At 39.8% G+C, this 72,089-nt stretch overlaps 1 protein-coding gene across 5 annotated transcripts; it reads left to right on the forward strand.

Annotated features, from left to right (window-relative positions):
• Positions 1 to 24,237: 24,237 nt before the first annotated feature.
• Positions 24,238 to 32,384, forward strand: LOC107797829 (B3 domain-containing protein REM7). Of its 5 annotated transcripts, none has more exons than XM_075253373.1 (9): positions 24,240 to 24,532; positions 25,218 to 25,347; positions 25,541 to 25,844; positions 25,956 to 26,053; positions 26,225 to 26,456; positions 27,399 to 27,602; positions 29,674 to 29,798; positions 29,958 to 30,189; positions 31,628 to 32,384. In XM_075253373.1, the coding sequence occupies exons 2-9, from the start codon at positions 25,282 to 25,284 to the stop codon at positions 31,666 to 31,668; spliced, it is 1,302 nt and encodes a 433-aa protein (XP_075109474.1). In that variant the 5' UTR covers positions 24,240 to 24,532; positions 25,218 to 25,281; the 3' UTR covers positions 31,669 to 32,384. The 5 variants fall into 5 exon arrangements, with proteins under 5 accessions (XP_075109475.1, XP_075109474.1, XP_075109473.1 ...); XM_016620753.2 differs by having other exon boundaries at positions 24,245 to 24,532; positions 25,974 to 26,053; XM_075253374.1 differs by lacking the exon at positions 25,218 to 25,347 and having other exon boundaries at positions 24,238 to 24,532; positions 27,489 to 27,602.
• The last annotated feature ends 39,705 nt before the right edge of the window (positions 32,385 to 72,089 follow it).

A 72,089-nucleotide genomic window follows, 5' to 3' on the forward strand; every position in this document is an offset into this window, starting at 1 on the left:
AAAAAGGGGGAAAAACTAATAAGAGAAAAAATGCCGGAATGACGCATGCTCTCGCAGCAAACATATAGTAATCCACTTAACTGTATAGGTGCATCATGCCCAACGTGAGATTAACTATCTATTATTTGCTGCAGAATTAACCGTGCGTTTGTCATTGAGCATTTTTTTTCCAGGGTTTTTGAAAAGACGGTTGGTTTGGTGAAAGTCTGGCCTCGCACTCATATTTCACGAGGTCAAGGAGAAGTATTCAACTACCTGTTGTTAGGGCAAGAAGCAGTACTCACACTTACTTCACCAGGTCAAAAGGAAGTGTGGAAATGTCTTCGGAAATTCCATTGCAAACAGTCCCCGTCTCTGAGGAGAGCTCAATCTCAGCCGTCCTCACACCTGAATCCGCAACTGCGGAGGAAAATAGGATCCTACGGCTCCGCATGTTGGAAATGCTGGATGACTGGAACAATGGGAAAGAGCCGCCAAGTGTCGTCCCCGGATTCCCTGAACTATTCTCCAGGTCAAGTGGGACTTCTAATGTTCCCATAAATTACCCTGCTACCCCATTTGGGTACCCAGCCACCTCCGCCTTCTCTGCAGGATCACCTTCTGAGCCTCATCCCCGAATGTCGGCCAATGATGCAAGCATGAACATCTTTACTGCATCGCCTTGCCCAGCTACGGCACAGCCTGCCACGTACAAGCCAAGCCTTGACTCATCCTCTTTTACATTCCAAGCACCGTCGTTCTCAATGGAACCAAATAGGTTCGCTACCAGTACTAATCCTCTACCGCCTCAGTGCGAGCTTGTACCAGGGCAGGATCAGAACCCCAGAGTTGTAGAACAAAACGAGATGGCCAAAAGGATGAGAAGCCTTGAGCAAAGTCTGAAGAATATGCAAGGATTGAGCGGGCAGAAGAGCGTCTCTTACGCCGACCTATGCATGTTTCCTCATGTACACCTGCCAACAGGTTTCAAGACCCCCAAGTTTGAGAAATACGATGGGCACGGTGACCCCATTGCACATCTTAAGAAATACTGCAACCAATTGCGGGAGCCGGCGGAAAAGAAGAACTGCTAATGGCATACTTTGGGGAAAGTTTAGTAGGGATAGCTTCGGAATGGTATATGGATCAGGAAATGTCCCGATGGCATATATGGGATGATCTCGCCAGAGATTTTGTAAAACAATTCCAGTATAACATCGACATTGCGCCAGACCGAAACTCTCTGTCAAATTTAAAGAAGAAGCCTTCGGAAAGCTTTAGAGAGTATGCTATTAAGTGGCGTGAACAGGCATCGAGAGTGAAGCCTCCCATGGATGAAGTGGAAATGGTCACTACCTTTCTCCAGGATCAAGAGTCTGACTATTTCCAGAACATGATGTCAGCCATGGGTAAACCATTCGCGGAAGCGATCAAGATTGGAGAGATGGTGGAGAACGGCTTGAAAACGGGAAGGATTTTGAGTCAAGCAGCCATAAGGGCAACCTCCCAGGCCGTCCAAACTGGGTCTGGAGGAACAACAAGGGGAAAGAAGAAAGAAGAAACGACTATGGCAGCCTCTGAAGCAAGGGAGTATCATCATCCCAGGCCCCATTTTCCGGGAAGAGCCCCACAACACTATTACCCCCATTCAAATTCGGCATATGCTCATCAACCTTATATGGTCATGAATGCCCAACCTTATAACCATCCACCACAACAAGCCAACCGAGGCCCAGCTCCACCTCCCAGAAATCAGCCTCCTTACCGCAACCACTATAACCCACAACCCCCGCAGAATAACTACCGCCCCCAGGAGCCACCTCGACGGCGGACTTTCACGCCCATCGGTGAACAATACTCTACATTGTTCCCTAAGCTAGTCCAGTTGGGTTTCTTGCAACCAATTCCCCAAACGAGGCAAAACCCGACATCTCCTTCTTATAAAGCCGGAGTCAGATGCGCCTATCATTCAGGGGCCGAAGGACATGATACAAACGACTGCTGGTCATTGAAAAGAGTGGTCGAAAATTTGATAGAGCAGGGAAAAATAGTGCTAAGGGACGAAGAGATCCCAAATGTGACTAACAATCCATTGCCCGCTCACAATAATGGGCCGCTGGTCGGCATGATTTGTGAAGACAAAGAGTTCGACCCTGCCTTGAAAGCCATAATTTCCATTGTCGACACGGGGAGGAGGCCTGAAATAGACCAGAAATCAGAAAGGGGGGAGGAGGTTAAGGCTGCAGAAAGCAAGCCTGAAAAGAAGGTGGAGGAGAAAGTGGTACCAGCAAAGGGTGGAGTTCTTTACATACCGCGAGGTCAAGCCAAGACGACGCAGAACTTCGGGATCAAAAAGACAAAACCTATGTACGTGCCAAAAGGGGCCTATGTGGTCCGGGGGACGATTCAACCACCTCGGCTGAATGAGCCAGTGGTTATCGGACGCGTGCCACAAAAGCCAATGACCAACCCGACCACAGTGCCGTGGAATTATAAAAAGACTTTGGTGATGTACAAAGGGAAAGAGGTCGTGGGAGAACTTCCAGAAAGTACTTTCATTAGAGGGTACTCAAATACCCAAGAACTGAACAACGCCACACAAAGGCGCTTTCCTCCAAAGAAGCCTGTGAGTGTTGAAGAGGCGGAAGTGTTCTTCCAACAAATGAAGATGCCGGATTACGAAGTGATAGATCAGTTGCGCAAGCACCCTGAGCAGGTGTCCATGCTATCATTATTGACAAGGTCGGCCGAGCATCAAAAGATCTTACTGAAGACCCTGAATGAGGCATATGTGCCGGTTGAAACCTCGGTGGAGCAATTAGAGCGGATGACAGAAAGATTCTTCGCCGTCAACCAAATCTCCTTCAGCAAGAACGATCTACCCCCGGAAGGAGCAGCACACAACAAGGCATTGCATTTAACAGTCAAATGTGAGGACTACTATGTCAAGCGGGTAATGCTGGATGGGGGATCAGGTGTTGACATTTGCCCGCTCTCCATGCTGCAAAGAATGGAAATTGAGACCGGAAGAATCCGACCCAACAACGTCTGCGTAAGAGCTTTCGATGGTATCAAGAGAGACACCATCGGAGAAATAGACCTGCTGCTGGTCATAGGACCAGTCGAATTTCGAGTCACTTTCCAAGTGATCGACATGGACACATCTTACAATTTCCTCCTTGGCAGGCCTTGGATCCATGCGGCAGGAGCCGTGCCTTCTACTCTTCACCAGATGGTGAAGTTCGAGTATGAAGACCAAGAGATCGTGGTCCATGGAGAAGACGAACATGCCATTTATCGGGACCCATCTATCCCGTATCTTGAACCAAGAGAAGGGAGCGAGCATACGGTCTATCAAGCTTTCGAGGTGGTATTGGCAGAGCAACACGAAGAGGGTGTACCTTGCCCCCAGCCTTTCTTGTCTAACGCTTCGGTTATGGTGGCCAAAGAGATGATCCGACACGGATTTAGGCCAGGGAAGGGGCTTGGACGAACCCTTCAGGGAATGACGGAACCCATTACTTTACCAGTCATCAAGAAACCTTTTGGACTAGGTTTCAAACCTACTCCAGCAGACGAAAAATGGGCAAAGAAAAGGAGAAATGAGGGCTGGAAGTTGCCTCAACCGCTGCCGGATTTACATGCGAATTTCGTCAGGCCAAGGTACGCTGAAGAAGAAGATGATGAGGTCTTCACAGCTGAGGAAATCGAGGAAATATGTAGGGCAATGAGGGAAATGCTCTACGAGGTCCACATGGTTCAACCAGGCGAAGGCACGAGCACTGCTGAGATGATGTACATGGGGCCAAACGCCAAACTCCAAAACTGGGAGATCACGCCATTCCCAACTAGACGGAAGTCCGGGTAGACCTGTCCTGCCACCTTTCCTGTATCACAAGTTATCTCCGGGACATGACTTGAACGTTTTCTTCTTTTCAATTGTTGTTCCTAGTTGTAAACGTTGTTGTCTTCCAATTTTCCAAGAAAATATACAAAAAAAAATCATCATTGCTTTCCTATTCTTTCTTTGTTCTGATTTTTATTAGTTTTCCTTTCATCTTCCTTTTCAGTCCTAATAATGCGGCTTTAAATATGACATGCTTGCGGACTTCACGCCCAGATCACAATGAGCTATTTAACTGCGAATTAATGAACCCAGAACCAGAATATGATGCGGAAGAGGCTTTTAGGGAGATAAACCGAGAGTTGGAATATTTTGAGAATAAACCTAAGCCGAATCTAAATGACACTGAACCGGTAAATTTAGGAACCCCGGAAGAAATCCGGGAGACCAAGATAAGCATTCACACGGACAAGAAAACGAGAGAGGCGATAATTCAACTTCTTTTCGAATTCAAAGACGTGTTTGCTTGGTCATATGATGACATGCCGGGACTAGGTGTCGATCTAGTGGTTCACAAATTGCCGATTCATCCTGATTGTCCTCCGGTTCAACAAAAGCAACGAAAGTTCAAAACCGAGGTCAGTGACAAAATTAAAGAGGAGATCACCAAGCAACTGAAAACAGGAGTGATCCGGGTAGTCCAATATACAACATGGTTGGCAAATGTGGTTCCAGTACCGAAAAAGGACGGGAAAACTCGGGTATGTGTAGATTACCGAGATCTGAACAGAGCAAGTCCCAAAGATAATTTCCCGCTGCCCAACATCCACATCCTCGTTGATAATTGTGCCAAACACGAGATACAGTCTTTTGTAGATTGTTATGCTGGGTATCATCAGGTACTGATGGATGAAGAGGACGCCGAGAAAACCGCTTTCACCACGCCTTGGGGCACCTACTGTTATCGGGTCATGCCATTTGGTCTAAAGAATGCTGGGGCTACTTACATGAGGGCCATGACCGCCATTTTCCATGACATGATGCATCAGGAAATAGAGGTGTACGTAGACGATGTAATAGTCAAGTCCAGGACACAGGATAATCACATCCAAGACTTGAGGAAATTCTTCGAGAGGCTAAGGAAGTATGACTTGAAGCTAAATCCAGCCAAATGCGCTTTCGGAGTTCCGTCAGGTAAACTTTTGGGTTTCATCGTAAGCAGGAGAGGTATCGAGCTAGATCCGACTAAGATAAAATCTATCAAAGATCTACCTCCCCCAAGAACGAAGAAAGACGTGATGAGTCTTTTGGGCAGGCTGAACTACATCAGTCGGTTTATTGCCCAGCTGACAAGCACGTGTGAGCCCATACTCAAGTTGTTAAGAAAAGATGCGGCGATTAAGTGGACAACGGAGTGTCAAGAAGCCTTTGATAAAGTCAAAGAGTACCTTTCGAATCCCCCAGTCTTGGTCCCTCCCGAACTAGGGAGGCCACTTTTCTTGTATCTGACAGTCTTGGAGAACTCTTTTGGCTGCGTCCTCGGGCAACACGACGTAACCGGGAAAAGGGAGCAGGCGATCTACTACCTGAGCAAGAAATTCACCAGCTACGAGGCCAAATACACTCTGTTGGAAAAGACATGCTGCGCTCTCACATGGGTTGCTCAAAAGCTGAGGCATTATCTCCAAGCCCACACTACATTCCTCATAAGCAGGTTGGATCCCTTGAAATATATATTTCAGAAACCAATGCCTACTGGGAGACTGGCTAAATGGCAAATCTTGCTTACGGAATTCGACATAGTTTATGTCACTCGCACGGCAATGAAAGCCCAGGCGTTAGCAGATCCTTTGGCCGAAAACCCGGTCAATGAGGAATACCAGCCATTAGATACCTACTTTCCAGATGAAGAGGTAAACACCGTAGAAGTGATCTCGAAGGAAGCTCATGTTTGGAAGATGTTCTTTGACGGAGCCGTAAACGCCAAGGGTATAGGGATCGGGGCAATTTTGATCTCACCTGCCGGTCAGCATTATCCCGCCACAGCTAGACTTCGTTTCTTCTGCACAAATAATACAGCTGAATATGAAGCCTGCATTATGGGCATACATATGGCAATCGATCAGGATGTCAAAGACTTACTGATTATGGGAGATTCTGACCTGATCATCCGGCAAGTTCAAGGCGAGTGGGAAACTCGGGATGTCAAACTTATCCCATACCGACAACATGTGGAGGACCTCAGCAAGCGCTTTACCTCAATAGAGTTCAGGTATATTCCGAGGTGTCACAATGAACTGGCAGATGCACTTGCTACTCTGGCTTCTATGCTACCCTACCCGGGCAACGCCCACGTCGATCCTTTGGAAATCCAAATCAAGGAAAGACACAGTTACTGCAGTGTGATTGAGGCGGTATCAAATACGCAGCCTTGGTACCATGATATCAAGAGGTTCCTGAAGACGCAAGAATACCCAGAGCATGCTACTGGAGATCAGAAGAGGACCATTAGGCGACATGCAAGTGGTTTCTTTTTGAGCGGTGAATTGTTATATAAGAGGACTCCGGACCTCAATCTCTTAAGATGTGTCGATATCGAGGAAGCGAGAAAGATCATGCACGAAGTACACGCAGGTGTGTGCGGACCTCACATGAACGGGTATGTCTTAGCGAAGAAAATCCTCCGAGCAGGTTATTACTGGATGACCATGGAAAAGGATTGCTTTAGTTTCGTTCGGAAGTGTCATCAGTGTCAGGTGCACGGTGATTTGATTCATGCACCTCCCACGGAACTGCATCCCATGTCCGCACCATGGCCATTTGTCGCCTGGGGCATGGACGTCATTGGACCGATTGAACCAAAGGCCTCAAACGGACACAGGTTTATACTAGTTGCCATAGACTACTTTACGAAATGGGTAGAGGCTGTCACTCTCAAGTCGGTCACCAAAAAAGCTGTGGTGGATTTTGTACACTCAAATCTTATCTGTCGCTTCGGTATTCCTGCGACTATCATTACAGATAATGCGGCAAACTTGAACAGTCACTTGATGGGAGATGTGTGCGAGCAATTCAAGATAACACACAGGAATTCCACTCCTTATCGGCCAAAAGCCAATGGTGCTGTGAAAGCTGCAAATAAAAACATCAAGAAGATTTTGAGGAAGACAATACAAAGTTCCTGACAGTGGCATGAGCAGTTACCTTTTGCATTATTGGGGTACCGCACTACGGTACGCACATCGGTGGGAGCGACTCCTTATCTTTTGGTTTATGGGACCGAGGCTGTAATACCGGCAGAAGTAGAAATTCCTTCGCTTCGAATCATTGTCGAAGCAGAAATCGAGGACAGCGAGTGGGTTAAGACTCGGTTAGAGCAATTGACGTTGATTGATGAAAAGCGGATGGCTGCAGTTTGTCACGGACAGTTATACCAACAAAGGATGGCCCGTGCTTACAACAAGAAAGTCCGACCCCGGAATTTCGAAGTAGGTCAGCTGGTACTGAGGCGTATTCTGCCGCATCATGAAGAAGCAAAAGGAAAGTTTGCCCCAAATTGGAAAGGCCCATACATCGTAAGGAAAATATTGCCAAGAGGAGCATTGTATTTAGGTGATCTCGAAGGAAATGACCCCGACACAGCAGTAAATGCAGATGCGGTCAAGAGGTACTACGTCTAAATCATACTCCAATAGTCCTGACACGTTGAAAATGGCGAAGGTGTTTATTCCCCACTACTCCCCAAAAAGAAAAACTACCCAATTCTCTCAAAAAAAAAGAAAAAAAAAGAAAAAAAAAAGAAAACAAAACAAAACAAAACATTGATTGAGGCCTGAACTACGTTTGACTTGATTCCGAAAGGATACGTAGGCAGCCTCTCCCCGAGGTTCAGTCACACCAACAATAAAATCCCATTCACCCTGAAATTGAAAACCGGGGCACATCGAGCAGTTGAGAGTTTAGTATCACTACCTCTCTTTACCAAGCACAAGCCTTCAAATCAATTACCAAATATGGTGTGGAATCAATAAGCGTCACAAACGAAGACCATCACACTCTGAATTGAGAGAGATAAGATGAGAGAGTCTCGGCGGTGAAAACCTTCGGGCACCACGAGGCGACGGGAGAAGAGAAACCAAAATGAGAGAGCTTGTTTAGTAAAAACTTGTAAAGAGTGCTATCAAGCGATGACAGGAAGAGAAATGAGAGAGGTCAGCCAGCGAAAACCCGCAAAGGGCGCTGTTGGCCGAAAAGAATGACGCCATCCCAAGAAAGTTTCGGCAGAATGCCACCAGTTTGGAATCACAGATCCGTTCTGATTCAGGAAAACGCAAGCTCTTAGAAGGTCAGACGTCCAGTCCAAAAAACATGTCATGTCATTGAAAGCCAGCATTATCTTCCTCAGATAAGTCTTTCTCATCCCGAAAAGGTTACTCCTTTTCTGATTTGTTTTCTCTTTTCTTTGTTTCTTTTCGAATCCCTTTCGCATTTTAACCCCGAGTTCAGGACACACCGGAAAGGACAGGTGGTAGGTTTGTTTGCACGGAATCCCGTCTCATGAAGGAAAGCACCTCATCTCGTTGATATGATTACCCAAGCATGATGAATCATGACGTTTGATGGTGTTCCGGAGTAAAGGAAAAAGAGAGAAATCTTGAAATCTTCCCCAGCAAGTCCACCTTCGGACAAATCCCCACAGAGTCTCCCCCTGTACAAATCCCAACAGAGTCTTGTACAATCTCCCACAGAATCTCCCCAATATATATAAAAAAAAAAATGGAATCTCCCCAGCACATCCCAGCGAGTCCTTTTGTAAATATTCCCCAACAAGCTTACCCCAACAAATCCTAGAAATCCCGCTTTGAAATAAATCCCCAGCATGCCCATTGTACAAAAATCCACACAAAGAATCCACTTTGTAAATATTCCCCACAGAGCTTCCCTTTTGTACAAATCCCCACAAAATACCTCCAATAAAATCCCCGTTGAGAACCTCCAAGCAAAACGGGACAAAAAAAAAGAAAAAAAAAGGGGGGGCCTTACGAAGCAAGTCATCACAGAATCCGGAAATACAAGCCTGTGTAGTCTAAAGGTTTCGCCATTCGAATCGAATCAATGGCGGGACTTTGCAACAGAAGTAAAGACGCAACGAAGCAATTGGGAACGATCAAGGTCACCGAACCAACCGTCATTTCCGAACTAACAGCTGTTCTTTGTCTGAGAAGTTGAAACAGGTTTTAATCCAAGACAACCGTGCAAGAAGCAGGTATCGCCCAAAGAAGAAGGTACGCGGATACAAGAAACATTTTGGCAATAAGGAATTCACTCAAAAGGTAAGTTCCCGCAAAACCCCCTTTTATCTTCTATTAAAACAAGAAAACTCAAAAATAGATCGTGTAGTATTCTCGAGCTTTATCCCCAGCCAATCAGCATTAGGGTTTTAAACCCTAAACTGAATTTTCCTTTTTAGTCAGCATTAGGGTTTTAAACCCTAAACTGAATTTTCCTTTTTAGTCAGCATTAAGGTTTTAAACCCTAAACTGAATTTCCCTTTCAGCTAGCATTAGAGTTTTAAACTCTAAACTGAGCTTTTTTATGCAATCAGCATTAGGGTTTTAAACCCTAAACTGAATTTTCCTTTTTAGTCAGCATTAGGGTTTTAAACCCTAAACTGAATTTCCCTTTCAGCCAGCATTAGAGTTTTAAACTCTAAACTGAGCTTTTTCATGCAATCAGCATTAGGGTTTTAAACCCTAAACTGAATTTTCCTTTTTAGTCAGCATTAGGGTTTTAAACCCTAAACTGAATTTCCCTTTCAGCCAGCATTAGAGTTTTAAACTCTAAACTGAGCTTTTTCATGCAATCAGCATTAGGGTTTTAAACCCTAAACTGAATTTTCCTTTTTAGTCAGCATTAGGGTTTTAAACCCTAAACTGAATTTCCCTTTCAGCCAGCATTAGAGTTTTAAACTCTAAACTGAGCTTTTTCATGCAATCAGCATTAGGGTTTCAAACCCTAAACTGAATTTTCCCTTTTAGTCAGCATTAGGGTTTTAAACCCTAAACTGAATTTTCCTTTCAGCCAGCATTAGAGTTTTAAACTCTAAACTGAGCTTTTTCATGCAATCAGCATTAGGGTTTTAAACCCTAAACTGAACTTTTTCCTTTCAGCCAGCATTAGAGTTTTAAACTCTAAACTGAGCTTTCCCATGCAATCAGCATTAGGGTTTTAAACCTTAAACTGAATTCTTCCTTTGTTCGGTGTTAGGGTTTTAAACCCCAAACCGAACCTCTCCCCAGCTAGCTGGTGTCAGGGCTCCAGCCTTGAACTGAGCATGCATATCCTCTCTCATCAATTTTATGAACTTCCTGGTGAATAATTAACGAAATTTTCCTAGTGAAACTGGGGCAGAAATTTCGTTCGTTTGTTTGTTTTTTCCCGCAGGTCTAACCTCAAGCCACACGGATCGAAATGACCCACGAGATGAGTCTCAAATCAAAATCAAAGAAGAAAAAGAGGTGTCCCAAGATTCGGATTAAATGGAAGGCGGATTGACTCCAGCATTTAATTAAGGTCCTTAACCCTGCCAGTCGCGCCTCACTCAGTATCCCAGAGATTAAACGGGTCACCACAACTCGCAAGCATCAAGATTCAGATCGGAGTCTGCAAGCAGAATCAGCTAAGACCCAAGATCAAGTCGTAAAAGAATCATAGATAGGAATCTTGTAACTAGCAGTTGACATACACATAAGTAGTTAGCTCAGTTTCCAATTTCCATTTGGTTGTAATAAGGCGGTCAGTAACGTAGCAGTGGCAACAGCAGCAGCAGTAGCAGCAAGCATTGCAATCCCATGGTAGTCCCAGCTACCAAAACCTCCCGAACTACATTGACCTGATTCCTGTTTAGCCCAGGATATGTAGGAAATCTTTGAAGCAAGATTCGGTCAGATCTTTCAAAAAATGCTTCATACGGAGTGTTCTATAGGCAAAAATCGCTCATACACGCTCACTTTATCTTTGCACGAAAACCCTTCGGGTTTCCGAACAAAGAGGGGCAGTTGTGAGCACGTGATTTTTGTTTTCGCACGACAATCACTCCAAAAAGAAATAAAAAAAATATAATTGGCCCTGCTGTACAATTTCGGATTTCTGTGCGGCACCTTGTTGATTTATTTGTGACTTTGGCCCATTTTTATTTATTTACTTTATTAAAATGAAATTCAAAAAATATATGTGTCCTGCACAATTCAAACCGTAATCCGGTCGTTAAATAGAAAATCATGAATAGGCATTTTCGTCCGTTGATTTTATTTGGTTTGACTTTACCTGTTTTGAAATATTTTAGTGTGTGTGCAAATAATTGTATTGAGTGTGTATTTAATTTTAATTTGATTTTTTGGCTTAGTTTTGTTTTTAAAATAAATAAGAAAAAGGAAATAAATAAAATAAAATATAATATAAAAAAATAAAGAAAAGACCCCTTCCCTTCCGGACTTGGGCCAATTTTAACAAAATTGGCCCAAACAAACTCAGCCCAAACCCAGGCCTGCCCGGTCCAACACCAGTGGATGCCCAGGGTGTCTAAACGACACCGTTTTAATCCAGTGTGGTCTGGGCCGTTGATCTCAGATTGATCAACGGCCAAGATCATTTCCCCACAACCCACTGAGGAACCCGACCCGTTTCCACCCGGACCAACCCAAACCCCTTACCCTCGAAACGACATCGTTCCACTTAAGCCATCAGATCCAGACCGTAGATCTAAATTGATCTAACGGTCGAGATCCGCCTACTCATTCCATATATAATCCCTTAACATACCCTACCCCCTATCCAATACCCCGACCTCCATCTTCAACCTCATCCCCCATCAAACCCTAGAGCCGCCCCTGTATCCTTCACCATGGAAGCCGGCGGCATGAACGCCGGTGACCCTCCCCTTAACACCCTAGAACGCCCTTGCCATCCTGAACCCAAATCTATCAACCATGTAGTTCGAATCCCTCCCCACCTTCTCGAATCTTCATTTGAAGATTCGAGTCAAAACTCGATCTATTCAGTTTAACCCCAGTTTCATACCAGACACTCCCCAGACCCCCCTCGTGACCAAACCATACTTGGTTTGGTCCGAATCTGATCAGGGAAGCATGAATCCCAGATCTGAGTTTTGGAATTTGTTGGTTCTTCGTCACTGGTCCATATCCGTTCGAACCGAAGAGGTTAAGGTCTAATGGACTTTAATCAAAGTGTTTCTCATTTGAGAAACACTTCGATTAAAGTTCGTTCAGCCTTAAGAAAGGTCTGTCCGAGTCCGGTTTGAGGATTTGATTTTTCAAGGTTTAAGGTGAGTTCTTTCTTTTCTTATTTGTGTTGGTTCATCTGATTGTGGTAAAGGTCTGTTCATGTTTTGTTTGTGTCCTTGACTTTTAGCAACTGTGCCTTGACCACTTTGCTTGAACCTCTGCTGTTTGATTGAGTCTTTCCATTTGTTTTGATAATGTGTATGTAAGTGTTGGGCAACTAGCTGATTTTCAAATTTGGACTGACTAATTGATTCCTCGGGTACCACTTTGCTTAGTCAGTGTAATTCAAATCATGTGTCGATACTGTTAAATGTCTGATTTTTGGTTACGATTGTATGTGTTATAACTAGTATAGTCGAGTCGACATATGTCGTCAATTAGTTTCAGTTGTCCGAACGATAACAAATCAATGTACTTTTGATAAGCATGGCTTGAATCACTTAGGAACTGAGTTTAGTGCTTATAATTAGTAATTTGAAATCAGAAGTGTAAAAGAGCAATGTTCTGTTTAGTCACAGTTCTGAAATTGGAGAGCATGTGCACTTATGCACAACATGTGCATTTTGTGCACATCCTGTGCCCTGCCTAAATGTTTTTGAATTAAATAGTTTGACAGCATGTGCTGTCAGACTACATTCTGCTGCCCATTACCTTACTTTAGTTCAAAAATATTAAACCTTGCCTAAAAGTAAGTCTGCCAGGGAATATCATGGGCTGGTGTTCTTATTTAAATAGTAAGTGGAATCTGAAAATAAGGGAGCACATGGGAGGATGTTCTGATTGATGATGGGAGGCTGATATAAAAGAGGGGATTGGGATAAGAGAATGGACAGAGACAGACAGACAAAAAAGGGAGGAGAGGAAAAGGATACCATCTAGAGGTCAGAGAGAGCATAGATAGAGGAGAGTTGAAGTTCTGGAGATACAGACAGAATTAGAGACAGGATTGAGAGATAGAAATACATACACACACACACAAAAGGATAGACATTGAACCTTAAGAGCTGAATAGGAAAAACACAAACAGAGATATAGAGAGGTTAAGGGATAGAAGCTATACAACCAACAATCAGAAACCTTCTTCCTCCTATTGTTATTGGGTTTTCAGTTGTTTCAATTTGTTCAAGCCAATTCTGATCCTTTGAAATCTCAGTTGTGTCTATTAGTTGAGTGCTTTCATTGGTTTACTACTATCTGGAGTTCTGATTCTACTCCACTGGGTGTTGCTGTTATTTGGCTATTGCTTTCTATTGGCTATAGTTGCATCTCTGCACTCGAGCTGGGTTCTTGCTGTATTGCTTTGTCTGCTGCTATTTCTGCCCTGCTGCTACTGTTGGTGCTGTTACTGCTGCTGCATTTGTTCATTGTCACTCTACTGATTGCCCCTTTTCTTCAATTGCAAATATTCCCAGGTACACAACCTTTGAACCTTGTATTGTTGAAAGTTTGAAGTTGAAGCAGAAATAAAGGAATGAACGCCAGTTTATGTTATAGCATTGGTGTAAAAAGATAGTTCGAATGTTGTTTGGGCCTGTATTCTTACTGTGAACTGCAAATATTCTGTAGGAACTAGCATACATTTTGTTTAAGATGAACTTTTAGATAGCATGGCTCAATAGTAATGACAGTATGACATGGACAGCATGTTTTGATTTAGTATACATTCAGTTCAAGTATAACACTTGTTTGATTTAGTATGACTGTATAACATAGAGTCATGGTGAGCATTGTATGTATTTTGCCTAGACCACTGAATTGACAAAACTGCGATACTGGGGTCCGGGATAAATGTATCCCCAAACAAACTCCCATACAGTCACACTAAGAGTATGGCTATGAATGCCAGTTCTCTTGTCAGTTCATTCGTTCCAATACAGGTTCGATACTGGGTTTCGTTACAGATTTTTATTTCGAAATGATGTAATGATTGTTGAGAAAAACTGATAATCATTTTTGAGTTCAATTAGTAGTAATTTTTCCTAATAAAACAGCCGATTTCTTTATCAATTTCGAATAGGTTAGAGTGTTAAGAATAGAACTTGGAGGTCGTTAAAACATAACTCAACATATGTTGTTAGTTTGTTTGCAATCTCACTTAGCGAATTAATAAGCATATTCACTTGTTGAAGACAAAGCATGCCGTAGCTCTCACCTCATGAACAATCAATCAAGTAATCAAACAAGTTTAGGTTCGGCAAACATAATAAGGATTCAGTCCGTATTTGTCTAAACCAGCTAAATTCGGCATCATCCTTCCCTTAAAAGATAAATGTAGTAAAATGTAGTTCTTGTAGGGTACCCTTCTAAAATAATGAGACGAGCCTCGCCAAATCAAAAGGCAAATTGCGGGGCCCTCAATAATTGGTCATAATAAATACTTAGAATTTGGGACGGGCTGTTTAGTGAATTCCACTGCCCTCCCCGAAGACAATAACGCGTTAGATTCTTTAGGCGCGACTTAATCAAATCACATTCTTAAATTCGGGTGCGCATTTATGTGACCCAATTTCAAATCTCAACAGAGTCGAAATGTGTTAACAACTACGGGTGCATTGATTGTGACGTGGTTCGAGATACATTTTCACGACGTTGCAATTCTATAAAAGTAAATGATAATAATAAAAGTGGTTAAAACTTAATAAAAGCACATAAGTCACAACATGTATTTAAATCAGATATTTAGCCATTATAACAATTTAAGTGACCGTGCTAGAACCATGGGATTCGAAGGTGCCTAACACCTTCCTTCGGGTCAACAGAATTCCTTACTTAGAATTTCTGGTTCGCAGACTTCATTTGGAAAAGTCGAAAATTTTCCTCGACTAGGGATTCAAGATAAATCGGTGACTTGGGACACCAAAAGCCAAACCTTTCCCAAGTGGCGACTCTGAATTAAATAAATAATCCCATTTCGAATATTGTCACTTAAATTAGAAAAACTCCACCCGCGCATCTTACCCCTCAGGGCGGGGCGCGCAAAAAGGAGGTGTGACAATATCCCCTCAAATTTCTCCCATCCCCTACCCCATATCTATTTTCCCTCTTTCTCTCTCTCTCTCTCTCTCTCTCTCTACTTCCCGATGTCTTCTCCTCCGCCGGATCAAGTCTGAAGATGAACTCTGCTATTTCGCCCAACTCCATCTAACAACTCAATTGCTCTTTTGCGTTTCTTGATTTCACGTCAACCATGGCCGGACCCTATCTGAACGGAGCATATTACAACCCATTAATTATGCCGCCGTCCAAGACCTACCATCGCCCAGGCCATGGCAGCGGGTGCTGTTGCAACCCATTCAGCTGTTGTTGCGGCTGTCTCTTCAACTGCATCTGCACTTGCATCTTCCAGATACTCTGCACTCTTTTGGTCATCGTTGGTGTTGTAGCCTTTGTCCTCTGGTTTATCCTCAGGCCCAACAAAGTCAATTTTCTGTTAATATATTTCAATGTATCTCGTTGTATTTCATTATATTCATTTTCTTTTCTTTTTTCATTTTATTTCAATGTATCTCGCCGTATTCTATGTATTTCATTGTATTCATTTTTTTTCATTGTATTATATGTATTTTATTGTATTCACTGTCTCGCTATATTCCATGAATGTATTCATATGTTTTTTTAATTAATATAATTTATGTATTCAGATGTATTATATAATTTCTCTGAAGATTGCTATGTTTTTGGGATATTTTTCGGTTGAGAATCTTTTTTTATAACTGAAAATACAAATTTTGTGTGTTATAATTGAGTTTGTTGAGTTATATTAGGAGTCTATTATGTTAATTGATTCAATTTCCGTTTAAAAATAGTGTAATCCCCTGTTTCACGCCGTGAATACAGTCGAATACAATAAATTGTCCAGCTGTAATCCCATATTTCACGCCATGAATACAGTCGAATACGGGAATACAAAAATCTGTCTAGCTGTAATCCCATGTTTCTCGTCTAGAAATGCTACTATATTCATGAATACAATAGTTTAAATACATCGAATACACTCTAAAAAATCTGAAAACATAGCTATAGGAAGTAATATAGTAAATGATAGCTACAACTAGCTAATAACCACTAAAACATAGTGGTTTCTGAAAGTTTCTCTTTAAATAATGTGTCAGTCCAGCCCGACTAGTCAAATGCCAAAGCCCACTTCAGTTGGGCTGCGGGGGAAGTGTACGGTTAGCCACTAATAACACATGTATTTACTTTTAAGCCACTATTTAAAATGTCTTTATCTTTAGCCACAACTTTAATAAACTTTACATGCCCAGACGAAAACACCCTTCTGCTCATAAAAGTTCGGGATCAAGTGTCCTTAACTTTTGAACTTGCAACTCTAAGTTTAGGACTTCAGGACTACATGTCCTTAACTTTTGAACTTGAAACTCGAAGTTCAGGACCAACTGTCCTTAATTTATGTGCTTGTAACTCTAAGTTAAAGACTACTTGTCCTTAACTTTTGAACTTGTAAGTCTAAGTTCATGACCTATTGTCCTTAACTTTGAGCGTGTTAGTCTGAGTTCAGGACCAAGTGTTCTTAACTTTTGAACTTGTAACTGTAAGTTCAGGACGAAGTGTCCTTAACTTTTGAGCTTTTAATCTCCAACAAACCGCCACGAAGGCTTAACTCTCGAAACGGGAGTACACAAAAAACCACAAAGGTTATAGTTTCCAGAATAATAAAAGTAACACAAATACAGAAATTAAATTATTAAATTATTAAATTCCTTAAGATTGTTGTTCCTCTGTACTTGTAAATAATGATTCTGGAAATTAGAACGTTAGCTTATAAACGTAAATATAAATAAAAAAACAGAAATTAATTCGAGCCCACTGAATTCACAGTGTTTCCTTAAGGAATTTAATCCCCTCCTAGTACCCAAGGTTATAGATTATTTCCTCCCAGGATAGAACGAATTACACACTGGTGTAGCGGTACTTCAAACCCCAGTGTTTCAGCGAACACAAAGTTCGGCAACAAATCACACTTATGGATGCTTTGTTTGTAGTTAAAAACAATGCAGAATAAGGAGGACAACTCAGAAGTCGAATGGAAATTCTGAGAGGAAGGAATGCAAAGTATAGCCAATGTTGAATTCTTACTGAAGAGAATATCAAATTGCAATTCGTTTTTCCAGTGTATACGCAGTGTATACAGAGTGTATATCCAGTATATGTAGAATGTATATCCAGTGTATACAGAGTGTTTCAAGTGTTTTTTCCGATGTGTTTTTCTTTCTCTACAACTTATGCTCTATTTATAGCAGTTATTTGAGAGAAATCCGCCCCTTCCATGGTGCAACAAGCACTAGCTCATGGAGAAAGCACTTACATGGTGGTATATACACTTGCTTGGTGGGAGGAACACTTGCACCATTGTGGGAGGTGCACTAGGTTGCTTATTGTATTGTGTTGCAACACAATACACGGATTGGAAAACATCCGTTACAAACACGGATTATATCACGTTAATATTCACTATTAACAAATAAATTTGGTCCAAAAAATTAATCAATCGATCGATCATTTGACCAAATCCGAATCCAAATCCAAATCCAAATCCCATTTCCCATTCACTCTAATTTTAAGACTATTTCATCTTAAACAAAAACTCAACAATCCCCCACATGAATGGGGAATGGCTATATCACAGAAGTATGCATGAAAAACTTGTGTGATTTGCAAACAAGAATTAATTGCATCTGGATAAGTAGGTTTCCCTTTGAACTTTCCGTAGTGAACTTATGTCGGATATACTCGGTCAATCGGTAGATTTGATATCTTTGAACCGTCGAACTTTAGTGTATACCTAGACAACCATAAGTCACACAATCAATCCCTTAACCGTCTTTGGTTCTCATTGTTGTGTTCGTTTCAGCCATGAACACTGCCTGGTTTCATAAGTGCGTAGAGAATTGGCCTTGCAAAATTCTCCTTGAAGCGGCTAACACTTCACACTTACATAGGTGATTCCTAAACGTGTCATCCCGTAGATACACTATTTGATATACCATGTATCAAATTTAGAAATCATTAAAAAGCCTTAATGTTTTATCCTTGGTACTGAACATTGTCTCATCACGAGAATGGACTAAAACAAATTTTGTTGACAATGTTGAACCATCATTAATGACTTTGTTTGATCTCCTTGAACCTAGATCTTGGGATCTCCAGTCTTCTAGGTAGAGTTACCGCCACAATGACTTATTCTCGGCCATAGTCCCATTCCCCTCGATGATTTCTCAACTACCTCTCTAGTTAGGCCTTTTGTAAGTGGATCTGACACATTATCACTTGACTTTACATAGTCAATCGTGATAATTCCTCTAGAGAGAAGTTGCCTAACGGTTTTATGTCTTCGTCGTATATGACGAGATTTACCGTTATACATAACACTCTCAGCCCTTCCAATTGCCGCTTGGCTATCACAGTGTATGCATATTGGTGCCAACGGTTTGGGCCAAAATGGAATATCTTCCAAGAAATTCCGGAGTCATTCAGCTTCTTCACCGGCTTTATCTAAGGCTATGAACTCAGCCTCCATTGTAGAGCGGGCAATACATGTTTGTTTGGACGACTTCCAAGATACCGCTCCTCCACCAATAGTGAATACATATCCACTTGTGGACTTCGAATCAGTTGAACCGGTGATCCAATTTGCATCACAATATCCTTCAATCACCGCAGGATATTTACTGTAGTGCAAATCAAAGTTTTGGGTATGTTCTAAGTATCCCAAAACTCGTTTCATTGCCATCCAGTGAGATTGGCCTGGATTGCTCGTGTATCGACTTAGTTTACTTATAGCACAAGCTATATCTGGTCGTGTACAATTCATGATGTACATTAAGCATCCCAACACACGAGCATAATCCAATTGTGATATGCTTTGGCCTTTGTTCTTTGCTAGTGCAAGATTCACGTCAATTGGAGTCTTTGCAACTTTAAAGCCCAAGTGCTTGAATTTTTCAAGTACTGTCTTAATATAATGAGATTGTGACAATGCCAGGCCTTGAGGAGTCTTTTGGATCTTAATCCCCAGAATTAAATCCGCAACTCCCAAGTCCTTCATATCAAACTTGCTAGTTAGCATACACTTAGTAGCATTTATGTTGGCAATGTTATTACTCATTATCAGCATATCATCCACATATAGGCAAACAATGACTATGTGATTTGGAACATTTTTAATGTACACACATTTATCACATTCATTTATCTTAAAACCATTTGACAACATTGTTTGGTCAAATTTCGCATGCCATTGTTTGGGTGCTTGTTTTAGTCCGTAAAGGGACTTAACAAGTCTACATACCTTATTTTCTTTACCTGGAACCACAAATCCTTCAGGTTGTTCCATGTAAATTTCTTCCTCCAACTCTCCATTTAAGAAGGCCGTTTTAACATCCATTTGATGAATTTCAAGACCATACACTGTAGCTAATGCTACTAACATCCGTATGGACGTAATCCTTGTAACTGGGGAGTATGTATCAAAGTAGTCAAGACCTTCTCGTTGTCTATACCCTTTGACAACAAGTCTTGCCTTGAATTTATCAATAGTGCCATCATCTTTCATTTTTCTCTTAAAAATCCATTTAGAACCCAAAGGTTTATTTCCAGGAGGAAGATCAACCAATTCCCATGTATGGTTGTTCAATATGGATTCTATTTCACTATTGACTGCCTCTTTCCAGAACAATGATTCCAAAGAAGACATAGCTTCTTTAAATGTTCGAGGCTCATTTTCCAATAAGAAAGTTACAAAATCTGGTCCAAACGAAGTCGACGTTCTTTGACGTTTACTACGTCTTGGATCCCCCTGATTAAATGTACTTTCTTTTGTTTCTTCCCGAGGTCGTTTAGATCCTTCACCAATCGACTCGCATTCCTTTTTATACGGATATATATTTTCAAAGAACTCAGCATTATCTGATTCTATAACCGTATTATTATGAATGTCGGGATTTTCTGATTTATGAACCAGAAATCGATATGCTTTACTATTAGTTGCATATCCTATGAAAACACAATCAACTGTTTTCGGTCCTATTTTTACCCTTTTGGGTTTAGGAACTTGCACCTTTGCCAAACACCCCCACACTTTAAAATAATTCAAGTTGGGCTTCCTTCCTTTCCATATTTCATATGGAATGGATTGTGTTTTACTATGGGGTACTCGATTTAGTATTCGGCTGGCCGTAAGAACGGCTTCCCCCCACAAGTTCTGTGGCAAACCAGAACTTATCAATAATGCGTTCATCATCTCCTTTAATGAACGATTCTTTCTTTCCGCAATCCCATTGGATTGGGGCGTGTAAGGGACTGTTGTTTGATGAATAATTCCATATTCTAAACATATTTGTTCAAAAGGAGATTCATATTCACCACCCCTATCACTTCTTATCATTTTGATTTTCTTGTTAAGTTGCGTTTCAACTTCATTTTTGTATTGCTTGAATGCGTCTATTGCTTCATCTTTACTATTAAGTAAGTAAACATAGCAATATCGAGTACTATCGTCAATAAAAGTTATGAAATACTTCTTTCCACCGCGAGATGGTATTGACTTCATGTCACAAATATCTGTGTGAATTAAGTCTAAAGGATTTGAATTCCTTTCAACCGACTTATAAGGATGTTTAACATACTTAGATTCCACACATATTTGACATTTTGATTTTTCGCATTCAAACTTAGGCAATACTTCCAAGTTTATCATTTTTCGCAAGGTTTTATAATTGACATGACCTAAACGTACATGCCATAAATCATTTGACTCAAGTAAGTAAGAAGAAGCTGAAGTTTTATTATTAGTTTCAACAACTATTACATTCAGCTTGAAAAGGCCCTCAGTAAGGTAACCTTTTCCTACAAACATTTCATTCTTACTAATCACTACCTTGTCAGATACAAAAACGCACTTGAAACCGTGCTTTACAGGAAGTCCAGTAGAGACTAAGTTCTTCCTAATCTCGGGAACATGAAGGACGTTATTCAAAGTCATGACCTTGCCAGAAGTCATCTTGAGAAATATCTTACCGTATCCTTCAATTTTTGCTGTAGCAGCATTTTCCATAGAGAGCGTCTCTTCGGGTCCAGCAGAAGCATATGTAGAAAATGCTTCCCTCACAGCACAAACATGGCTAGTGGCTCCAGAATCAATCCACCACTCCTTTGGGTTTCCTACCAGGTTGCATTCAGAAAGCATGGCACACAAGTCATCAACATCATCATGCTTTTCTACCATGTTTGCTTGACCCCTTTGCTTGTCTTTCTTCCGAGCACGACACTCCGTAGATTTGTGTCCGGTGTTCCCACAGTTGTAGCAGTTTCCACTGAACCGCTTCTTGCTTGGGTTGTATTTCGGACCAGAAGCCTTCTTTCTCTTTTTGTTATCTTCAACAATATTTGCTCCCATTATTGTTGAATTTCCACGGCCTCTTCTCTCAGCAGCTTTGTTGTCCTCTTCGATTCTCAATTGAACAATGAGATCTTCAAGGGACATCTCCTTTCGTTTGTGTTTCAAATAATTTTTGAAGTCCTTCCACAATGGAGGCAACTTCTCAATTATTGCTGCTACTTGGAATGCTTCATTGATGACAAGACCTTCAATGAAAATTCCGTTAGTAAAATTACTAAAAAATTTACTTTCAATATCAGTATTTATTTGAAACATACCTTCAGCAAGTAGATCATGAATAATCACTTGCAATTCCTAGACTTGGGTAATAACAGACTTGCTATCTACCATTTTGTAGTCCAAGAATTTTGCGGCGATGAATTTCTTCATCCGGGCATCTTCAGTTTTGTACTTCTTTTCAAGTGCATTCCACAATTCTTTTGACGTCTCCACGCCACTGTATACATTATACAGATTATCCTCCAGTCCGCTAAGAATATAATTCCTGCACAAGAAGTAAGAATGCTTCCACGCCTCAATCACGAGAAAGCTATCATTCTCTGGAGTTTCATCTGGAAGATCAAGAACATCTTCCTTGATGAACTTCTGTAGACATAACGTAGTCAGGTAGAAGAACATCTTTTGCTGCCAGCGCTTGAAATCCATCCCAGAAAATTTTCCGGGTTTCTCTGCCGGTGCCAACGCCGGAGTTCGACTTGTCGATGCGTTGGCAGTCATCATCGGAACAGCTTGATTTCCGTCATTCGCCATTTTTACTGTAAAAATGACACAATCAAACGTTTAATAAACGTTTAAAACTGGAGTGAAAAATCACGTAGATTTTAATCTCCAACAAAATGCCACGAAGGTTTTAAAACTGGAGTAAAAATCACGTAGATTTTAATCTCCAACAAACCGCAACGAAGGCTTAACTCTCCAAACGGGAGTACACAAAAAACCACAAAGGTTGGAAACAAGGTTATAGTTTCCAGAATAATAAAAGTAACACAAATACAGAAATTAAATTATTAAATTATTAAATTCCTTAAGATTGTTGTTCCTCTGTACTTGTAAATAATGATTCTGGAAATTAGAACGTTAGCTTATAAACGTAAATATAAATAAAAAACAGAAATTAATTCGAGCCCACTGAATTCACAGTGTTTCCTTAAGGAATTTAATCCCCTCCTAGTACCCAAGGTTATAGATTATTTCCTCCCAGGATAGAACGAATTACACACTGGTGTAGCGGTACTTCAAACCCCAGTGTTTCAGCGAACACAAAGTTCGGCAACAAATCACACTTATGGATGCTTTGTTTGTAGTTAAAAACAATGCAGAATAAGGAGGACAACTCAGAAGTCGAATGGAAATTCTGAGAGGAAGGAATGCAAAGTATAGCCAATGTTGAATTCTTACTGAAGAGAATATCAAATTGCAATTCGTTTTTCCAGTGTATACGCAGTGTATACAGAGTGTATATCCAGTATATGCAGAGTGTATATCCAGTGTATACAGAGTGTATATTAAGTGTATACAGAGTGTTTCAAGTGTTTTTTCCGATGTGTTCTTCTTTCTCTCCAACTTATGCTCTATTTATAGCAGTTATTTGAGAGAAATCCGCCCCTTCCATGGTGCAACAAGCACTAGATCATGGAGAAAGCACTTACATGGTGGTATATACACTTGCTTGGTGGGAGGAACACTTGCACCATTGTGGGAGGTGCACTAGGTTGCTTATTGTATTGTGTTGCAACACAATATACGGATTGGAAAACATCCGTTACAAACACGGATTATATCACGTTAATATTCACTATTAACAAATAAATTTGGTCCAAAAAATTAATCAATCGATCGATCATTTGACCAAATCCGAATCCAAATCTAAATCCCATTTCCCATACACTCTAATTTTAAGACTATTTCATCTTAAACAAAAACTCAACAGTTCTAGACCAAAGAAAACATAAACTACAAACCAAGTAGCAAACAAGATAGAAAAGCTTGAGATTTCTTAAGAGTGCAGTATCTCTCATTTGGTCGATATTGAATTGTATACTCTGTCACCTAATCCCCAAGAAAGAGAGAGAGAGAGAAGGAACTGGGTTGGTTAGTGAGATGAGCTCACCTGGTCGATTTCGAGGAGGAGAAAAGGAACAAAGAGCAGGGACTTTTGACACTGGAACGAAGAAGATGTGCTGGGCCAAGGCGGGGTCAAGAGATAGAAGAAAGGGTAACGCCATCTTTTCATATTAATTTAATAGATCAGTGGCTAATTTTGCTCCACGCAATTTTTAAAAAATGGTTATACACGCAAAATGGTTACTACTTTAAAATGATTAATAAAAAATAAATACTACTTTAAAATATGGTTACTCCACGCAATTTTTACTTGGCTGCCCTAAGTCAGCCCATAACTTTGTTTACTTGGAAAATCTATCAAATGGATTTTCCACACTAGAAGTGGAAAACACAAAGCTGCTTTGTTCAAAGTGGGACTAAACTTTCCACTTATGTTGTACTTTCTCTCCTTCATATTAAATGAGTATTTTTTGTTGTATGTTCTAAAATAAATGACATATTTTTAAATTTAGAAATAATTCAACTTTAAACTCTTTCATTTTATCCATTTATTAAGTTTTTATAGCCACACAAATATTATGGCCCCATAATTTTTAAGACCACAACTTTTAAAAATTTCTTATGCTATTTATAAAGCCTCACACAGGTTGTATTTGTTGTGTTAATCACAAAATAAAATCCTCAGTTCTCTTCAATTTTACTTTGGGATGCTGGAAAATTTCGTCTGTTTTGCCAAATAATTGCATCCCCTGAACTGAATTGAAGCTTCAATCTTTCAATTATATCAATCACAAAGTAGAAAAAAGATACTTTATCTATAGACTATAGTAACTGCAATTTTTACTGCTGGCTATGAAAGAGAAAGTCCGTCCAGCGAAACCTCACTTTTTCAAGCCAATTCAGCCAGGTTTCAAGCACGCTCTGGTGAGTCAAATTAACCCTTTTAGTTATTTTCATTTGTCATTTGTCTGCTATATGTATGCATGTATGTATGACATGGAGGTGAACAATTTTTCCCAGAAAAAAGAAAAACACTAATATTCTGAAATTAACTATTTGGGCTAGCTGATTGTAAGTGCCCATTTGGGCTAGCTGATTGTAAAGAGCCAAAGGCGGAGCTAAGATTTTGAGTTTATGGGATTCTGGATTCTAAAAAGTGGCTTATTGGCGAGTAAATACATATTAAGGGAACTTTTAATATAGATAAAGAGTTGGAACCAAAACTATTGGGTTATGCTTTACCGGTAAGGACAATGCTGGCCCCGCTCTATAAATAGCTGATAAGCATAAAGTTAAAGGTGAATATGTTTTGATAGAATTGCTGAAGCTGATATGTTTGGCAAAAAGTAGTAATGACCAAAATATCCTTAAAGTTTTGTAAAACACTAATAAAAATAAAAGTATCTTTGTCTGTGTATCAATCTCAAAAAACAGAGTTAAACAAGAGATATATACTTTGTTCACTGTGACCATGGCCGAAGTCACATTGTTATAACTTATAAGATGGACCAGCCTTCGTCGAAAAATTACATTGTTTATATAGGTAAAATATTACATTTTAGAGTTATATAGCACATATTGAACACCCTTTGTCGGAATATTTTTTCAGTTCTTTCAAATTTGAACACCCTTGGCTAAATTCATAGCTTCACCACTGACTGTGACTGCTTGCCATGAGAGTCCCTCCAAAGAAACCTCATTTTTTCAAACCTATTCAGCCAGGTTTCAAGAATGGTCTTGTGAGTATGATATCTATTTCTTCTTTCCTTTGTCTACTATATGCATGTATCATATATAGGTGGAAAAATTTATCCTAGAAAAACCATAGTCCATATGAACATTCTTTTAATTGTTTAACCGGTTAGATAGTTAGTACGATTTCCTCTCCTAAGATTTGGAACAAGGCTAATCTAAGTACATAATGCACTGCAGAAAATTCCTACTGGTTTCTTGAAGTATCTGAAAGGATATGACCATATTGAACATGCAATACTTAGAAGGGGTAGTAAGCAGTGGCGGGTGAAGGTGAACGGTTGCCGATTCGAAGTGGGTTGGGCTGATTTTGCACAACAGCATGATTTGCAGTTAGGAGATCTGTTGATTTTCAGACATGAAGGAAACATGGTGTTTGAGGTTATCATATTTGATTCAAGTCATTGTGACAGAGAATATGCAGAGTATCTACTACAAGAAGAAGATATTGTTGAAGAGGCTTGCAAGAAATTTAAATTCAAAGGTAAGATCTTTAGAGTCCATTAGTTTATACTTGATGAATTTGTAAGCTAATTCCCTTAGTCTTTAGACAAACCAAACCCTGCATCTTGTTTGTCATATTTAATTTCTTCAGATGGATTTCCCCTTGCAGAAGCTGCTACTCACAACCCTTTTGGTCAATCTCATTTTGAATGCACTGTTAGATCCTATTACCTTACAAATGGTTACATGGTAAGTCTCAAAACTGATTTCCCCGTCCCCCCCAACCGTTAAGAATCTTCAGGTAAAGGAAACATAAGCACCATTTTCTTTCTTTTTTTTCCTCTTTGTTAATTGGAGTTATTTACGGTGATAACATGATGCCTATGACATGCAATGTGCAAATGTTATAAACAATTTCAGCGTGTTCCGTCACGATTTGCATCGAAAAATGGTCTCATCTACAAGAAATGTGATTTGATTATTAGAGATGAAAGACAAAGGTCATGGAATTTAAAGCTATATACCTCTTGCGATCACGTCTATATTGGGGGCAGATGGGCTAAATTCCATGCTGCAAATGACTTAAAGGTGGGAGATCGAATAAAGTTTGAGGTTGTTACTAATGGAGAAAGACCAATTTGGAAATTTCATGGTAAGGTTTCTTAATTAAGCAACCTCTTATTTTTCTACGATCCTTTTACTAGGTTATATACAACATGAAATTATATTACATCTTCAATAACATTATTCAGTATTTGGTTGCCCATACTGTAAAACATGTTTTCCATAACCAACTACACTTTTCAAATTTACCGAATCTTTGGTAGGCAGTGTTATCCGGTACTTGTGCTGATGGGAGGTAGCAGGTACCCGGCGGAATGGTCGCGGTGTGCGCAAGTTGGCCCCGACACCACTGTCATAAAAAAAGTCAAAATAAAGGGGTAGTTTGCTCTATCTGTTCATCAAATTTAGATGTTGAGTCCTCTTAATGTCACGTTTTTGTTATTTAGAAAGTTGAAAGTAACATCTATGAAAGTTCTTTTACTTGGAAAGGGTGAAATAGCTATCTACAAGATGTACTTGTTTTTGTGAGCATTTGTCTTTGAGTTAATTAAGATGGTCTTCTTTAAGTTCTTACTCAAGCTTTCTACACAGTCATTTTTGTAACTATACAAACATGTTGCTGAAAGAACAAGGGATCCGATGGTCATTTTAACCCGTAAAAGCACTTTTACAAGTCCTACTAAACTCTACTGAAGTATATTATCCTTTCTCTTGTTTGCTTGGCCCTTGAATTTCTTCATTGCTTGTACAAGTTGAGGGAGGGTGGTGATTTTCAATATGTTGTTCTAATGTATGCATTGCTGGAATACAGTCAGATTCAAATTTTATATCATTGAACTTTATTTTCATAACATCGGGAAGCTAAAAGAAATATCAAGAAGGGTCTACTTTGGGGAGTGAATTCCTGCTAATATCGAAAAATAAGCAAAAGTTAGGGTGGATGTTTGGACAATATTCATAAAATTTAAGTTGTATTCTTTTTGTCATACTTAATTTCTTGACATGGGTTTGTGTTATCACCCTATAACAGTCAAACCAAACCCCAGCATCAAGTCATCGAGCAAGGCATTTCCCTATGCTGAAGCTGCTACTCACAAGCCTTTTGGTCCCTCTCATTTAGATTCAGGGCACTGTAACAGAGAATATGCAGAGTATCTGCAAGAAAAAGAGGAAGAAAAAGAAGAAGCTGCCGGCGATGCTGTTGAAGGGACTTCCAAGAAATTTAAATTAAAAGGTAAGATCTTTGGAGTCCATTAGATATGCAGTTTGGTCCTCAAGCCTTTTGGAGATTTGTTGATGACATGAGTATAATGCAGTAGTTTGTGATCTTATTAAGAAAATTAGAACTTTAAAACAGTAGCACAAAATACTGTAATTACTGAAGTGTGCACATTAATTGCATCACAATAATTACCACATGATAATATCCAGTTTCTACGTATTATAGTACAAGTAATTTATACTTGACGAATTTGCAAGTTAAGTCCCTTCCTCCTAAAACAAGTTCCAATTTATTAAAATGAAAAATTAGCCAAAAGATGGGGTGGGTGTTTAGAGGCTATGCATGCTTTAATTGTAATCATTTTGTCTTATCTAATATTCTTGACATGGGTTTGACTACAATTCACAATTTAATAGAAAAAAAAACTCCAGCCTCATGTTATCAAGAAAGGTCAATCTCATTTTGATGATATGTGCAAATGGTTATTAAACTATTTCAGTACCTTCCTACACAATTTTCACTGGCAAATGGTCTCACCAACAAGAATTGTGGTGTGATTATTGGAGATGAAAGACAAAAGGTCATGTAATTTAAGGTTACCTATCTACGGGTTTAAAGTGTATATTGGAGGTAGAAGGGGTGAGTTCTGTGTTGCAACTAACTTAAAGGTGGGAGATCATATAATGTTTGAGGTTGTTACTATGAAGCGATCTTTGTAAAACACCTCCTATATGTGGAATATATTTTGTAGCAAACAATTTAGCTACACCAAAAAAGGGCCCAATATATACACTCCATTTTGTAATTAAATAGTGTATTATCGAGTCATATGTCATTGTCTCTCTTTTATAGAGGTCTTTTTTAATTGCTTTTGCTTGTTATAAGAAGTGTGCTTCGTCTTTCATAGGTTATAGTTCATCCTAAAGGGGCAGTTGCACTATTTATTCACTCAAGTTTATACATTGAGTGCTCTAAAGGCGACCTTGCCGGTCTTTTTACGTAACTTCACCATGAAATTTATTTTTGTGTTTGTATATTCAAAACTGTAATAAATATTATTTATAAACAACTACATATTCTAAAATTTACCCAACCAAACAGTTTTGAAGACGATTTATGAAAGATCTTTGTAAAACATTTCCTATATGTGGAATCTATAGCAAACATTTTAGTTATACCAAAAAGACCCTAATTTATACGCTCCATATCGTAACTAAATAGTGTTTTTGAAGTGTTAATAACATTGTTCTTTCTTTTATAGGGTTCCTTTTTAGTTGCTTTTGCTTGTTATAAGAAGTGTCCTTTGCCTTTCGTGGTTATAATTCATAGTAAAGGGGGCAGTTTGCTCCATTTTCCAATTAAGTTTATATATTGAGTGCTCCAAAGGCCCTGTCCCAGGTTCCATGAGGATAAATTTTCATATGTTATAATTTTAAAAAGTTTGAAGAAAATTCGTATACTTTAAAACGATATTTGAAGAATAATATCAATACAAGTTCTTTTTCTTGAAAAGAGAAATAGTACTGAGACGGCCCTTTTTGTTGAATGTTTCTATTCGAGTAAATTAAGATGGTCTTCTATCAGTTCTTCCTCTACCTTTCTAGACAGTCTTTTTGTGATTCTACAAACATGTTGCTTAAGGAACAATGGATTCAATAGTCATTTTATCACATAAGATCATTTTTACAACTCCTTCCAGATTCTACCGAAGTATATCATCCTTTCTATAATTTGCTTAGCCTTGAATTTCTTACCTAAGTTGAGGGAGGGTGGTGACTTTGAATATAATGTGTTAATGTATGCATGGATAGCATAACCCAGTAAATACTAGTATACTTATTCTTTTTTGTGTTTCTAGAATCTAGTCATATTAAAATATAAATCATTAAACTTTATTTCTGTAACATCATTCTTGTTTCCTTATTATTTGGAAGCCAAAAGAAATTTCAAGAAAGGTTTACTCTGGAGAACGAGCCCTACTCATTTTGTGGTGGTTGTTTATACACTGTTCATACTTTAACTATAATCTCTGTCATACTTAATATCTTGACATGAAATTGTGTATACAATTACCTTGTAACAGAAGAACCAAACCCCAGCGTCAAGTCATCAAGCAAGGCATTTCCCCATGTAGAAGCTGCTATTCACAAGCCTTTTGGTCATTTTGTATGCACCATTCGACCCTATTGCCTTACGTATAGTTACTTGGTAAGTCTAAAAACCCATTTCACACATACCCTTCAAGAATGTTCGGGCTAAAGTGATTCTGCATTACCATTTTCTTCTTTCTTCTTTGTTTTGGCGTAAATCTTGGTGAAAAATATGAAGTTTTTACTGATATGCGCAAATGGTGGTATACCATTTCAGATCCTTCCTACACAATTTGCACTCACAAACGGGCTCATCAACAAGAAATATGATTTGATTATAAGAGATGAATGGCAAAGGTCGTGGAATTTAATGTTACGTCCTTTTGGTACTAGCGTGTGCATTAGAGGTGGATGGAGTAAACTTCGTGATACACATTGCTTAAAGGAGGGAGATCAAATAATGTTTGAGGTGGTTACTGATGGAACAAAACCAGTATGGAAATTTCATGGTAAGTGTCTTTTATTTTTTTTTCATCTTATATACGATACACTATGACTATATTTGGTAAGATCTTGCATAAAGCAGTTTTTAGCTTAATGGAAGAAAGCACTTAGCGTTCTAGGAGAGCGTAATTCATTTTCATTTGTAGCATTTCAGTTCTTATTCTTATCACTGGTTTCTATCAGTATATAAATATTATTTCTGCTCTTTGATACTCATTTTTATCACCTACTTCCCACAAATTACACCTTTTCAAAAGTTTAATCAACCAAAGTGGAAAATGATTTGAGAAGTGTAATATTTCTCACAAAAAAATCTTTTCCACATTTTACGGTCTATTAAAAAGTGCCTCTGAAACAAAATAATTTATATACTCCATGATATTTCTGTATAGAAAATGTACATAGAGTGTTATATAACATTGTCTTTTCATTTCTCTTAGAGTCCTTTTTATCTAATTGCATTTGTTATAAGAATGGTGCTTCATCTTTCATAATGTGATTCACTCCATTTAGTAACTTAAGTTTGACGATCGAGTTTGTTAAGGTGCCCTGGCCCTAAGTTCCATTGAGATAAATTTTCAAAGAGTAGTTGGGAAAATTCACTTGCTTCCGAACAATACTTGATGAATAATATCTAGAAAGTTTTTTCCTGTTAAAGAAAAATAAGCTGTGTGTTTTCTTGTGTTACTTAGGTAGTCTTCCAACAGTTCTTCTTCAACTTTTTCTAGAAAATCATTCTTTGCCACTCTTCAAAGTTCATTAGACTTTTTTTTCGTTACATAGTTCTCATCTCCTTAAGCCTTTTCTTTCAAAATAACTTGGAAGCCTAAAAAGTTTCAAGAGTTTTATGGTTGATGTATTGTCTCTCAAAACTGTAATTATTTTAAGAAAAACTTTAATTAAAAAACCATGTAAATGTTTTACAAGAGCTTGAAGATCATGTAACCCTACAAAGAATGTGTTATGAACCTCAAACAACAATTAATATTGATTAATAGCAACACTTAGTACATGGAAATAGTAAATAACATGATAACCATTAACGACATTAGGATAGGAACAAAAAGAAAGTAGGGGGAGAGACAGATCCACAGAGAGAAATAGACGAGGGAGAGAGAGACCAGAGAGGGGGGAAGTTTCTAACAACATTCAGCCTACTATACTACTGCTACTATTCCCCTATTTAACTATTCATTACAATGTACCTGACCCGTAACCCGGATCCCAGATATAGGCCAAAAGCCTTTGTGGTGATATTTTAGTTCTTCCGCGTCTCCTAATTGGCCCAATTCTTGCATCTGCAGACAGCCCAATATCCTCTTTGAGCCCAAATTCCTCATCCATCATGACAGAATGTCATAGAATGTAGTCAACATTTTAAACACTTGTGCTTTCTAGCAGGTTTGACATTACTAACTTACATAAACTAATGTACTTTTGTAGGCAAAATTTCTGGAGAATGCAAGAATCAATCAAGGGGTTGACTGAACAATGAAGTTTGTTGGTGACAGAAAAGATATGGAACACTGAAACAGAATCTCTGTTTCTCGGTTGACTCAATATACGGTTCACAACCTCAACAATGCATGTCATGTTTTGTTCCAGAAAACACGATGCAAGGAAGTAACTAATGGCTCATCGGAGGTTTCTAACTGTGAATACGGTGTTTCGGTGTAGCAGGAAAAGAGGTTGTAAAGGTGTTTTGGTTGCTATTTCTTGGCCAGGGCGGATGCAACATAGGAATGTCGGGTTCAACTGAACTAAGTGCTTTCGACGTGGAACATATATTTTTGTGAAAAAGTCCACCAAAAATGCAAAAATTAGTATGTATGAACCCATAGCTTTACCAATACAATGAGTTCAATCCTAAGAACATTGGAGGTTGAACCCATAGAATTCAAATCCTAAATCCGCCCTTGAACAAGGGTGTGATATGTTCATGTATTGTGACCAGCTCGAGAATTTCTCATGGATTGCTAACATCCTTCAGACTTTTCTGCTTCATATTCTTGCACCTAAAGGATTGATCTAGTGGTTAATAAAATGGGTGAGAACTTTGGAGATCAGGATTCAAATTCCATCTGAGATAAAATGCTAGGTGACTTGTTTCTGTCTGTTTAAGTCATGGTAGGCAGAATTATTGGTAAGGTGTATTTGTGGGAGGCAAGCTGACATTATTGAAAAATAAGAACACTTTCTGAATGAGCTGTGTTCATGTTATGACTCGATCCACCGTCATCAACTTCCATGAATTCCTTTGAAAGATTTGGGAACTTATCCATTTGTTTAATGATTTGTTCCATTTTTCCTGCCTAAGTTATATATATAGCTGATTGAGCTGGTTTAACCCATTGGGTGTTCATTACAAAACTCTTTCTCCCAACTGTTGCGAGAAACGGAGAAGTGATCCTTCAAATACCTCAAATATGGCCTTTAATCACCCCTTTATTTTTGTTTCGACATTTATCTTTGGGGGACCAATGTTGGAAATTGCTGACTAGTAGTTGTTCGTGTAGCAAATCAACTACAGTAGTTGTGTTTTAGGGGGAAAGAGTCAAATTTGCCCATTTACTATTTAAAATTGATCAATTTTGCGCCTTTTTAAACTTTTGGTCTAATATTAAATTCACTAGTTCAAAAAAGTCTTATCCTGTAAGCTAGGGCTGCTCGGTGGGCCGAGCCTGAACCGGACCGGATCGGGCCCGCGGTCCTAACGGGCTTGGTGGCCCTGGTGGGCCGGTCCTGGGTGGGCCGGTCTTGGTGGGCCTCCTGAGCCCGTCACGGGCTGGTCTTCATGGTTGAGCCCACGAGCCCGGGACCGTTTAGCCCGGGACCGGCAGGCGGGCCTGCGGCGGGCCTGGCGGGCCCAACGGCTATTTTTCAAAAAAAAAAAAAGAAAAAAAAATCTCCAACGGCCATATTTAAAATCTAGCCGTTTGGGCTGAAAATATGACCGTTTTTTAAGTTAAAAAAATGGCCATTTGGCCCCCAAACTTTATTTTAACCCCAAACTTTATATAATTACACTTTTCCCCATTTCTCAACTATAAATACCCCCTCATTCTTTCATTTTTATTCACCAATTCATCAATATCTCTCAATATCTCTCAATCTCTCTCAATCTCTCTACTACAATTACTTAATTTATTGTTGAAATTTCGTGAAAAATTGTGAAGTTGTTGAATTGAAGTTTTCAAGTGTTCAACGATTTTCAATTTTCAAGAAGTTGTTCGGCAATCCGGTAAACTCGTTTCAACTCTTACGTTTTTAGAATATATTTTTGTGTGGTTTAGTTTGCATAATTATAATTAATATGGCATTTACTTTGAAAAAAATGTTTGGTAAAGGAAAAGATAAAACCGGTGAAAGTAGTGGCCAACCAACTACCCTTCCCCCGGCTCCCCGACCTAGAAAAGATAAGCAAGTTGAAAGTAGTCGCCAACCTAGACGTCCTCCTCCTTCCGTAATTCTTGATAGTGATCACCCTTGTTTTCAATTTACCGATAGTGAATTTTATCATAATGTTGCACCAGGTGATAGATTAGATGATGAAATTATGAATGCTCTTTATCCTAATGAAACCATCTTAGAAAATAATGAGGAAAATGAGGATGATGATGAAACTCAAGCACCGGATTTAGATGATACACCTACTAGTCCTCTTAATAACCCAAGTGATGCACCGGTCGACCCACCTGTAGAAACTCCTACTTTTAATAGAGAACCTGCTAAACGCCTAGAAACATCATTAGTTTGGAATTTTTTTACTCAAGTAAGAGAAAAAAATAAGGCTAAGTGTAAAACTTGTGGGAAATTAATGTCGCATAAATATGTAGGAGACCGTAGCGGCACAGGTAGTTTGACTAGGCACATAAAAACACACCCTAGAGATAAGGCTAGATTTTTTCAAATGAAAGCGCAGCTAGAGGGGACAAGTGTAGATTCTGCGGTTAACCCTAGTACATGTTCAAATCTAGTTCAACCAGGAATTAACACTGTCACTGGAGGTATTTTATATTACGATCCAAATAGAGATCGTGAAGAATTAGCAAAGATGATTACTGTTATGTGCTTACCTTATACTTTTGCTTCTAATCCTAATTGGGTTCATTATATTAGAAGAGTGTTTAATCCTACTTATAAAGGTTGGCCTCGCGCAACAATTAAGAGTGATATTTATAAATTCAAACATGAATATGAACAATATTTGCGGTATTTATTTACTCATATACCTAATCGGATTTCTATTACTACTGATATTGGTAGAAGTGGTAATGATTGTGATTACCTAACTGTTACAAGTCATTGGATAGATGAGGAATGGATAATGCAAAAACGCATAATTGCATATAGAATAATTAATTCGCGTCACACAGGTAAGTTTATAGCTAACACTGTTGCAGATATTTGTAGATATTTTTGCTTTAGCGATAAAATAATGGCAATTTCAATGGATAATGCTTCTAGTAACACCAGTGCTATAGGCATGCTTACAACAACACTAAATCCTGCATTTACTAATATTTTCCATGTTAGATGTATTTGTCATATTTATCATTTAATTGTCGGTGATGGTATGCGAATATTAAACATAGAAATTGAAAAGGTTAGAATGACTCTTAATTGGCTTTTTTATTCAAACCGTAGAAGTAGACTTAGAGAGTATTTTAAAAAATGTGATGAATATGGCTATAAATGAAATGAAACAAAAGTTTAAAAAATATTTTTTTCCTATCCCTCCTATTTATGGTCTTGCTGCAATGCTAAATCCTACAATGAAATTGGGAGGTCCTCATTTTTGGTATTCAAATATTTATAAGGCTTTAGATCTTTCAAATGAGGAAATTGCGACACTTGCAGATGCAAAAGCTTCAATTAAGATTAACGCTCAAACAGTTTATAATGCTTATCAACTTGCCTTAGAGCATGCTAGGCCAACTATTCCAACCCCTACTTCGTCTAGCTCACAATCCTCTAAAAGAGTTGCGGGCTTAAAAGCTCTTAAATCTTGGACGGAGTTCAGGGGGTCTCAAGGTGAAAATTATGATGAAACTTCACATCTAAATGAGCTTCAAGTTTATTTATCTCAGGGACTTGAAAAGGAGAATCCAGACGGCTCTTTTGATCTTTTGGAATGGTGGAAGGCAAGGGAAAAACATTTTCCTGTTCTTGCAAGGATGGCTCAGGATATTTTATCAATTCAAGCTTCAACTGTTACATCAGAGAGCGCTTTTAGTCAAGCAAGACTGCAAATAGGTGATCATAGAGCGTCTATGAGGGATAGCTTGGAAAAATCAGTATTGTTTAGAGATTGGATCCGCTCGGAAAGAAGAAACTTTGGAATTGCAGAAGCACAACCGGCGATAGATGAAGCTTATGAAGAAATGATAGCGGAACTTGCGGAGGATTCGGCTTCGCCCGGAAGTGGTGATGAACAAGCTTCTTTTCCACCACCACCAACGCAACCTCCTCCGAACCTTGAAGGATTTATGAGATTTGTTAGAGATAATACATAGAATAATATGTAACTTGTATTTTGGCACATCTTCCTTAGTTTTTTTTCCTTCTAATGGTGGTATTAGTACCTTGTTGTGCTCATTCCATTGGGGGAAGGATGACTAAGAAAGATATGTCATTTTTTGGTAATAAAATTTATTGCTTCTACCCATGAGCTTCTTTTCGCAATATTTCTTTGTCTATACTTAGAATTATTTATAAGCTACAATATATACATAATATACAATATATATACTACAAGAAAATATATAAGAGAATATATATACATAAGATACAATATAATATACTACAAGAAAATATATTATGCGAAAATATATACATAATATACAATATATATACTACAAGACAATATATTATGCGAATATATATACATAATATACAATATATATACTAAAAGAAAATATATTATGCGAATATATATACATAAGATACAATATATATACTACAAGAAAATATATAAGAGAATATATATACATAAGATACAATATATATACTACAAGAAAATATATAAGAGAATATATATACATAAGATACAATATAATATACTACAAGAAAATATATTATGCTACAATATATACATAATATACAATATATATACTACAAGAAAATATATTATGCGAATATATATACATAAGATACAATATATATACTATAAGAAAATATATAAGAGAATATATATACATAAGATACAATATAATATACTAAAAGAAAATATATTATGCTACAATATATACATAATATACAATATATATACTACAAGAAAATATATTATGCGAACATATATACATAAGATACAATATATATACTACAAGAAAATATATTATTATGCGAATATATATACATAAGATACAATACATATACTAAAAGAAAATATATAAGAGAATATATATACATAAGATACAATATAATATACTTCAAGAAGTGATATTTATGCATGACAATTTAGTGTTTTACTATTGTTTTGTTATTTTCTTTTTCGTCAAGCACTTTAATAATTAGATATACATATATACTACATATTAATATAGCCATGATACTACAAGAAATTGTCTTAAAAAAAAAAACCCGCTAGGCCCGCGAAGCCTACGAGCCCGGCCCGTTAAGCACAGGACCATGTGGGCTTAGGCCCGTCACGGGCCGGTTCCACCCATTAAGCCCACGAAGACCGGGACCGCCAGGCCCGGGACCGCCAGAGCCCGGGACCACGAAGCCCGGGACCGCGAGGCCCGGCCCGTTAGGCCCACTAAGGCCCGGGCCCGGGACAAAATACAGCATTACTGTAAGCCCTACTGGAGCTCCAATTTGAGCTGTAGTTTAAATCATAGTAAAAAATTGTGGGTTAAATTTAGATATTTGAGGAATTTGGGCAGACGGAGTCCACTCATTTTACGTTGGAGCTTCACTAACGATAAGGTCATATACAAGATGATTAACAACTTGTTTCGATGGTTGTTATGTATCGTTTCATAATGTATCGTATCATACTGTATTGTATTGTATCGTTTGATAAATACAATGTTTGGATAGACTTATGTTGTTTGTCATTGTTTCATGATATCACACTGTGATGACCCGGCTAGTCATCTCATGAGTTACCGCGCCGTTTCTCCCATTTCTGCTTCTTACTGCTTTGTCTATTGGTTCTATATGTGATCGGGTTGGTTGACTCGGGTTCGGAAAGGATTTGGTAAGGTTTGAGACACTTAGTCTCTTTTGAGGAAACTTAAGTTGGAAAAGTCAACCGGATGTTGACTTCTGTGTTAGAGGGCTCAGATGTGAGTTTTAATGGTTTGGATAGCTTCGGGAGGTGATTTGGGACTTAGGAGCGTGATCGGAATGTGTTTTAGAGGTCCGGAGTAGATTTAGGCTTGAATTGGTGAAATTGAATTTTTGGCGGTTTTCCAGTTGATAGGTGAGATTTTGATATAGGGGTCGAAATAGAATTCTGAGAGTTGCAGTGGTAACGTTGTGTCATTTGGGATGTGTGTACAAAATTTTAGGTCATTCGGGCGTGGTTTGATTGGGTTTTTGATCAAAAGCGTAATTTAGAGGATTTTGGAATTCTTAGGCTTGAATCCAATGCGAATTTGGTGTTTTGAGCATTTCGAAGGTTGGAACAAGTTTGAATGATGTTATGGGATATGTTGGCATGTTTGCTTAAGGTCCCAGGAGCCTCGGGTGAGTTTCGGGTGGTCAATCGGACCATTTCCTGTTGTTGAGAATTGCAGAAAAACTGTTGAGTATTGCAGAGAAATTTGACATTCGCGTTCGCGAACAGGTCCTCGCGTTGGCAAAGGGTTAGTTGGTGAAGGCTGAGATTTTAGCCTTCGCGTTCGCGAGGAAGGCTCCGCGTTCGCGAAGGGCTGGGTGATTATGCATCGCGTTCGCGAGAAGGGGAACACTTTCGCGTAGAGGAAGTTGGGCAGCTGGGTTTCAAAGTGTTTTGTTCATCGCGTTCGCGAGAGGGTGAGCGCATTCGCGAAGGGTTAGGCGGTGGAACCATCGCATTCACGAGTGGCAGGACGCGATCGCGAAGAAGAATTTTTGGTCAAAGTTGGTTTGTGCTTTGTGAACGCGAGGCGTTGACCGTGTTCGCGAAGAATGAATTGAGGCCTGGGCAGAATGTTTAAATAGTCGTCTTGTCCGCGATTTTGGGGTTTATTTTCACCATTTTTGAGCGATTTTGGAGCTTTTTGAAGAGGATTGAAGAGGATTTAAGGGGAAACACTTGGAGGTAAGATTCATGGACTTAATACTCGATTCTAATGTGAATTCTACCTAATTAATAATGGAAATTTAAGCAAAACAATTGAAGAACTAGGGCTTAATGGGATTTGAGGGGTCGTTTGTGGTTGGATTTTGATGCTTTTGGTATGAATAAACTCGGGGAGTCATAAGGAATCCATTGATGTGATTTTTATCGAAATCCGAGACGTGGGCTCGGGGGTCGGGTTTGGCCAATTTCGGGATTTGTGTTATAATTTGATTATTTTCGTGTGGACTTCGATCCTTTAGCGTATTCTAATGTTATAATTCTGATTTTGGGTAGATTCGGCGCGAGTTGAGGCCGATGAGAGAGGCAAAGGTGTCGCGAAGTCGTATTTTCATCCGGTTTGAGGTTAGTAACCATTGTAAATCTGGAACTGAGGGTACAAACCCCGATATTTCGAATTGTGTTGATAAATGAGGTAACACACATGCTAGGTGATGAGCGTGTGGGCATGTACCGGTAGGGATTGTGACTTGGTCCATCCCGTAACGACTATTACGCCGCGTATTTGATTTTAAATCTTATAATATTCCGTATTTTAGACATTTACAATGTATTATGGGTTGTACGCCATGTTTGGGGCCTTCTGCCGACCTGTTGAGATCCTTAGGGGCATTTTTACTGTGTTTCCTCACTCTATTTGTTTGAAAGCATATCCTCAGTCATGTTTTACCTGTTTATTGTTTAAAAACTGGTTTTATCACTGTACTTCTTAAAATGTGAGAAATGTTCTGACTGAGTTCCCTGATTCCTACTGTTATGCCTGAGCGTCTGTAAGGTTAATGACTGAGAGAGGTTGAGGACCTAATGGTGAGGATATATGTATATATATATATCTGCACGCCACAACGATACTTATATGGATCGGGCTGCACGCTGTAGCAATATATATATTGGATCGGCTTGCACGCCGCAGCGATATGATGCTTGGTCTGTAGGAGCCCCTCCGGAGTCTGTACACCCCCAATGAGCGTAGTCGACTATAAACTATGGATCGGGCTGCACGCCGTAGCGGTTACTATGATTATTACTATTATGAGATATTATTGAGCCTGAGTGCTGAGAGTGAGTACTGAGTGACTGAGAGGCTGCCCGAGAGGCCATATTCTGAGTGATACCTTGCCCGAGGGGCCCATTTATGATATTTTTACTGATTTCACCATTCTTTTAAAATGAAGCCTCTGTTGAAAAATTGTTAAGTAAATGATTTCAAGTATTCCAATTGAAACTGAAGATTTTATGACGAGACTATTTTTTAAACTGTGGAGTTTGATATGTTCTTCTGTTGTTTACTCCTTTATATGATTTTAACTGCTCGTCACTGCTTTTCAGACCTTATTTACTTTAGTTACTTACTGAGTTGGCGTACTCACTTTACTCCCTGCACCTTGTGTGCAAATCCAGGTGCCCGAGCGGCAGGGTGAGGGTCCTCAACATTATTAGAGTTTGCCAGAGATTGCAAGGTAGATGCATGACGTCCGCAACCCTGATTTCCTCCTTCCTATCTTGTTCTTTTCTGCATTTTAGACTTATGATGTATTTGACAGTCGGTTGTATATTTAGAGGCTCTAGACTCGTGACACCAGATGTTTGGGCTGTGTTGTTTTAATGTTTTATTGATTTCTGCACATTTTTAGTTGTTTTAAACACTTCTTATGAAAATTGTTATTTAAACCCGTGTTAGAAAAATGGTTTTATAAAAGGAATTCGTTGTGGTTATATGGTTAGTTTGGCTTGCCTAGTATTGTGATAGGCGCCATTACGACCGGGCATTTGGGGTCGTGACAAGTTGGTATCAGAGCCTAGGTTACATAGGTCTTGCGAGTCATGAGCCGGTTTAGTAGAGTCTCGCAGATCGGTACAGAGACGTCTTTATTTATCCTCGAGAGACTGTAGAACCTTTAGGGAAAACTTCATATTCTTGAAATTCTTGTCGTGCGAATCTGTTGACCCCAGAACTAAACTTCTGTTATTCCATTCTCTCACAGATGGTGAGGACACGTGCTACCAGGCAGGATGGACGACTACCAGTACCACCAGCTAAGGCCACTAGAGGCCGAGGACGTAGTCAAGGCCATGACAGGGGTAGGGGTGTAACCCGCATAGAAGCTAGGGCAGCACTTGCAGATCCACCCGTCGCCCCAGTTCAGTATCATGTCCCAGTTGTGGACGCTGCAGTAGCACCAGCTCAGGCACCAACTGTGCCTATTATATATGATTCCAGGCCTTCAGGAGGCTTTAGCTCAGATTTTATTAGTGTGTACCGGTCTGGCTCAGGCGGTCTCAGTTACTACGGCCGCAGTTACTTCTCGGGCCGGGAGAGGCACCTAGACTCCCGTTGCTCGCACACCTGAGCAGATTGTGCAAGGACTTCAGACACCGGGGGCACCTCCAACCTAGCCGGTTGCACCAGCTTAGGAGTATGTGGTACTATTTATGCCTTACGACGAGCAGCGTCGACTAGAGATGTTTGGTAGACTCCAGCATCCAACTTTCAATAGCGCAGAGGACGAGGATGCCTAGGGTTTCTTGGATAAGTGCAGAGGATGCTTTGTACAACAGGTATTCTAGAGACTAGCGGTGTAGCATTTACTACCTTTTAGTTTTCTGGGGTTGCCTTTACTTGGTGGGAGGCTTATGAGCGGCGTAGGCCTGTTGGTGCAGCGCCCCTTACCTGACAGCAGTTCTCTGTTCTCTTTCTAGAGAAATATGTGCCACAGTCTCACTGAGAGGAGCTACACAGGCAGTTTGAGCAGTTGCGTCAGGGAGAGATGATTGTGACACAATATGAGATGCGGTTCTTTGAGTTAGCTCATCATACGGTCTGGTTGGTTCCGACAGATAGAGAGAGGATTAGGAGGTTTGTTGATGGCCTCACTTATCAGCTTCGTATTCTCAAGACCAGAGAGAGGGTGACTGGTGCTACCTTTGAGGAGGTTGTAGACATTGCTCAGGAGATTGAGTCAGTTCGTCCCCAGGAGCGAGAGTAAAGGGAGGCCAAGAGGCCTCGAGGATCTGGTAGCTTTGGTAGTGCTCCTTCGAGGGGACAATTTCAGCACGGTAGAGGTCGTCCATTCAGGCAGGCTCAGTCAGCTCGCCCAGCTTATCGTGGGGCATCATCGGGTCATGGTTCTCACAGTTCTCATCAGGGCCATTCATCATTCAGTGCCTTTCCAGCCCAGAGTTCGTCCTGTGCTCCATTAGTTCAGGATTATTCCATGTCAAGTCCTTCTACTGGTCATTTCGGTGCCAGAGGTTCCCTCCAGTCCCTATCTCTAGCACTGGGAAGTTGTTATGAGTGTGCAGAGTTTGGACATATGAGGAGGCAGTGTCCTCGTCTTCTTGAGGGTCCGTCTCAATAGAGGGGTCAGCCCTCGACTTCAGCTCCAGTTACTTCACCACCCGCTCAGGCAGCTAGGGGTGGGGGTCAGTTAGCCAGGGGTCGTCCTAGAGGGGGAGGTCGATCAGGTGGTGGTTAGGCTCGTTTCTATGCCCTCCCAGGTAGACCAGATGCTGTTGCTTCAGATGTTGTTATTACATGTATTGTTTTCGTCTGCCACAGAGATGCTTCTGTACTATTTGATCCTAGTTCCACCTTTTCTTATGTGTCATCATACTTTGCCCGTTATTTGGATACGCCCCGTGAGTCACTTGTTTCACCTGTTCATATATCTACTCTGGTGGGCGATACTGTTGTTGTAGACCGTGTGTACTGGTCGTGTGTGGTGACTATTGGGGATTTGGAGACCCAAGTGAATCTATTATTATTATGTATGGTGAATTTCGATGTTATTTTGGGCATGGATTGGCTATCTTCGTGTCATGCTATTCTGGACTATCATGCTAAGACAGTCACATTGGTATACCGGATGCGCCACGAATTGAGTGGCGAGGTTTGACTGATTATGTTCCTAGTAAAGTGATCTCATTCTTGAAGGCCAACATATGGTTGGGAAGGATTGTCTTTCGTTGCTAGCCTTTGTGAGAGATGTCGATGCAATGACTCCCAGTATTGATTCTGTTCCAGTTGTGAGGGATTTTTCCGATGTGTTTCCTGCAGACCTGCCGGGCATGCCACCAGACAGGGATATTGATTTTGGTATTGACATGGTGCCAAACACTCACCCATTTCTATTCCGCCGTATCGTATAGCACCAGCGGAGTTGAAGGAGTTAAAGTCCCAGCTTTAGGAACTCCTTGATAAGGGGTTCATTCGGCCTAGTGTATCGCTTTGGGGTGCGCCGATCCTATTTGTGAAGAAGAAGGATGGCACTATGAGGATGTGCATCGATTATAGGCAATTGAACAAATTAACAATTAAGAACAAGTATTATTTGCCTCGCATTGATGATTTGTTTGCCCAGCTTCAGGGAGCGAGAGTGTTCTCCAAGATTAATTTCCGTTCAGGTTATCACCAATTGAAGATCAGGGACTCAGATATTCTTAAGGCACCTTTCAGGACCCGATATGGTCATTATGAGTTCTTGATGATGTCTTTTGGGCTAACCAATGCCCCAACAACGTTCATGCATTTGATGAACAGCGTGTTCCGGCCTTATCTCGACTAGTTTGTCATAGTCTTCATTGATGATATTCTGGTGTATTCGTGTAGTCACGATGAGCACGCAGAGCATTTGAGAGTTGTGTTGCAGAGATGAGGGAGGAGAAACTTTATGCAAAGTTCTCCAAGTGTGGGTTTTGGCTCAGTTCAGTGGCTTTCTTGGGGCACGTGGTGTCCAATGAGTGTATTCAGGTTGATCCGAAGAAGATAGAGGTGGTTCAGAGTTGGCCCAAATCGTCCTCAGCCATAGAGATTCGCAGCTTTCTTGGTTTGGGGGGTTATTATCACCAGTTTGTTCAGGGATTCTCATCTATCGCATCGCCCTTGACCAAGTTGACTTAGAAGGGTGCTTCTTTTGTATGGTCGAATGAATGTGAGGAGAGCTTTCAGAAGCTCAAGACAGCCTTGACCACAGCTCCAATGTTAGTTTTGCCATTAGCTTCAGGTTCATATACCATGTATTGTGATGCTTCGAGAGTTGGTATTGGTCGTGTATTGATACAGGAGGGTAGAGTTATTTCTTATGCTTCTCGTTAATTGAATCCCCATGAGAAGAACTACCCCGTTCATGATTTGGAGTTGGTTGCCATAGTTCACACGTTGAAGATTTGGAGGCGTTATTTGTATGGTGTGTCTTGTGAGGTATTTACTGATCATCGTAGCCTCCAACACTTGTTCAAACAAAAGGATCTCAATTTGAGGTAGAGAAGGTGGTTGGAGTTGCTTAAGGATTATGATATCACTATATTGTACCATTCGGAAAAGGCTAATGTACTGGCCGATGCTTTGAGCCGAAAGGCGGTGAATATGGGGTGTTTGGCATATATTCCAGTTGGGGAGAGACCTCTTGTAGTTGATGTTCAGGACTTGGCCAATCGGTTCGTGAGGTTGGATATTTTGGAACCCAGTCGGGTATTGGCTTGTGTGGTTTCTCGGTCTTCCTTATATGATCGCATCAGAGAGCACCAGTATGATGATCTGCATTTACTTGTCCTTAAGGACAGAATTCAGCACGATGATGCCAAAGATGTGACCATTGGTGATGATGGGGTGTTGAGAATGCAGGGTCGGATATGTGTGCCCAATGTGGATGGGCTTCTGGAGTTGATTCTGAAGGAGGCCCATAGTTCGCGGTATCCATTCATATGGGTGCCGCAAAGATGTATCAGGATCTGAGACAGCATTATTGGGGGAGAAGAATGAAGAAGGATATTGTGTGATTTGTAGCTCGGTGTCTCAATTGTCAGCAGATGAAATATGAGCATCAGAGACAGGGTGGCTTGCTTCAGCGGATGGATATTCCGGAGTGGAAGTGGGAGCGGATCACCATGGACTTTGTAGTTGGTCTCCCACGGACTTTGAGGAAGTTCAATACTATTTGGGTGATTGTGGATCGACTGACCAAGTCCGCGCACTTCATTCCTGTGTGTACTACCTATTCTTCAGAGCGGTTGTCAGAGATCTATATCCGAGAGATTGTTCGTTTGCATGGTGTCCCAGTTTCCATCATCTCAAATAGGGACACTCAGTTTACTTTGCAGTTTTGGAGGTCTGTGCAGCGGGAGTTGGGTACTCAGGTTGAGTTGAGCACAGCTTTTCACCCTTGTAAGCACGTGATTTTTGCCCTATATGAGAATCACTCCCAAAAAATTCAAATAAAATGATTTTCCTTGGTGTGCAATTTTGTGATATTTTTTGATAATTATTTGTATTTGTCTGTGTTTGTTTATTTGTTAAATTAATAAAAAATACAAAAATATGTCGCATTTGCATGTAGGATTTAATTCTTTAATTGTTACTAATTAAATTTGTTTACAAAAAATGAAAATTACAAAAATAGACATCTTTTGCATTTTTAGCATTTAATGTCAAAATTTACAATTTTATGCTTAATTATTTCTTAATTATGCGTTAATTATTATGGGGAGTTAATTTGCGCTTTTATAGCTTAATTTAGTTCTTAATAATAATTTAAGTATTTTTATAATTTAGTTTTAGAAAATAAAAGGAAAAAAGAGAACAAAAATACAAAGAAAAATCGGATTGGGTCACTTTTTCAAATTTCAACCCCAGGCCCAAATAATTGCCCAATCTTCCCCATGACCCGGTCCACTTCAAACCGGGTTGACCCGGTCCGCCCCATAACTAAACCATCCGCCCAACCCCCTCCCATTTTTCATTTTTCTTGTTGAAACCCAAAAAACAAACCCTAAAAACTAAAACACCCGCCCCCATCCATCTTCTTCTCCAAGCTTCCTCACACCCCATCTATGGATGCCCTTGCATCGTCTTCTTCAAACACCCAGATGCGTTGGTGATCCAAACAAAGGCCAACGAACAGGTCGTCGCCACTGCTGCTCCTTCTGCTTCACATCCATCGCGACTTCATCTTCATCGTTCGACGTCAAGCTCGAGTTTGAGCTCGACGTCCATGGCAGCCCTCAACCGCACGTCCAAAAAGACCAGTTGTTCAAGCTTTTCCTTCTCCGACCATGGATGACCCCAGCTGCGTCTTCATCTTCTCCGTTGAGCTCCCAAGGCCGAAAATCTCACGTTGCTGCTTCTGTTTCCGGCGTCGACCAGTTGCTTCTGTTTGCTGCATCGACCAGTCCACTACTTGCTCCACCATCAAGCAAGCAAGATTTCATGGCTACTGCCCGCCATCAACCAAGCAGGCCACGCTGCTGTGGTTGCTTTCATGGCTACTGCCCGCGCCAGCTTCTTCACGTAACCAATCGCACCCCAGCTTCTTCACGTAACTTGATGCTGCGTCGAACCTCCATCGCTTCTGCCGCATCGACTATTGTTGTTGCTTCAGTTGTCGTTTGGTCGAGCTTTGGTCGAGGTTTGTCGAAACAGTCCGTACATATTCGTGTCATTTCCGGTTAGTTTGATTTTGAGTTTTATTTTGTCCGTATTTTGTTTTGATATTCTCGAATCTAAAATCGGCAAATGTTTGTTTTGTTCATGTCTATCGTTTGAATTAATTTTTTAGTTTGTTCATGTGCTTTGTTAAATTAATTTTTCAGATTTCAAATGAAAGATTAATTAGTTGTTTTTCATGTTTGTATTATTGTTTAAATATTTGTTAGTTTGTTAGATTCAAATTGAAATTTAATTAATTATTTCTTCAATTTGTTTCATGTGTTGTTATGTATTTTCCAAAAATTATTAATGTTGTTTGAATCGTTTTAATCCGTCATGTTTGTTGTTTAAAAAAAATAGATTTAGTTCATGTTCATCTTTGCTTAAAGTTCATGTTTAATACAGTGATTTAATGTGAGTTTATGTTTGTTTTTGATTTGTTGATTTAGTTTGAATCATGTATTTTGTTGTTTGTTTGCTCATTCATTTTTGGTCTAAGTTAATCTGGATTGGTTCCCGATATGGTTAATTTACTTCCATTAATTTTGAGTTGTGTTGTTCATCGTGTTCATATGATTTGTTGTTGAAGATTGTTGAGAAATTGGTCATCTTGGCTATATTTTGGTTAAGTTTTGATTAATTGATTGTTTAAAGCTGATGGGGGTAGTTTGGTAAATTGCAGTATCGTTCAGGGGTAAAATGGTAATTGCAATAAGGTCGGAGAGGTAGTTTGGTAATTGAACATTATTATAATTGTTTATGTAGGTATGGGGGACAAAATATAATGGGGTGGTGTTTGATATAATTGTTTAACATAATGGGGGACAAGACAAAACATAATGGGGAGGAATATTGTATTTATTTAATGTAGGCATGGGAGACAAATTATAATGGGATTGGGTGGAGGTATTTATTTAATGTAGGCATGGGGGACAAAGTTTAAAATAAAGAAAACATTAAGTAGTGGGGACAAAGCATGCCTTGGGGGAATAATTTGGGGTTGAGAATTGAAGACTTGTCTTGCTATATATATAGGGTCATTTGACACATTTTAGAGACTTGAAGATTAAGAGGGAAGATGACCCGATTTGAACATTAAAAAAAAACAAATTTTTACACTCGAGAGCGGACAAACCTGAAACATTTTGAGAGTAAAAGAGAAATGCAATTTAAACTTTCACTCGAATAATTTCCGTTTGCTTTTCTCGAGTGTTATTCAAAAATCATTAAACTACTGCATCTTGTGTCATTTGCTCTTCTGCTTTGACTACGATTGCACTTTGGTATTGCTGAGTTTTCAATCTGTTACTGGGTTATTCTACTGGTTGTTACTGGTTTGCGGTGTTGCTGAATCTGCTGTTGCTGTGGTATTATTGTTGCTGACTTCTCCTTCTTTTGTTCTTGTACTGCTGTTTCCAGGTACACATTTGTATACTCTCGGATTGATGAGAAATGAAATATTAATCAGGCGTCGTTCCTGTTGAATTCCTCCTGTTTAGATTTGTGGTTGAATATAATTTTTCTTTCTTTGTATAAAGATGTAGTTGAATGACTAATGAGTAATGAGGTTGCATATGTATAACTTCTTCATCTAATAATATTAGTTTAAATTAATCGAAGAATAGTTAATCTGTTTTTGATATTATTGTGCGTCAATCTCATGTTCCAGTGTTATTAAAAATAGAATATAGAACGGAAACAATCTCTCTTTGTACAAACTCGATTGCAATTTTCCATTTGCATTAGTCGTAAGTTAATAACTAATAAGTTACGTATTTTTCAGCATGTAATTAATTGAGGGATTTTTTTTATTTTTAGAGACAAACTTAATAGAAGAAATGTAGTCATTGTAGGTTTATCCTTTTAAATAAAATGAGACGAGCCTCGACAAACAAAAATGCACAAGCTGTGGGGCCCTCTAAATGTATATATTAAAATACTTAGAATTCGGGACAGGCCGTTTAGCGAATTTTTATGGCCTTCCCAAAATAACAATACGCTAGTTGCTTTAGGACGCGCCTTAATAAACCTTACCTTCTTAAACTTGGGTGCACATTTATGTGACCCAAATCCAAATCTCAACGGAGTCGAAATGTGTCTCTAATCATGGGTACGTTGATTGTGACGTGGTTCGGGATGCGTGTCCATGACATTGTAAATTCCTTTTAAAAAATAAGAATGAGATGAGCCTCGCCGAATAAAAATATAAAATTGTGGGGCCCTCAGTAAATATTTGCTTTAAAATTGCTTAGACTTCGGGATGGATCGTTTAGCAAAATTCCACGGCCCTACCCAAAGTAAATGATACGCTAGTCGCTTTAGGCGCGCCTTTAACAATTTAATTTTCCTAAACTCGGGTGCACATTGATGTGACCCAAATCCAAATCTCAACGGAGTCAAAGTGTGTCGACAACCACGTGTACATTGATTGTAACGCGGTTCGAGATACATTTTCACAACGTTGCAATTTCTTGTAAAAATAATAATAATAATAATTATGAAAGCGGTAAAAAGTTAAAATTTGCACATAAGTTCATATTTGTATAAAACCAGATAATCAAGCCGAATATAACAGTTGAGCGACCGTGCTAGAACCACGGAACTTGGGAATGCCTAACACCTTCTCCCGGGTTAACAGAATTCCTTATCTGGATTTCTGGTACGCAGACCGTAATATGAAGTCATTCTTTTCCTCGATTCAGGATTAAAATTGGTGACTTGGGACACCCTAAATCTCCCAAGTGGCGACTCTGAAATAAATAAACAAATCCCGTTTCGATTGTCCTTTAATTGGTAAAAACTCCCTTGTACCCTCTCGGGTACGGAAAAAGGAGGTGTGACAGCTCTGGCGACTCTGCTGGGGATAAATGCAGAACCACTGGTTCAGAGTTAGAAATTTGAGCTTAGATAAATTGTTATATTTGGTTTTATATGATTTTGTTACATGTTTGGGCTCAATGTGCTAAATGATGTATTTTATCGCTTTGATATTATTTGGACTGTATATATAAACTGTGCCGAAACCCCTCTCTTCTCTCTCTTGAGGAGTGCACGCTGGTCGTGACTTCTTTCTGTTAGTGTCATATACCAAAATAGAACGAGGATTCGGAGGAGTTGCAAAGCCGGATGACCTTTTGGTTACCGGTACACAGCTCCCATCCTCGGCTCGAGTTGTCCGCTCGGGTAAGCCAGGTCTAGAACAAATACCCAGGTTATGAACTTAGTATAACAAAGCCACATGCCGGATCCCTAGTAGGAACGTTTATTTGCATCATGTGCATTTGACTTAGGAGACTCAACACAGGGGTTGGGTCCGTCTAGGACAAGCAACCTGAAAATAATAGACCATTTTTGGCATCCTATGTGCTACCTGTTGTATTTATTCAAGGGTGAATGGGTCATTTGGCGGACAAATGACACTCCTTATCATGCTGATCATCTTAAATAAGAAAGTTGCACGATTTTTTAGATAAACATGCTATTATGTTAATTAAGCACATGGGGAACATTGTGGAATTCAAGAAGCCTTGGTTTTCCACATGTCCCCCACGCTTCATTTTTTGGGAAAAGCACATGGGGAACATTTGTGGAATCCAAGAAGTCTTGGAATCCCCTATGTCCCCCATGCTTCATTTTTGGGAAAAGCACATGGGGACCATTTGTGGAATCCAAGAAGTCTTGGAATTCCCTATGTCCCCCGCGCTTCATTTTTGGGAAAAAGCACATGGGGAACATTTGCGGAATCCAAGAAGTCTTGGAAATCCTTATGCCTCCCATGCCACATTTTTGAAAAATAATAATAAATATAAAAAATAAAAAAATAAATAAATATATATATAAAAAAATATATATATATAAAAAAAGCATGGAAAATTCAAAAAAAGATTTTGTATGTTGTCATCATTTTCCACAAATTAGAAAATCGTGAAAAAGAGGAGAAAATAACAGTGTAGAAATACAACTACTTATTTTTAGAAAAAAAAAACCAATGTCCAAGTAGTGTCGAAACTCTGCCAAAATTTTGAAAAAAAAAAGAGAAAAGAAAGGAAGGAATGTTTTATGTTTTTCGTTAATTTGTTCGTTTGTTATGAATGAAAAATAATAGTCTATTTGATTGTTATAAAAAAAATAGAAAATGGAAAATGGTCTTCTCAAAAATAGTTTATTTGCCCGAACTACGCGGGTTTGATTCTCACCGGATGTGAGATACGTAGGCAACCCTCATCGGGTCCAACCCCACCTTTTGCTAAAATTGCCAAAAACAAATAAATAAATAAAAAATATGTCAAAATTTTAATTTTGTCGTAAATAAGTCGGGTGATGCTGTTTTGTTAAAAATAGCCGAACGTTCCCAAAGGGACGCCAGAAGGCTGACCTTGCATAAACAGCCACTCTTTGGGTCATTTTTAAGATTTGGTCCAGTTGACCCACACAACCTTAAAAATCCTCGTCCCCGAGACAAGGAAAGACCGTGTTTGCAATATTGACTTTTCTAAATTCAAAAAACGGTAAAAAGAGTCATAAATAAGTTAGGTGATGTTGTTTTGTCATAAATAGCCGAATGTTCCCGAAAGGGACGCCGGAAGGCTGACTTTGCATAAACAGCCACCTTTTGGGTCATGTTTAGGATTTTTGGTCTAGTTGACCCACACAGCCTTATAAATCTTCGTCCCCGAGGCGCTGAAGGGCCGTGTTTGCAACACCAGGTTTTTATTGTAATTTGGAAGAGAAAAAAAACAACAAAGAGTCAGCGGTAAGGTGAATACCGTTTGGATTTTTAGTCCAAAAATAAGCCGAGCCAGCTTCGACCGTGTCTTAAACCGTTCTTGCCGAAATAGCCTTAGAGTGTCTTTCAATTGTCGAAAGGTTATTTTCGTAAAAGAATGGACAAGTTTGTAAAGTGTCATAAAATAATCCTCCCCGGCCTCAAAATTCATGTGAAATTTGTAAGGGGCCACATTTGCAAAAAATAACCGTTCGGTTGCATTTGTCAAAGGAAGAAAGGGAGCTGGTCGTTTGTTTTTGGAGTTTGTAAATCTTTTAATTAGAATAGGTGGGTTGTTTGATTTTTTCCAGTTTGTAGGTCATCTTCAAACCTTTGAAACCCAGTTTGTTTTAATATGAAAATTGAAAAAAAAATGTTTAGTATTGTTTATCTTTTATTGGTCCGAACTACGCAAGGTCTGATTCATGCGGGGTCATGATACGTAGGCAATCTCCATAAGATTCGACCACGACAAAAAAAAGAAAAATGAAAAAAGAGAAAAAAAATGAAAAGGAAAAATGGAAAAAAGAAAAAAAAAGAAGAACATCGAAAAAAAAAGAAAAAAGATGTTGTTAATAATGAGGACCGACTGAGTCCATTCTAACCTGTTTGTTTCGCAAATAAAGTTAAGGTGGTTGGTTTGTGGTAAGCCGGGCAATGACACTCAGAATCCTTTACTTGCACCTCATGATACACACTCTGCGGGGATCAGGCCTAATAACAGAAGCACTTGAATCCTATTGGGAACTTGTTGATGGAGGTTGATGATATTGAAGCTGGTAATGGTCTTGGCAGTATTGATGCGAAGCTCAGTGGCTAAGATGCCAGTTTTGATAAAGTGGGAGGACGCTCCGTTCCTTGGTTAGCAAGGGAGAAGCTTGTGGTGGCTTATTTTGTTGTCATTTCTGTTGTTCGGATTATTAGGATTGTAATTCGGATATTGTTTTGTGTCAATATCTTTCCGCTTATCTTTCCGTTTTGTCATAGCGGTTTGTTTAGGATTTTATTCCGGTTTGTTTTTGTTTTTTCAAACCATTTCACCGGTAATCTAATGCAAAATCCGGTCTTCTATTATTTCCAGTTTTCTTTTGTTTAGTCCTTTTATCATTTTGTTCAGCACCGATTCTAGTGACATGACATGCGCACACACTTTGGGCCTAATCTTAAAAGTTAATCATAAAACCTCGGAAAATAAGGACGGTTTGAGAATATTCGGAGCTCGAGTCATGTGTAACTAGGGCAAGTTAAACACAAAGAAAAACCGTTAAAAGCAAGATTCGCCAAATTGGCAGGAGGGTCGTTCAAGATAATGAGAGTGTCGCCCAACGGTGCTTTAGAAATGTCAAAGGAAAAATAAAATGTTTAACATAATTGTCAAGTCCAGCACCATCAGAAGAGGCTACAAATCTTTGTTTAATTGTGTTGTTTGCACTTGGCATATTTTGGAGACTGGAATGACGAAGGCATTTTGTTCTGCTACCTAAACACTTTATCCTTCGTTACCCCTTTTAAGCCTTATTTATTTTCTTTCATACCCCTCGTTCGAAATCAGTAGCAACGACTAGAAAACGCAAGCATGGCAGGTAAACAAAAAAGAAAAAAAAAAGAAAACAACAAAACGAAAAAAAAGCGAAAAAAAGAAAAGAAAAATGATAACAAAAACAAAAGAAATTCAGAAGAAAAAGAGGAATTGGGAACTACGTTTGACCTGATTCCTCAAAGAGGATACGTAGGCGCTTCACGGCTCGGTCATAGTTTTGAAAAATGAAAAAAAAATCAATTAAGATATCCCCAAACAAGAAACTGGGGCAAAGGTTGCGTTTGTTGTAAATAAATCTAGTTCCGAAGGTTGTAATTAATAACCCAAAATCGATGCATTTTTTAGCCTTTAATACCCTTTCTTTCTAGCCCTATCCAAAACCCACATTACGGTCCAAAGAAAGACCTTCTGATCAGTCTTCAAAAGATGCCAAGTCAGACAAATGAGAGTCTTACCGGCGAACATAACATTCTGTTCCACAGCAGAAAGGACTCTAATCTCCAACAGAAAGAGTCATACCGGCGACACTCCAAATCCCCAGCTGGAAAGTGATACAAATGAGAGAGTCTTATCGGTGAAAACCTTCACAGGCACCATAAGGCGATGAAAGTTGAGAGAAAAACCAAAAATGAGAGAGACTTGATAGTGAAAACCCTTCGGGCACTACAAGTCGAATAGGATTGAGAATCAGATGGGGAATTGCCAATTGAAGATCTTGAAAGATGATTGGCGGTAGAAGATAGGCCACATGCGCATGTCATGACCATTAGAGTCGGTATCTGCATTTGATAGGTTTTTATTTATAGTTTCTTTGTTCAAGAGTCATTTTTTTCCTTTGTCTTTTTATTATGTTCCCTTTTATCTATTTCCTTTCATAGAAAAATCCCCAATAGAGTCTGTTTTGTCAGAACAAGTGTGAATTGACTTCAAAATATGCCATCAGCTTTCCAATTATGCAAGATGAGATCTGACTAGTACATCCAAGCGGTATAGTCAGCAAGGAACAAGCGCGAGGCCAGTGTCAAGAAAAAATATCCCCAACAAAAGGGAATTGACAAAAGGATTGACTAGAGGGATATCCTTGCCAAAACCAAGGTTACAAACCTCAAGGCCAAGGCCCGTGAACAAATCAAGGAGAGCAGTGAGCATGATTTGGGAAATTCATGCGAGACTAAAAGGTCGGAAAAATGCAAGTTTCTGAGCTGTGTCACAAAAGAAGAGGGATATCCCCAGCAGGAAGGGATTATCCCCAGCAAATAATATCATCCCCAACAAATTGTGGAACGTAGAGCAAGGAAGGGAAAAGGGAAAAGCCATCCCAGTGGGAGTATCACAACCAACCACCATGTTTTAAATTAACAAATTTTGTTTGATTTGAAACAGGTAAAGGAAATGACATTGATGCCAAAATGCATGCCGCAAGGGATATTATCAAACTGGGGCAGAAAATTTTCCTTTCATTTAGAAAATTTTCTGGAAGTCAGGTACCCATTTGGGGAAAAATAAAGATAACACCAGTCTAAAGGGAAGTGGTCTTTAAACCAGTGTGCCCCCAACATAATAAGTTACAATGGAGGAAGTTGTTCCCCAACAAAGGAATCAGAATCCCCCAGCAGTGTTATCCACGACAGCGTTATCCCCAGTTGATAACATTTTACCCCCCAACAGGTAAGTAAATAATTCCCCAACAGTGTTATCCCTAGCAGTTTCGAGGAGTCCAACACAAGTTTGGTGAAAATCGGTATCCTCAGCGGTTCCTTTCGAGGAAAGGCAAAATGAGTCTCAAGGGAGGTAGTCTTCGAAGGAAGAAGCTATACAAAAAAAAGGAATAAAAAAGAATAAAAAAAAAGAGAGAAAAAAGGGGAAGCAATTTGCAGAGAAATGAAACATCCTACTCAAAAGGAAGTAGTTCTGGAAAGAGTAAGATAACATATTTACTCAGCAGAGTTATCTTCATCAGTGTTATCCCCAGCGAATCATCAAGATGTAGAAGCATCATCGACAGATTTTCGACCAAGTTTCAAGAGAGTCATAATGGGGAAGGAAGAAAGGGAAAATTCATCCCCAGCAAAATAATCCCCAACAAGTTTTCGAGGTAGGACATTTTTAAGTTTATAGGATATGTCGGGTTCATCCGCCCTCAAATAGGATATGTCGGGTTCATCCGCCCTCGAATAGGATATGTCGGGTTCATCCGCCCTCGAATAGGATATGCCGGGTTCGTCCGCCCTCGAATAGGATATGCCGGGTTCATCCACCATCGAATATGATATGCCAGGTTCATCCGCCCTCGAATAGGATATGTCGGGTTCATCCGCCCTCGAATAGGATATGTCGGGTTCATCCGCCCTCGAATAGGATATGTCGGGTTCATCCGCCCTCGAATAGGATATGTCGGGTTCATCCGCCCTCGAATAGGATATGTCGGGTTCATCCGCCCTCGAATAGGATATGTCGGGTTCATCCGCCCTCGAATAGGATATGTCGGGTTCATCCGCCCTCGAATAGGATATGTCGGGTTCATCCGCCCTCGAATAGGATATGTCGGGTTCATCCGCCCTCGAATAGGATATGTCGGGTTCATCCGCCCTCAAATAGGATATGTCGGGTTCATCCGCCCTCGAATAGGATATGTCGGGTTCATCCGCCCTCGAATAGGATATGTCGGGTTCATCCGCCCTCGAATAGGATATGTCGGGTTCATCCGCCCTCGAATAGGATATGTCGGGTTCATCCGCCCTCGAATAGGATATGTCGGGTTCATCCGCCCTCGAATAGGATATGTCGGGTTCATCCGCCCTCGAATAGGATATGTCGGGTTCATCCGCCCTCGAATAGGATATGTCGGGTTCATCCGCCCTCGAATAGGATATGTCGGGTTCATCCGCCCTCGAATAGGATATGTCGGGTTCATCCGCCCTCGAATAGGATATGTCGGGTTCATCCGCCCTCGAATAGGATATGTCGGGTTCATCCGCCCTCGAATAGGATATGTCGGGTTCATCCGCCCTCGAATAGGATATGTCGGGTTCATCCGCCCTCGAATAGGATATGTCGGGTTCATCCGCCCTCGAATAGGATATGTCGGGTTCATCCGCCCTCGAATAGGATATGTCGGGTTCATCCGCCCTCGAATAGGATATGTCGGGTTCATCCGCCCTCGAATAGGATATGTCGGGTTCATCCGCCCTCGAATAGGATATGTCGGGTTCATCCGCCCTCGAATAGGATATGTCGGGTTCATCCGCCCTCGAATAGGATATGTCGGGTTCATCCGCCCTCGAATAGGATATGTCGGGTTCATCCGCCCTCGAATAGGATATGTCGGGTTCATCCGCCCTCGAATAGGATATGTCGGGTTCATCCGCCCTCGAATAGGATATGTCGGGTTCATCCGCCCTCGAATAGGATATGTCGGGTTCATCCGCCCTCGAATAGGATATGTCGGGTTCATCCGCCCTCGAATAGGATATGTCGGGTTCATCCGCCCTCGAATAGGATATGTCGGGTTCATCCGCCCTCGAATAGGATATGCCGGGTTCATCCGCCCTCGAATAGGATATGTCGGGTTCATCCGCCCTCGAATAGGATATGTTGGGCTCATCCGCCCTCGAATAGGATATGTTGGGTTCATCCGCCCTCAAACAGGATAGTTTGGGTTCATCCGCCCTCGAATAGGATATGTTGGGCTCATCTGCCCTCGAACAGGATATGTTGGGTTCATCCGCCCTCAAACAGGATATGTCGGGTTCATCCGCCCTCGAATAGGATATGTCGGGTTCATCTGCCCTCCAATAGGATATGTCGGGTTCATCCACCCTCGAATAGGATATTTTGGGTTCATCCGCCCTCAAATAGGATAGTTTGGGTTCATCCGCCCAAAACAGGATATTTTGGGTTCATCCGCCCTCAAATAGGATAGTTTGGGTTCATCCGCCCTCCAACAGGATATTTTGGGTTCATCCGCCCTCGAATAGGATATGTTGGGTTCATCCACCCTCAAACAGGATAGTTTGGGTTCATCCGCCCTCAAATAGGATAGTTCGGGTTCATCCGCCCTCGAACAGGATATGTTGGGTTCAACCGCCCTCAAACAGGATATGTCGGGTTCATCCGCCCTCGAATAGGATATGTTGGGTTCGTCCGCCCTCAAACAGGATAGTTTGGGTTCATCCGCCCTCAAATAGGATAGCTTGGGTTCTTCCGCCCTCAAATAGGATAGTTTGGGTTCATCCGCCCTCAAACAGGATAGTTTGGGTTCATCCGCCCTCAAATAGGATAGCTTGGGTTCATCCGCCCTCAACAGGATAGTTTGGGTTCATCCGCCCTCAAACATGATAGTTTGGGTTCATCCTCCCTCCAACATGATAGTTTGGGTTCATTCGCCCTCAAATAGGATATGTTGGGTTCATCCGCCCTCAAATAGGATTTTATTTTCAAAGTTATGGTTGAAAAAACACATTTTTGTCTTTACATTTCTGTTCTAGGTCGCCCACCAGTATAATGCGGGAATACATTTCTGTTCTAGGTCGCCCACCAGTATAATGCGGGAATACTTTTTGTTCTAGGTCGCCCACCAGTATAATACGGGAATACTTTACATTGTTCTAGGTCGCCCACCAGTATAATGCGGGAATACTTTACATTGTTCTAGGTCGCCCACCAGTATAATGCGAGAATACTTTTCTGTTCTAGGCCGCCCACCAGTATAATGCGGGAATACTTTTCTGTTCTAGGTCGCCCACCAGTATAATGCGGGAATACTTTCTGTCTTTACTTTTCTGTTCTAGGTCGCCCACCAGTATAATGCGGGAATACTTTTCTGTTCTAGGTCGCCCACCAGTATAATGCGGGAATACTTTTCTGTTCTAGGTCGCCCACCAGTATAATGCGGGAATACTTTTCTGTTCTAGGTCGCCCACCAGTATAATGCGGGAATACTTTACATTGTTCTAGGTCGCCCACCAGTATAATGCGGGAATACTTTTCTGTTCTAGGTCGCCCACCAGTATAATGCGGGAATACTTTTCTTTTCTAGGTCGCCCACCAGTATAATGCGGGAATACATTCATGTTCTAGGTCGCCCACCAGTATAATGCGGGAATACATTTCTGTTTTAGGTCGCCCACCAGTATAATGCGTGAATACATTTTCTGTTCTAGGTCGCCCACCAGTATAATGCGGGAATACATTTTTGTTCTAGGTCGCCCACCAGTATAATGCGGGAATACATTTTCTGTTCTAGGTCGCCCACCAGTATAATGCGGGAATACATTCATGTTCTAGGTCGCCCACCAGTATAATGCGGGAATACATTCATGTTCTAGGTCGCCCACCAGTATAATGCGGGAATACATTCATGTTCTAGGTCGCCCACCAGTATAATGCGGGAATACATTTCTGTTCTAGGTCGCCCACCAGTATAATGCGGGAATACATTCATGTTCTATGTCGCCCACCAGTATAATGCGGGAATACATCCATGTTCTAGGTCGCCCACCAGTATAATGCGGGAATACATTTCATGTTCTAGGTCGCCCACCAGTATAATGCGGGAATACATTCATGTTCTAGGTCGCCCACCAGTATAATGCGGGAATACATTTCTCTGTCTTTTCATTTCATGTTCTAGGTCGCCCACCAGTATAATGCGGGAATACATTCAGTCTTTTCATTTCAAGTGTTGAAGTTGGGAGCCCGCCCATATAACAGAGGCATACATTCAGTCTTTTCATTTCAAGCGTTGAAGTTGGGAGCCCGCCCATATAACAGAGGCATACATTACAAGATCAAGTCAGAAGACAATAAAACAGAGAAGAATCCCCAGCAGGAAACAATAAAATCCCCCGCACGGGAAACAGAAGGTTGCAACAAGAGGTCCCAGCACAAATTCAGGCGCATGAGTCAAAAGGAAGAAAAGACACGTCTTGAAAGAAGCAGCTGGTGAACATTAAATCATGCCCAGCATAACAAGTCTGATGAAGAGAGTCGTACCCACCAGAGGAACCGCCGAAAAGCTTGATGAAGAAAGCCATGTCCCTAGCGGACCAAGCAAAATGATGAAAACTGGTGTGAGCACGTGATTTTTGCCTTACGAAAAACTACTCCAAAATAAATCAAAAGATAAAATAAATTTCTTTTACTGTGTAATTTTTTTTGAATTTGCGTGGTGTTAAATACTTGTGTTATGTCCGTAAGTGTTTATATTGTCATAATAAAATGAAAAATATAAAATAAAATACATATTGCATGCATATAGGATTTAATTATGCATTTGAAAGATAATTTAAATAAAATCACAAAAATATGCAATCGTTCTATTTTAAATATTCCACTGTGTGATTGATGTTTTGTCTATGTGTTAAATAATTGTTATAGAATAATTAATATATTTTTGTGAAGTTAAAATTATTTTATAGTTAATATTAAAAATTTAAATTAGAAAAAATGAAAAAATATATATATATATATATACAAAATCGGACCTGGATTAAAATCCAGGCCCAAAACATTTTAACCCCCCACAGCCCAATCCTTTAACCCAGGTCCGGTCCAAACCAGACGAACCAAAACGACAGCGTTTGGTCGTGGCTTCTCAGAAACCGTTGGATCAAATCCAACCAACGGTCAAGATCTCACCCCCTTTACCCGTAACCCGTAACCCGATCCAGTGACCCGACTCAGCCGACCCTGACATTAAACCAAACGACATCGTTTGGTTTAATGAATTGATCCTGGCCCTTCATCTTACTTGATCGGACGGACGATATCAATCCACCCCACCCCTATATAAGTCCCAAGCCCTTACCCCGGCCCCTAACTGAACACCCCCCTCCTACACTGTTCATCATCGTCCCCCAAACCCCCACTCCTAACCCTAGCCGCCCTAGGATCCCACCGCCTGAAACCCGGCGGCATCAACGCCGCCGGTCACCAAAATAACACCATAGAATCCCCTGAACATCCTCTACACAAATCTAACATTGGTTTCCTTCGAATCAGGTCCCAACTCTTCGAATCTTAAATCGAAGGTTGGCCTGAAAACCTTACCTTCTCCGATGGCTTCCAAAATAACACCACAACTTCCCCTAGATACCCTCATCACGGATCTGTTAGTTGCATGGTTCGAATCATACTGGAACTACTCGAATCTTCATTTGAAGATTCGAGTACAACTTGACCTTATCCCAACCTACTTCAAACTAACACCAAATAACCCCTAGGCCTCCCTCACCCTTGTGTCATCTTTGGTTCCCTTCGAATCTCCCCAAAAGTGTTCGGATTTAAGATCCAGGAATTTGAAACCCTAAAAATTTTCCAATCTTGGAATTTTTCCGATTCGAGTGAAGGACTGAGGTCTAAGAGACTTTAATCGAGGTATTCTCAACTGAGAATACTTCGAGTAAAGTCTGTTCAGCCTCAAAAACGTCCGAATCCAAGTTGAGTTGAGTCCGGATGAATTGAAGGTTCAGAGGTAATTTTCTGTTGCTTATGTGTATTCTACGTGTATTCTATGTTCGTTCATTAGTTTGTTTGATTTTCTATATAATTTTCTAGTCAATTTTGTTATACTGTCCCCTACCCGTCTACTTGATTCCAAATGTGAATTATTTCTGTTGGTTGTGATTGTTTACAATGTGTGTAATCGACTCGATTAAGTTCGTCGATTAGTTATATTACGAATTTTCATTTCTGAAAATGCTGACTGAAACAGTCTGCTTCTATTGTTTTAGACTGATTATGGACAAATGTTGTAAATAGTCAACTGATTAATACTCGTCAATTAAATCATGTTTGTTTGTGAATCAGTGAATTCAAATGTATGTTGTATATGTTGTTTTCTGAACAGGGCATTGTCAGTATATTGACAATGCTCCTGTGTATGTTTGATCTTAGTTCAATTTGAAGATCAGTTTGAATTATTATGCTGAACTCAGTGTAATATTGTTGTAATGTCAAGTTTGAATTCAAGTTTACAAATGTTGATTGGATATAATTGTGTTAGGGGGTTACATTCTTAGTCAGGATTCAGTCCAAACTTTAGGATTGGTTTGTAGCTGTTGTAAATCAGATTAATAATCAGGCTTATACAGATTTTAAAATCTGTATTGTTAAGATGCTGAATTTAAGGCAGTAATACCAGTAGAAAACAGTAAATCTGGACATTTCTGGGATAAAACAATGAGGATAATATGTTAATAGCAATGTGCTGAAAGTGAAAAGGTAGTGGCTATTATTTAAAGTGATAATGGGAAACAAAGAGCAATGGGGCTGCTGAAAATCAGGATAAGGGCACTTAGATTTAAAATATTCAAAAGTAGTTTTAATGGAACTTTTCTGATTTTTAAAAAAGAGAAAGGGTCCAGGCAGCACTAAAAGAAAGGGGGCATACCTGTATAAATACAGGGACAGATTTAAAAGGAAGGGGATCAGTTTTCAGAGAAAGAGAGTTTGTAGAGACTCAGTTTTTTTGAAAGAGAGAAAAAAAAAATAAGGAGAGATTAAGAGAAAAGTCAGATTTTTGAATACAGAGTTTAAAGAAAAACTTAGGAGATATGGGGAGATTTTAAAAGGAGGTTTAAGATCAGATTTTAAGAGGGAATTGGGAGAGAGAAGTGAGATTTTGAACACAGATTTTGGAAGAAAAATCTGATTTGAAGGATAGAGATTTTACTTCTTTAAATTCTGAAAGGCAGTTTTTTTTCCCAGAGAGTTTAGAAGAGAGGCTGATTTTAAGGCATTAGAGATATACACAGAAAAACATATACAGAGAGAGAAATCTGGATAGAAGAAGAAAAGAAAAACTGAAACAGAAAAATCAGAAATAAGAATCAGAAACAGGAAGAAAAATGAAATCTGAAAAAATGTCATTCTTCTAGAATGTGTCCATTGTTTGTTTTTGCGGATATTGTTCATTTTGAATTTGAAATCTTTCTCTCAAGTTTCTGTCGCTGTTCATCTGGGTTGACGGGTCTTGTTATTGCTCAAATCTGTGGAAATACTGATATTCTGCCAGTATTTTGTTACTGCTGCTACTGCTGAAATTTACTCATTCTACCTTCATTTTCAGGTACATGTCTTTTAAATTTTAAGTTGGAAAGAGATTCAACATGACTCATCAATGAAGCTTGAATTTAAATTCTGTTTTCCATTTGTCCAAGTTCATCAGTTTAAATTTCATTTTTGTTTCATGTTAGTTAACTAGTAGTGAATTCAATTTGATAGCTATGAGCTAATTGTCTCACTTTGAAAGTTCGTATAAAACTTTGTAATAATGTTAGCCCTTCATCTCATTAGTTTAATCATATTTGAACTGTCAAGGTAGGAAACATGACATAAAGATTGGCTATTAACTAGGCCTTGTGGCGTTGTTAGAATAGAGTGAAAATGTCAAAACCATATTGCTAGTTTATTCTGATACTTGATTTAGTTATGGATGGAATGATATAAGTTGTACGTTCTTATGTGGTATGATAACAGGTATCTATAGAACCATTAGTGGATGGTGAGTTGAGTTGTTATGGCTCATTATGATGTTAAAATGCTATGAATGTTTCAAGACATACAAATACGTTGCATGTAAGGCAATGTTGTCAATCAATTTGTATAATAATTCTTTTCTTATCAACTTGATGCCTATTCACCCTCATAAATAAATTAACCAAACAGTTAGGCCAATTAGATTAAAAGCAAGTATATGAGAATAAAATGAGGTGTACAAGCATAAATTGCAATACTTATATCAATGGTAAGTAGAAATAGAATTTGCACTAAATAAGAAATAAATAAAAATTGTTCAAAAATACTTTTTCCCTTCATAAATTATTTTGTGAGTTTCATATGTCCCTCATTCTTTGGTATATGTATATATGTTGTATTTGTGAAGAATAGTATTAATCATGTTCTTATTCTTTATTTTGAATTTGAATAGTCTTAGGATGAACATAATTAATACTCGGAAATTATAGTCAACGGGCAATATTTAAAAATTGTGAATTTCTTTTAAAAGAATTTAAAGACATCCCTTGAATATGAATTTCTCAGTATTTTCATATAAAATGTGTAGATACAACAAACAATTTGTGAAAAAATCCCTAATATCATTACAAATATTTTGCGCAATTAGGGATACGTTCGCGTACCCTGATTATATTTTTAAAAGCAAAATTCGGATTATGCGTACGCGCAATTTCGAGCGAATATTTAATAAAAGGATTTTTTCAAAGGCGTTAAATTAATTTCATAAAAAAAACCCGCGATGTGTGGTTCAATATTTAAGAAAAACAAATATTCTTGATTCAACACAATTTCAAAAAAATGATTGCTTAATAAATATATTATCAAAAGTTATTGTGTACACGTACGCGTGACACAATTCCGCATTTTTAAATTTATAACACGAATATACGTACGCGTAATTCGATTCAAAGAAGGGTCCTTAATCACAATAAGTAAAAGCGGTAGAAAAGTCATGTAACAAAAAGTATTTAATAAAAATCAAGATAATTAAGCCAATAATAAAAACAGTTAAGCGACCGTGCTAGAACCACGGAATTCGGAAATGCCTAACACCTTCTTCCGGATTAACAGAATTCCTTACTCAGGATTTCTGGTTCGCAGAATAATAAACAGAGTCATATTCTCCTCGATTCTGGGATTAAAATTGGTGACTTGGGACGCCTTAAAATTCCCAGGTGGCGACTCTGAAACAAATAAACAAATCCCGTTTCGACTGTCCTTCAATTGGAGAAAACTCCCCACGCGCCCCGCGGGCGCGGAAAAAGGAGGTGCGACAGCTCTGGCGACTCTGCTGGGGAAATTTAACCAGTGTTATTGTAACCCAGAACCATTGGTTCAGGGTTTAAAGAATTCGAGTTTAAAATATCTGTGTTAATTGGCTTTATTTACTATATGATTTTCAACTGTTTATATGCTAATATGCTAAATTTTTTTTTTACCGCTTTAATATTATTTTAATTGTGAATATATACAACTGCTACGAAACCCCCTTCTTTCTGAGTCTTCTGAATTTATGGTGTACACGTGCGCGTGACCCACCTTTCTGTTAAAGTCATACCAAATAAGACGGAGTTGGGACAAGTAACTAGGCCGGGCAGACTTTCGTGCTCCCGGTACGTTGCCCCCGCTTCGGCTCAAATTGTCCGTTTGGGTAAGCCAAGTTTAGAACAATCAACCTAAGGTTTTACACTTAGAATAACTCAGCCATGTACCGGATCCCTAGTAGGAACGAATATTTGCATCATATGCATTTGGCCTTGGAGACTCAACACAGGGGTTGGGTCTGTCTAGGACAGGTGAACCCAAAATAAAAAGACCATCATGATGCATCCTACTTGTTACTTGTGCATTCATTTGCCTCGAACATGCTTGTTGACCAGCTTAAATAAAATCATGGTAAGAAGAAAGAAATAAAATGGGTTGTTTTAAAAATTTCGAAAAAAAAATATAGTTTTAAATTTTGAAATAAAGGTATTTAATAAATAAAAAAAAATTCGAAAATGATTTTTAGTATAAATTTTTACAAAATAAATTTTGACTTTATTAAAATTAAATTTCAGATACAAAATGAGCACTACACAAAGCCCCTCATCCACAAGTACGGAAGAATTTCTATGTCAGCTTCAAATGTGGTGGTATGATTTAGGCGAAGACGGTCAAAAATGGGTCGTCAAGCATTTGGGAAATCTCACGGACATTATGAAAGTTAAACCCCGTGATGATCTGATTACGGCGTTAGTAACTTTCTGGGATCCTGTTCACAATGTTTTTCGTTTCTCTGACTTTGAGCTTACTCCTACATTAGAGGAGATAGCTGGCTATGTTGGTTTTGACGGAAGTTTAAGAAATCAAAGCTTGATATTCACAAAGGCTCCTTCGGTACATCGATTCTTCGGTCTTCTGAACATCAGCAGTCAAATCAGGAAAAGCAATGTCATCAATGGATGTTGTTCCTTCAACTTTTTGTATTCAAGGTTCGGAAAGTCAGATGGGTTCGAAATTCATGAGAAAGGCCTTACTAATAAGCAAAACAAAGACACTTGGCAGATGCACCGTCGATTTGCTTTCATGGTGGCTTTTCTAGGAGTCATGGTCTTCCCAAATAAAGAGCGAACAATTGATATTCGCACCGCAAAAGTTGTGCAAATCCTCACCACTAAAGAAAATCACACCCTTGTCCCCATCATTCTATCAGATATTTATCGGGCTTTGACTTTATGCAAATCAAGAGCAAAAGTCTTCGAAGGATGCAAAATTTTGTTGCAAATGTGGGTGATTGAACATCTCCAACAACAGCCCAAGATCATACAGTATGGGTCAAACAATGATAATTGCATCGAAAGCTATGAGGAAAGAACAAAAAATTATCAGGTTCCAGAAGGGATAGAAGCATGGGTATCTCATCTAAAGGCTTTAACGGCAAATCAAATTGAATGGACCCTGGGATGGCTCCCGATGAGGGAAGTAATACATATGTCAACCTCAAATAGTTATCTACTACTATTGGGATTGAGAAGCATTCAGCCGTATGCACCACTAAGAGTCCTAAGGCAACTAGGGAGATATCAAATAGTTCCTGATGATGAAGATTTGAGTATGCAAGTAATCGAATTACACCCAGAAGCCACTATTCCCGAAGCTCTACTTCAGCAGATGTGGAATGGGTGCCGATACTTGAAAAGTGATACTCAAGTCCTAGACGCTACAAAGGGTGAGATAAATCCTGGATATGCAAGGTGGTTCAAAAAACGGTCTCGCGTGGATGATGTACCAGAACCTGAGCTAAAAAGGCCAACAAAAAGACCCCATGTTCAAAACTTCAATGATAAAATCCAAGAGCGGTTGATCTGGGGAGAAAAAGAAAAAGGGTACAAAGCAACTATCCATGCCCTAAAAGAAAATTTAAGAAGCCTCAGTTTGGAGAAAGATTTGCAAGAACAAGAAGCCGAAGGCGAGAAAAAGAGTCTAGCTTGTGAGAATGAAAATCTTCATGCTCGATTCCAAAAAATGAAAAGAGTTTCTGAAACGTCAAAGAGGAGCTGGAAGGATCAAAAAACCATCGCCAATCTCTTTGAAAAAATGCAAGATTATGATTCCATTCTTGCGGAAAACGAAAGGGCATTGAGCAAAGCAAAAGAAAGGATCCAACAATTAAACGAAGAAGCCAGATCTAACAAAGAACGCCAAGATAGGCAATCCGAAAAAGACAAGGCCCAATTCAAGAAGGAAAAAGACTATTGGATGCGATCAGAAGACCAGCTTCGTGCACAACTAGAAGAGGCAAGAAGATGCAACAGAGAATATCAACAAGCAGACCTCGACAGGGAAAGATCGCAAGCAAGATTAGAGCAGGCCAGACTCCGAGCTCTATTAGAATCAGCTCTAGATCGTGAAAACCGTGTCAGAGATATAGCCACCACTCGTCAGCAGCAATTGCAAGACCAAGACCAACGTCTCCAAGGTTTTAGGGCACAAATCCACGACCTGGCAGTCTTAACATCTCAAAGTTATGTAAACTGCCAAGGAATGGATTATGAAAGGTTTATAGAGCATGCGCCCACTTTTGCTCGTCATCTAGCAATGGAGTTGGAAAGGATGTATCGTACGCTGGGAGGCCATCCGGGTCAAGCCCCACATTGAGCAGATAATCCAATATTTGACAAACAAAAGTGGAAAGTGGGGCACGTTGTGAGATGTTAAGAATTGTATCTTTTATTTTGATTTAAGTGTGTGTTTTCAAGCCATTTTCTTAAAGTTTTCAAATGTAATTCCATCTTTGTGTAATGAATAAAAGTGATTGCCTTTGGTTCGAACTACGCAAGGTCTGATTCATGTGAGGCATGATACGTAGGCAATCTCTAAGATTCGACCACCACAATAAAAGATATATATAATAAATAAAAGTGAATAATAATAAAAATTTCAAGAAAGCTGGGACGACACAAGCAGCCGAGCAAATGCATAATAGAAAGGGATTATTTGTCTAGGAGCATTGCATCTCAACGTGTGATTATATATGTGTTAAACTCTCAAAACTAACAAGTTTGTTCATTTTCAGAATTCAAGCAGTTAGTTTCTCTAAAGAGTATACTGGCATATTATCACTATCACACAAGATCAAAAGGACCAATACCCGAAAGTATGTCTATCCCAGATGTTGACACAGGTATGGAACTAGAGGAGATGGATGTCGGGAAAATGAAAGAAGAGATGTTTAAGCTCAAGCAGCAAATGGCTGAGATGTACCAAGCATGGTCTACAGGACAGCTACCCCCATCTTACCCAAATAACCCTGCTCCATCAATGACCCAAACTCAGGATAATATCACCACTGAATTATCCCCAAACTTCCCCATTTACCAGCACTACCGAGGCACCACCTCTCAGACACCGCAGTCTCCACCTCCAAAACCTGTTCCATATTTTCCTCCACCTATGACTCCTGTTTTCGTAGCACCTCCCCCTGCTACATTCCACAAATCTCCTAGTGAGCCTACATTCCAGGCCCAGGACAACCAATATTACCCCCGGAGCCCACCCTCAAAGCCTCCGAAATTCATTCAACCACTCCTCGTTTTGATCTCCCAACCGAAATTGACAAGCCAGCCAAAAATGCTGAGCAAGAAGAGATGTTCAGGAAGGTCAAGAGTCTAGAACAATCGTTCAGAGACATGCGAGGATTAGGTGGGCAAGTCAGTGTAGCCTACAAAGATTTGTGCTTGTTCCCAAACGTACAATTACCAGTTGGCTTCAAGATGCCCAAATTTGACTTATACAACGGGCACAGCGACCCAGTAGCCCACTTAAGGGGTTTCTGTAGCAAGATGCGAGGAGCTGGGGGAAAAGATGAATTATTAATGGCTTACTTCAGTCAAAGTCTAAGCGGATCAGCTTTGGAGTGGTATACACGCCAGGACCATGGGAGATGGTACACCTGGGATGACCTGGCACAGGCATTCGCATACCATTTCCAATACAATCTGGAAATCATCCCAGATCGATTATCTTTGACAAAATTTGAGAAGAAACATAATGAAAGTTTCAGAGAGTATGGTTTTCAGTGGAGAGAACAGGCAGCAAGAGTGGATCCTCCTATGAAGGAGAGCGAGATGGTAGACTACTTCCTCCAAGCCTTGGAACCGACTTACTATGCCCATTTGGTTTCAGCAGTTGGGAAATCATTCAACGAAGTAGTGAAGATGGGAGGTATGGTGGAAGAAGGCCTCAAGACAAATAAAATCATGAGCTATTCAGCAATCAAGGCAACTACTCAAGCTATTCAAGGCGGGGTAGGAGGAATCAGAAGAAAGAAGAGGGATGAAGCAGCAGTAGTTGATTCAGGAATTTGGCCGGGACCCAGAGGTTCACCGCTTTACTATAATCAACAATGACCTCGCCAATCAGCTTACCACCATGATTCATCCCAACACTACTATCACCCTTCAGAGCCTCATTTTTCCATTAACCATGCTCAAGCATACAATCAGCCACCTGTTCACACCAATTGGCGTGCTCCTGTCACACCAAATACTTACCCACGAGCCTATCCCGGACCAGGTTTCAGGCCTAGGCCAGCATTCAGGGGAGAAAGGGAACAGAAAAAGAAAACTTACACTCCATTGGGAGAGTCTTACACTAGTCTGTTCCACAGGCTGAGACAGCTAGACATGCTGAGACCAATACAATCCAAGCTACCCAATCCTCCTCCAAAGAATTTGGATTACACCATTAGCTGTGAATATTGCTCCGGTGCACCAGGCCATGATACAGAGAAATGTTGGCATTTGAAAAATGCAATACAAGAGCTGGTTGATACTAATAAAATCGAGGTTCAAACCCCCGAAGCCCCAAATATCAATAGAAATCCAATGCCAGCCCATCAAGAGGCTAATATGATAGAAATCATACAAGCTGATGGTGAGACAAAGAAGCCATCACAAACTGTCATGATGATCAAATCTCATGAAACCAAGCCAGATAAACAGTTAACAGAGGAGAAGCCGGTATTCAAGCAGAACAGAAATGGTAATGGACCATCTATGATAATCGAGGAGGAATCATCGAGCAAAGTTGCCGCAAAACAAGAAAAGCCGAAAGTGATAGTACCAGGGGTTGCTAACAAACCCATTATATTCGTGGAAGGGGCCCGTACAGATCGGGTTATTATTGCACCTGTAATTCAGCTGCCAGTCATCAACAACAAAGCCATCCCATGGAACTATGAACGGGTGACTGTAATGTACAAGGACAAAGAAATCAAGGAAGAAGTGTGTGAGGTGCAAGGCTTGACACGTTTGGGAAGATGTTTTACTCCCGAAGAGTTGAGAAAAACTAAAAACAATCCAACGCCAACAAAGAGAGCTGTGACGGAAGAAGAGGCGGAGGAGTTTTTAAGAAAAATGAAACTCCATGATTATTCTGTTGTGGATCAATTAAAGAAAACCCCCGCTCAAATTTCATTGTTGTCATTACTGATCCATTCAGAGGAACACCGTCTGGCGTTGATGAAAATCCTGAATGAAGCTCATGTTCCTGAAAAGATCTCTGTAAATCATTTGGAAAAAATAGCCAACATAATCTTTGAGACAAACAGAATTACATTTGCTGATGATGAATTACCTGTGGAAGGTACCGAGCACAACAGAGCTCTTTACCTCACCGTGAAATGTGAAAACTCCATAGTAACCCGGGTATTGGTTGACAATGGGTCAAGTGCAAACATATGCCCTCTCTCCACTTTAAACAAATTAAAAATTAAAGAGGAGAGGATCCAGAAGAATAGTATCTGCGTACGGGGGTTCGACGGTGGAAGCAGAGATTCATTTGGCGACATAGTGTTGGAACTAACAATAGGGCCAATTGAATTCACAATGGAATTCCAAGTGTTGGACATAACTGTTTCTTACAACTTGTTGTTGGGACGACCATGGATCCATGCTACTAAAGCAGTCCCGTCAACACTACATCAGGCTGTCAAGTTTGAATGGGATCATCAAGAAGTAGTCATGTATGGAGAAGAAAGTTTAAATGCTCACAGCAGTACCATTGTACCGGTCGAGGGAACAGAAAATGACCAGGGACCATGGGTATACCAAGTGACCGACACAGTGTCAATAGAGAAAATTCCAGAGGGGAAATATCTTCCAAATCCAAAGATATCCTCTGCATCAGTCATGGTAGCTTATGAAATGTTAAAAAATGGCTTTATACCCGGCAAAGGTCTGGGTTTATCTTTGCAAGGAATTATACAACCAGTATCTCTCCCCGAGAACTAGGGAACATTCGGTTTGGGGTTCATACCCACTGCCAATGACGTGATAAGGGCTAGGAAGCTGAAACACCAAGCATGGGTTCTTCAAAAACCAGTCCCACATCTGTCAAAGTCTTTTGTCAAGACCGGTGCTAAACATCGCCCGATAACAACAATTCCTAAATCCCGGGTCAATCTTGAGAAGGAATTAATTGAAAGGTTCGAGAAATTGTTTAGTGATGTGAATATGTTGGAAAGCGGAGAAGGGTGTAGCAACGCAGAAGTTCAATTCGTTGGGCCAGAAACAAAGCTCAATAATTGGAAAGCCACTCCTCTCCCAATTCGAAAGGAGTCGTGGTAGTTTATTTTGATTTTCTTTCAGTTTGTTTGGGTTACTTCAGGGTTGTAATCCCAAAGCTTATCTTACAGTTTGTTTGAAGTGTGCAAACCTTGTTATCTTTCATCATCCAATAAAAAGCAGTTTCCTTTTTATTATCATTCCTAATAGCTTTCTTTTCTTTTTCTTCTTTCCTGTACAGTTCCTTTTACGCTGGCTCTAGTGATATGGCATGCATGAGGAATCCTCAGCCCAGTCTTAAAAATCAATCTGGTTCCGAAATATTAATTCAAGAAATATATTGTGATTATGAATCAGAATATGATGAAGATGAGGTTTTTGAAGAGATTAGTAAAGAGTTAATTCACTTTGAGGAAAAAATCAAACCTAACTTGAGTGATACCGAGGACATCAATATAGGGGACACGAGTAATATCCGAGAAACTAAAATAAGTGTCCATCTCAAACCAAAGATCCGAGAGGAGTTAATTAAAGCACTCATAGAATTCAAAGATGTTTTTGCATGGTCGTATGATGACATGCCGGGCCTGAGCACTGATTTAGTGGTTCACAAATTGCCCACCGATCCAACGGTGCCTCCTGTCAAGCAGAGGCTGAGAAAATTCAAGCCTGACATGAGTGTGAGAATTAAGGAAGAAATCACCGAACAATTGGAAGCAAAGGTCATTCGAGTCACTCGATATCCTGTTTGGTTGGCTAATATCGTTCCTGTACCAAAGAAAGACGGCAAAATTAGAGTATGCGTCGACTATCGCAATCTCAACAAAGCAAGTCCAAAGGATAATTTCCCATTACCCAATATCCATATTTTGATCGACAATTGTGCCAAGCATGATATAGGGTCTTTCGTGGATTGTTATGCCGGGTATCATCAAATTCTAATGGATGAAGAAGATGCAGAAAAGACGGCATTCATCACACCATGGGGAACTTATTGCTACCGGGTAATGCCATTCGGTTTAAAGAACGCCGGAGCAACCTATATGAGAGCAATGACCACAGTGTTTCATGATATGATACACAAGGAGATTGAGGTATACGTGGACGATGTGATCATAAAATCAAAGCATCAGGCCGACCACGTTGGGGATTTGAGGAAGTTCTTCTTAAGACTTCGCAGGTACAACCTCAAGCTTAACCCTGCCAAGTGCGCATTTGGAGTTCCATCTGGAAAGTTGCTGGGATTCGTAGTCCGTCGACGAGGCATCGAGCTAGACCCATCAAAAATCAAAGCCATCCAAGAATTGCCACCTCCCAGGAACAAAACTGAAGTAATAAGTTTGTTGGGAAGGTTGAATTATATCAGCAGGTTTATTGCTCAGCTCACAATAACTTGTGAGCCAATTTTCAAATTGTTGAAAAAGGATGCTGCGGTCAAATGGACCGATGAGTGTCAAGAAGCGTTCGATAAAATAAAAGGGTACTTGTCAAACCCACCCGTGTTGGTCCCGCCGGAGCCAGGAAGACCTTTGATTCTTTACTTGACGGTCTTGGAAAATTCATTTGGTTGTGTATTGGGGCAACATGACCTCACTGGCAGAAAAGAACAGGCCATCTACTACCTTAGCAAGAAGTTCACAGCTTATGAGGTTAAGTATACTCATCTGGAAAAGACATGTTGCGCCCTAACATGGGTAGCTCAAAAATTGAAACACTATTTGTCATCCTACACTACTTACCTCATTTCTCGGTTGGATCCATTGAAATACATTTTTCAAAAGCCTATGCCAACAGGAAGACTTGCAAAGTGGCAGATATTGCTCACAGAGTTTGACATCATCTATGTAACTCGAACTGCGATGAAAGCCCAAGCACTGGCCGATCATTTGGCCGAAAACCCGGTCGATGAGGAATATGAGCCTTTGAAAACTTATTTTCCTGATGAAGAAACAATGCATATCGACGAGGTGGAGCGAATTGAAAAGCCTGGCTGGAAACTTTTCTTTGACGGAGCCGCTAACATGAAAGGAGTCGGAATAGGAGCTGTAATCATTTCTGAAACAGGGCATCACTATCCTGTTACGGCTCAATTGCGATTTCATTGCACCAATAATATGGCTGAATATGAAGCTTGTATTTTGGGGTTAAGGCTAGCCGCAGACATGGGTATCCGAGAAATCTTAGTCATGGGAGATTCGGATCTTTTGGTACATCAAATTCAAGGAGAATGGGAAACCCGAGACTTGAAGCTCATACCATACCGACAATGTCTACATGATCTTTGTCAGCGGTTTCAATCAGTGGAATTCCAACATATTCC

This window comes from Nicotiana tabacum, chromosome 5, assembly GCF_000715075.1.
Source record: "Nicotiana tabacum cultivar K326 chromosome 5, ASM71507v2, whole genome shotgun sequence".
In the NCBI taxonomy this organism is placed as follows: Eukaryota; Viridiplantae; Streptophyta; class Magnoliopsida; order Solanales; family Solanaceae; genus Nicotiana; species Nicotiana tabacum.

Coding starts and splice junctions, on each gene's coding strand:
- LOC107797829 (XM_075253372.1), top strand. CDS start 24,461: ATGAAAGAGAAAGTCCGTCCAGCGAAACCTCACTTTTTCAAGCCAATT. Junction 27,603..29,673: donor CAAGAAATTTAAATTAAAAG/GTAAGATCTTTG, acceptor ACCTTGTAACAG/AAGAACCAAACCCCAGCGTC. Junction 29,799..29,957: donor GCCTTACGTATAGTTACTTG/GTAAGTCTAAAA, acceptor ATACCATTTCAG/ATCCTTCCTACACAATTTGC.